Consider the following 71,455-nt stretch of genomic DNA (forward strand, 5'->3'; position numbering starts at 1 on the left):
CCCCACTTCGTCCAGAACTTGGACGCAGCCGAACGACGGTCGGACAACGTTAAGCCACCTTCAACGATAGAGGTGCAGGCCGTCGTCGCCGAAGGAAATCTTGCCCTAGATCGATGGACAGGAGCGCATGTCAACAGAGACATCGCGCTAGCCAATGCTGGACGGATCAACAGCATCAAGCGAAGTATTCGCATTGTCCAAATACTATCGGCAAGAGGTGAACCGACCACCGACGATGTGGCTCAACGGATCATCAACCATGTCGGAACAATCCGACAACTGATCCAGAGTGACCCACCTGGTAACGAACAACAAGTTCCGTCTTACCACATCATGGCACTCCGAGCTAGGGAAGACCCCCGGGCCGCTGAAATCTGGAGAACAATCCTCGATGGAAAGCGGACGCTCATGGGAATCTACGAGGATATCACCGAGACAACGGTGTCCGGAGCCTTACCGAAGATTAACACTCTGGTAACTGACATAAAGTTGGCAGAGGACTTCGTAAGAAACGGCATCCCTGCGACAGAACCAGGCAAAAGCCGGCTCGAGGCCGTTATGGGCCACATGAAACAGTTCATCCTCACGGAGAAACGTCCGACCTCGGAGCTGGAAGAACAGACTTCCAGCACATCGACGACGACCACACAGGCCGTCATGATGAATACGTCGACTAACACTACGGTCGACCCGGAACGACTTCGGAAAATTGAATCCCTTAAACGAAGAAAAAGCGGGATAATTAATCAGTCCAACAAGATACGGGAACGGATGAGAATTCTCCCAACAAGCGGAGCAAACCGTCCCCAGGAGTTCCAAGTTCTGTTGGATCAGTACAAACAACTGTACAACCAGCATAACGAACTTGACACACAAATCCGAACGGAGGAACAAGCACTCCAGACGGCAACCGCCTCATCGCAACCGACGACCACACAGGTCGTAACGGAGCCGACCGAAGAAGGCCTTAGGACGTACATCAATGCCAAAGTCGCATTGCGGGAGGCAGAACGAATCTCGAAGCAGATCAACGAACGATCAGCAAAGGGCCTCGAACCGAACGCCCGAGAGAAACTCAGCGAGATCTTAACTCGCATGAAAATGGTTCAAGACCTGATCCAACATGGACCGCCGATGACGGAAAACCACAGACGCTTGATTCAACCCGGCGTCGACCTGCTGGTTAACTCCAATAGAGAGCAACGAAGCCTCTTGACGGTGGAACCGACGACGAGTTCAACTAGGTACTCGCCGATATCCTCACCGACGCCTGCTGTGTCACCAACGACACAGATGAAAAAGGACCGTCGACACAAGATTGAAACCACGATCTCTGACGGACGAGATCTATTGGGTGACCTCCAGCGAAAATATATCGACATAACTCCAGTCGATATAGTTAGTGTCAAGGAAGCTCGGCAGAAGATGGATCACTTGGCAGCCTACTTAAGGCAAGCCGACGACCTTATCAACATGGATAAGCCGACCGAAGCCGACGAACGGCAACTCAGGTCGACCATCGAGAGGATAACAGAAATCCTCGACGCCGAACCGAACTACAATCGGATTCCGACGCCACCACCACCTCGAAGACCGACACCGACCACAACGGCGGTGATGACCCTGGTACACTCGACGCCGATGACAGACCTGCTCGGCAACATCGAAGTTATTTACCAGGCCGGTCAGGACTTGGCAGAAATCTTCTTCCACCGACTCAAGGGAAACTTACCTCAACAGGAGGCATGTCGACTGTCACGAATCGATCGAGCTCTACGGAACGACCTGGACTGGGCCGACACACTTGGCTCATGGGGAATTCCGAGCGCAGGTCCGAACCAAGACCGACTAGCTGAAGCTCTTCAGTCGATAGTCGACCACATCCGACAATACTTGGCGGTGCCGACAGAAGCACCGACCAAGCCGGTCACCCCAGAAGATGAGGAAATGACCCTAACTAACTCGCCCGGACCGGACGTCGAACTTCCACTAGTCGAAGCCGCGACCGACCAACAAGAAGTCGATCTCGAGGCAGTGGAAGACCAGTACCGAGAAGCGGTAGAGGTCATGGAAACCCTTAACAAACAACTCCGAGAACTGGACCCTAACAAACCTTTCGAGAGACGGCTACGAGAAGCGCTGGAACAACAGCATGTCATTTGCTCTCGACGGGTTCAGGACTTGTGGAAGATTCTCGAGGCAAACCCACAAAGGGCTCAGCCGAAGTCGACTCAACCGAAGCCGACCTCCACGGGACAACCCACCCAACCTACACTCGCGGAAAGACGGAAAATTATGGATCAGAACTTGGCCCGGGCAAAACAGATTGCAGCCGGCCTGGAACGTCAGATAGCCGACATGAGCGATACTGACCCAACAATGATCAACGTAAAGCTGGCATTACACGACCAGCTCCGGATTTCCCAAATGCACGTCCATGACTTGGAAGCGGAAATTGACACCCAAAGACGACAAAGTCTTCGGGATAACCAAGCAGAAAGAGCGCGACGTGCAGCTACTAACAGTCAGCCGACGTCGACAACAGCGCCGGTCCAGCCGACACCAACAGTGGTGCCGACTCAGCCCAAACCGGCTTCGCCGAAACCAGTGGACATCAGTGACCGACCTATGTCTCCGGCTACAGAAGCACGGATAATGGCAGCGATTCCGGACACAGGAAGCTTGCCGATCAGCGCACCGTCGTCGACCATCAAACTGATGAACCAGGTCGAGCAACTCATCACAGAGATGAGAGCTCGCCGAAACTTCTGCGAATCCGGCAGTCAACTGGCTCATGACTTGGATCGCGACATTTTGGCCTGGGGAAGCAACGCCAAACACCTGCGTCAAATGTACCACGCAGATGCCCCCAAGACGGCCAGCATTAGGCGACATATAAATTCAATTACATCCTGGCTGGAAATGCAGGTCAGAAATTACGAGGACGACAAAGAGAGGACGGAGACGACTAATCAGGCACCACAAAGGGCCATAGTTACTAGTCGAACATCACGGATAAGACAGGTCCAGTCGACACGAAACCCGACTGCTGACCTCGTCCGACCTCCACCTCCTCCGGCACTACAGTAGGCCGACCTCGACCCAGCCACGCTGGAGCGGATAAACGGAATCCTGAAGTCGGCTGACGAAGTCATAGCCGAACTCCGACGTATAATGGATATAACCGACCAACAGAGTCCCCAGTACTTGCAGATCGATATCAACTTAGGCCACTTGGAGAACAACACCAAGGAGGTCCGGTTCATTTTGCGACCGACAACAAAACAGTCGGCGAAGAACCGTGAAAGGTTGCAAGTTTTACTGGCAAAGATTGAATCGTTTGTCGAAGACTTCCGAAAACGGAAGGAAGCCGAAGAACAACGGCGTAAGGCGAAACATCCGCCTTCGGCGAAGAAAGCAAAGGTGCAACAGTCACCAAGGAAGTCGACCAACTTGGCGGAAACAAATCCACCAGTCGACCAGGACGACCCTATGGACAATGCACCGGTACCACCGTTCGAACACAAAGTCGACGCGATGGATACGTCGGAACCGGATAATGGCCAACCGAAGCCACTTGTCCGACCGACGACCTTACCCTTGCATAGGGAGCCGAAGACCAGTGAAAACATCGAAGAACGTGGCCCACGACGACGTCTCTTCTCACCTGCACCGGTCAGAACGAAGGAACAACTCCTCGAACTGATGAGGTCGGCCCCCACATTACCCCCAGCCGAAGAAAAGGAAAGCCGACCACAAAGGTCGACCCCTTCGGACATCGAACTATTTACTCCCAGCATCCACAAGAGGCTGATGAGAAAAGCAAAATCACTGGACCTGCAACGGATACTTTACGAAGCCCAACTGAAGGGAGGTATTTGGAAGCAGAACATGTCCGAAGACGAGCAGACAGAACTTGCTCAACGGATTTATGCCACCACCCAGGAAAGGGACACGGCCTTACGACGGCTGATGATACTGAGGTGCGGAAAGCAGGAGTTACGACAGCTCCCGCTTGACGCGGCTATTTTAAAGCCGGTCCAACAGCTCCGCCGACCTCGCATCAACCCGGCCGCCTACACCCTCGAAGTACCACCTCAACCCGGACAGGACGTCACAGACAAAATTCCGATGACAATGTCGGATAACAGTGACGAATCCGACCAGGGATACCGGAAAGGTTCACGGATCGAAGACGATCCGACTTACGACGACGACCTAACATGGCAGGACGCGTTGCTACAAGATGCACGCACGAACTCAGGTCGGTCGTCGGTATCCAGAACGGAAACGCCGACTCCACGGAGGAGTCGATCACCGGTGAAACAAATCTCGCCGAACCGGGCAGCATCCCAACCAGTACGGATGCCGAGTCAACCTGCAACGGAACAACCACGTAGGTTCACGCCCAAAACCACTCCGACCAAAGCGAAGAAAACGCCGGAGGAGATGGACACAACGTCTCCATCGAAGGTTAAAACCGGAACGGAAGCCGAAACGGTACAACAAGAGGCCGAACCGACCTCTGCCCGCTCCGGCCCCGATCTAACCATAGATGAATCTCGGACAAATGAGCCGGCAACAGAGCCGGTCAGGTCCAGTAAAAAGAAGGAGAAACCTCCACAGGATTTCTCACGCGAGTTCCATAATGATCTGGCCTTACGGCACGTCCAAGACCTGACTCGGTCGGAACAGGACGTTAGCGTCGACATCGCATTCCCAGAAGATAGGGACTTATGGAACGCGTTGAGAACTCGCCGAACTAACTTAACCGGAAACACTGACGCCGTCCGTCGAGAATACGACCGACTAACAGAAAGGATGGCTGAAGTAATGAAACGAATGGGAGAACGTTATCGGGAGGAAAAGAGCCAGCCGAAGGCACTACAAGATGCCACACCGGCTAAAACTACCGCTCCGACTCCCACGCCGACCTCTAAGACGACCTCACAATTGGTCGTCAAGATGAAAGTTCCCCAGCCGATCCGGCAACCATCCGTGCAGATCGACGACGATCCACTGCTCAATTCGCAGGTCATCCACTCGGCCAACTCGGCTAAGCTGTCACGGAGGGAAAAGAAGAAGGCCAATAAGGAAGCCAAGAAAGAAGCGGCTAAACAGTCCGCCAAACCAGAAACCGAAAAGAAACCAGCAAAGTCGGACACCAAGGAGTCGACCAAACAGAAGTCGGATCCTTCGGTGAAGACGCCGAAACCTAACCCGGCTAAACGACATAAGTCATCCGACGACCTGGATGTCTCCGACGCCGGCCCACAAAGGACCGAGCGGAAAGACAAACCCAGTGAAAAATATGACAGCGAAGCTGCTGAACGACGATTCCAAGACCTGATGAAACAGGCCGGCACAAAGCCGACCAAAGCTACGGCTGAACGACCACAGACGTCGTCCAAGCCGGAAGAGTTGTCGGAACCTCAGCCTTCGACCTCAAAGCAACAGTCTGATGCAGAATCCGACCAAATCTCGGACATCGAAGCAAAGGATTCAATCTCCGACCACGGAGACGGTGACCCATACGAAGGATTTAAGGGAGATCGGAAGGAAATCTTCCGACACGCACCGGATACTGACGAATCACAGTGGCCGGCCCCTGACGACGTACGTGAACGACTACCCGACCAACAAGAAGAGGCAGATACGGAGATAGTACTCCGTACTGCTCGGGTACACGTTGAAGTGGTACGCAGCATCAAAAACGCCAAAGACAATGGCACGGACATTTACCAGTCCTTGGTGCGCGACCTCCTGACTAACGTCCAAGCTGACGGCGCCACATGGCTAACGCATCAACTTATGATGGCAATTGTGGCGTGGACCCTGGACTTCGGATTAGCGGTAGCCGTCCACCGACAATGGGGACGGATGGCCGAACTGCTCCCACCAGACGTCATCAAAGCACTTAAAAGCACCTCCGGAAAGAATTCTGACGATATACCGACGAGAATTGCCAGGTGCATCGGATACATCAGGAATCCCCGCGGATCGAACTTGGTCCAGATAGCCCGTGTATACAATGTGATGTACATGAACGGCGAGGGGAACATCGACAGCATCATCAACAACATAATCACCGAAGAAATCGCGTCGATGGTTGAAGAATATACTCTTCAGACGACCAATGCGGAACGCGACCTACCCGTTCGGTACACCGTACCAGGATTCATACCGGAACCACAACGACGTGAGTTTAAACTCCGGATGTCCTACGTCAACAAAGACAAGCCACCAGCGGGTACGGAAACGATCGTGGAGGAATATAGCGAGACGGACGAACAACCGTCCGGTGCTGCAGCCGACATGCTGCACATCGCTAGATCAGCCGGACAGTCATCCCAGAAGCGGATCCAGGCTCGCCCCCGACCTCGGGCACCTTTCGAGCCGAAAACGTACATCAGCACGGCGATGGCTCCACAAGGACGAGCAAGTGTGACCAAACCAGGTCGGAGCACGAAAGGACGGTTTAAGCCGAAGGACACACAGTCACTTCCGCCGACCTCGCCGATGGAAACCTCGCCGGCCCCAGAAGAGAAGACTCAACGAAAGAGTCAGCCGAAGACAACAAAGTCCAAGAAGAAGCCGGCTAAGAAGGATGAGTCAACCAAGTCCGAATCCGAAGACGACGATGAGGACGATGAAGACTTCCAAACACCTGGAAGTGGATCGGGAAAAGACGACGACGACGACGACAACGGTAAACCACCACCGCCACCGCCTTCGGCGCCCCAACAGCAGGGCGAACCGGAAATATCCGACAAACAGGATAAGCCACCGGCCGACGGTAACAATGCCGACGAGCCGATGCAAGAAGATAGTGGCGACGTCTACGTCCCCCGTTACTACGGTCAACGGATACCAGTAACCCCCGACTCTGAACCAGATCAACTCCTAACGGAATGGGATGAAGATACCAGGGAGGAATTACCAAACGACATCCCCCCACTGGCTAATGTACGGGTAAAATACACCGGTATGATGCGAGCCCAACAGCCGAAACCTTCCGTCTCGGAATACGACCCCGGATGGATGTACACGTTTGCGGCTTTGAAGGCTCTCGCGACCCGTGGACCGAAGTTCGCTACGCCGAGGATCGCCTTTAAACTCCTCCAACACTGGAAGGTGAACGAAGGCGAGTGGCGACAATTGAGCTACAACAACGTCAAACGGTATTGCGAACTCGGCTACCAACGCGGAAAAATAATCCGGACACATGCCAGCAACAAGCGCATGTATTACGAATTTCCACCGGATAAACTGGACCCGGCCCCCGATACATATGAAGGATGGGTACACGCCATTGAAGCGTGTATGGAAATGACGTGGCATCCAGAAGGAATAACGCGCGGTGAACTCATGCACCAACTATTGGCGCGGTTCGACTTCGCTCGACTGGCGAAGAAACCTCAACTGTCCGACCCGAAATACAAGCCGAAGAAAGATCCCCGGAACAAGGGATATGACCTGGCCGACGAGCTGGAGTGGGTCCTGGAAAAGGGATTCTTCCAGAAACGTTTCGCCTCGAGTACGGACAACATCCAAGGCGGCCAGCGGTTCGTGGCTTGTAACCCGTCGACACACCGACACGGACATCTACCAAAGGAACGACCGGCCACGGAGCAACAGAACGAGTCGACCGACTCTCTCCAAGTGGACCGGCCGGAACCAACCGACCCTCCTACTCGGGAATGAGGAGACGCAGAACGCGTCGGAGGAGTTGCAGAACCGACTACCTCCATCAAACACCACAAAGGTGTTATCGACCAACAGAAGTCGACCTACCTCAGTGGCACCACAAAGGCGCCCTGTACCAGCTCGAGAACCGACCTGGCCCGACCGTAGTAATTATAGGGTGTAGAACCATAGACATATAACATAGGACGCATCCGACAAGAGGATTGCTTAACTTTTATTTTAATAGCCTCGAACGGAAGCCTTCACCAGAGACTGCCAAAGATGCAGCGAGAATGCGACGCCCCAGGGCAACAGACTCCCATGCGCGCAGTGCATCATTTCTTTTACGAATGACCGAACCCCGGACACCGGAAGACAGACATATGCCCTGGCCCAAGCTCTGTACTTGAACGTCGTTGCTGGAAACCTCAGCGCGTACAGATACTTGGCTGGCCGAGAGAACCTCGTCAACCAGCTGCGGGCGTACGAACAGGATAATTTGGCCACCATCCAACGTCAAAGAACCGACGACGAAGGTTGGAGGGGCACTCGACCTCCTGTATTGACACACCGACTCCTTGAATGGCGCCAGCAACAAGACCTGGTACGCCAAGAAGACGAAAAGAAGAAACTTAAGGAGGTCACGAGAAGATCTCTAAAATGGAAGTTTACCCACCACCGACCCGTTACGAACCGGAAATAACGGTTCGGTTACCGGCACCCACACAGGGTCGCTCGGAACCAGAACAGTTGGTTAAAGAAATACGTGAAGTCTTCGTCGGAGATCCGCACCGACCACTTCAGAGTATTGAGATGAAAATGATGATGAACATGCCGGACGGAACCCGACAGCTGGTTACCCTGACTCCGGCTACATCCGAACAGTTGACGGCTATCCCACAAAGGGCTACGCCGGTCATTACCCAAGCTCAACCGATAGTGTCCCAACAGATCCCACAACCTGGACCAGCAGCGCAACCAATGGCGCCGCCGCCGTCGACGACTCAACAGCAGCGCCGACCGGCTAGAAACTTGGCAGGGCACGACCTCCGGCATCGAATCGGCCACGACGCTCGACACAGAATCGAGGAACAACGGGCCATTATTCGAGGAGCTGGAAAAGAACCTACCAGACCTCCACCCGGCAAACGAACCGGAGCTGAAGAAATCAGCATCGGACTGGTCGTCGACTCAACCAGTAAGTCGAAACGGAACTTTATCCCACCAGAGCCGCAGCCGGATGCCGACATGGCGGAACCGGTAGCGCAACCCGAAGCACAACCCGACCAAATGGATGTGGACGTAGCCGATCAAATGGCAAATCTCCCACAAGTGGAGGTGCCGGCTCGAGAAGACCCTCGTTACGACGTCGCCCGCCGACAGGGAATTGAAGTCGTCATGCCACATCCGACCGAACGAACGGACTACATCATGAACACCATGGAATACGAGGAACGACATCGCCCACAAGTATGGCGTATGGTCGAAAACTTACGACAGTTCCTCATCCGATCCGGCTACCAGACCCTGATGGAACGACATCAATGGTTGCCGACCTTCAACATGACCAGTCACACCAACCCAAATATGGAACATCCATATGACCGAGCGAACGCCTTGCCGTCGATGACCGACCCGGCCTTGCTGAACACACCGCTGTACAGTCCGGACGGACCACGGTTAAGTCAGCTCGGCCCACGCGAATACCAGTACGACGAGCTGGAAAGCGTAGCCCAGTTCGTCATCACCGACGCACACCCGGCTTTTGTCATTACGGCGGCTCGAGCGGCTCTGGACTTGCTGCAATATCTCCCACAAGAGGAGATCGCATTGGAACAGAACAGTACGGCAGCGGTACTACGATACCTCTTTGCAGCACGACTTGGCAATTACCATTGCCACTTTACCCTATATGGACTTTATCGGAACCAGAGGATCCCACCAGCGCTAGAAACCATCGTAGCCCAACTCGGCTCGCCGATGAGAAGCATCATCCTAGCCGTCTGGTTACGGGATCTTCTCTTCGCCCACGAACGGCATGCTGGACGATACGCTATCCGAACCCAAGAGCAGATCGACACGTACGACGACGCACCTCGATTTGTGAGCTGGTACCGCCAACAGAAGCACTTACCAGCTGGATTTACTTCACATCCCTACGAAGAAGGAATGTCGGACGACTTGGCACCGGGCGCACGACCCTTAGCACGGAAGTTGCGGAAACAAGGAGCCAAGGCAAAGAAGTCCCAAGCTGAACACCCTGGACAGGAGACGGAGGACGACAATGCGTCCCAACGAAGTAGTTCTGTCAGCTGCAAACCAGGGGAGTCCACATTACGACCTCATCACCGACCAAAACCGGACGATGACGAAGAAGATTACTTCGGCGGCGATGCGCCGGTCGATGTGAACTTGGGATAGGGGCAGGTTTCCACAAAGGAAACCTAGTCCTAGGACTTAGAGCCGAGAACCGGCATGGTCGAGAACCGACCTGGTCGAGAACCGACCTGGCTAAGAATCAGCCTAGCTGAGAAACAGCACCGTCGAGAAACGACACGGAAATGTGAACGGATACCATACTTCAGTTCTTACACCATGGACGTAACAGACGTCGACACACGATAACGCCATTAAAGCCGACCACAAAGGTCGGCCGGATTCTTCGGTCTGACCCGGAAACGTGTGGTTAGACCTGGGTAGTTCGGTCCTTTCACCGTACCGGCACGTCCCCCGAGGAATCCCCTGGAAAGAACTGAGCAACCGACCTCAGTTCCCCAGCATGGCATGCGCAGACCGCGGAACCACGTAGGCTAACACAGCACATCGTGAACCACATCTGCTACAGTTGGAACCAACAGACGTTCCGGCTAAAATCGTGGAAACCACACCCAACCGTCTGTTACATGGTGAGATTGAAGATTACTCCGGCCAACCGACTCTGGAGTGAAGACCGAGAGGATAACGCTAGCATGTTGCTAAATACGGAACTGCGTATTTATCATCATGCTTGCTTGGCACCCATGGCCGACTCGAGAATCGAGCAGCCGACCAGTAACCATCGTCTCCGAAAACAGTCGGATACTGGGATAAGCCGACCACAAAGGTTGACCGTGCCCAGAAAATACGACAACAGATCGCGGTAACCACGACCGGCTACCTTACCCGACTCAACATGGGAAGCAGGAAAGCACCAGCCAGGATCTGCTGCCTTAGCCGACCACAAAGGTCGTACATGCTATAGGTAGATACCGCAGACCGCGGTAATAACCACGATCGCAACCGTCAGAAAGTCGTACCGGATTCTCCGCTGAACCCAGAGTTACAGACTCTGTACCTGGAGTCCAACCGACGTCTCCCCCGGAGGATATTGGACATAACGGCCGATTCACCGGTGAACACGACTACGCGCGCCTTGAACGTGCTGCCATTCCCGGAAGAGGAACAGCGACGGTGATTTGGCTACCGGCGTACCAACGACTCCGCCGCGACCTGCTTCCCCAGGACTCAAATGGAACATCCTAGGCAGATCGTACTAGTAGTTACGACCTGCATCCCTTAACAAGTCCGTTGACGGAAAACAACTGCCCGCAACAGAACCGGCCAGCTGTTCTGCGTCATCGGCGAGAAACGAATCTCCCCTGCGGACAAGAGTCGTCTAACCCCAACAGAAGTGGCTAGGTGTCTCTGGTTCGCGACGAAAAACGATAAAGTGGATCTCATGCGACCTCAGGACCCTTGCATGTGCATGAAGATGGATCCTCGCCGGCAACCAGACCCGGCCAGATTTAAACCAAAGAGCTTGTTCCGTGAGCTGGGACCACAAAGGCCCCTTTTCACCACAAGCATGCATGACTGCCTGATGGAAACGGACTGTTCGGCCAACAGACGCCACAGCCACAGGAGAAACGGAGTTATGCTGCCGAATGTCCTTTTGCCAGTCCGAACTGACCGAGGGATATTCAGACACTGGAAACCCAGTCAACTGTAGCTGGATGGGCGGCACACCCGGAATTGAATTAACCATGACAAGGGACGTACAGCAGACCTCGAATCGGAGGTCGGAACTGACCGAACGGAGGTCGGAAATGTACGACAACACGTCGGATGAAGTAACTACCAGTCGGAAATCGACCTCCTAACGGAAGAATACATCTTTTGGACGGATGAAAACATGCTTCAACCGACCAACGGGAGCCGATAGCCGACCTCCGACCTCCAACATGGATAACCGACCAAGGTCGGACATGGATGACGACCGACAACAGGTCGGCTAAAGTGGTCAAAACTAAAAGAAGAGGTCGGACAGAAGAACGCGAACATCGCCAGTTACCTCGATCGACCATCGAGGAACGAAAATTCCGACCACCCGCCTTCTAGCATTGCAACCGACCAATGCCCGGAAAACATTACGACCGACCACAGGTCGGATCGGCACAACGGAATGCCGACCAAGAAGTTAACGGATGGAAACACTACTCCGTGCCACAAAGGCACAAGGTAGTAGTCAACTGACCATTTCCACCGCGAGAAACATGAAAATTCCGACCGGACCTTCGAGCCAGTTCGACTCGGATGAAACCATAACCCGGCTCGTGGTAGCAGATTGAACGGTTTTAACCGATCACTTTTTAAACGGAACTGCTCTACTCAGCAGCCACAAAGGTTGCACGACATGAGTATCGGTTTTTCCGACCTGACTTCGGAATTCGGAACTTAGCCGGATTTCCATGCCGCCGGTCAACTTACCGGTAGGCCGACCTTGGTAAACCGACCTCGGTCTAACTCCTCCACATAGAGAGGATGCTTCGGCATTCGCAACTGCGACAGTGCCTCTCCATTCGTAACAGACGGATGCGAGTCGGAAGTAAGTGTTTCACCGTGCTTACCCGACTTAGGTGAATTTCACCGGTTATGACGGATAACCCGAGAACCGACGCCTCGGATCCAGTCTACCGGACAACGTTGGACAGGAGACCCCGTGGACTCGACGCCCCGTGGAAGTCATCCTAGTCGGAATAAAGCCCCCGGACAGATTTTTGCATTTTTCTAGATTTTTTCCTAACAAACGGAATTGTATTTTTCTAGTTAGATCTCTTTGACAGATCTGTTTTGTTTAACTCTTGCTCACAGGAATTGTGATTAAACTTTATTGCATATTTTTCTTTCGCGTTGTATAAGACTTCATTACATTTCTCCTTTTTACATTGTTCTCCGATGCCAACCGAAGCAACAAGCCAGCCAACAGACGCCAGCCAACAGACGCATTACCGGTCCAACGAAACGCCCGAGCGACCTCCGGATTTTCGGCCGTGAGCTGCTTGCCTCTCACGGGTCTGGAAGGAAAACATGGGACGGTCAACCGGACACCGGACTCCCACGGCCAGAGGACGCGTACCGGCGACCCCACAATGGGTCTCACCGGAGAGTTGTGCGATACACTGGTGCGGTACCGAGTCGGAGCATCCTTCGCGGGAGCTCGGATTCCCGCCCAGAGGCATATCAGGCGTACGAGCCTGTGCGTGGTGCTACGCCCACAAGTGGCGTACTAGCACTCACTTACATGCCGTATTCGCCTCTCTCATGTACGTACGTGTGCTGCTGCACTGCACTCATCCACTGAAGTGGATATACCGCGTGCGCACACACTGAGCATACTTGCTCTCTCGTCCCTCTCTCGCCGTATGACTCAGCGCTTATACGCTCGCGTTGGATAGAGTCCAGTCTGCGCACAGCACACAGCTGAGATGGCCGCATCACGCACACCGTTGCCGCCAGCGTCACTCACGTTTGGACACGCTCGTGAACGCATCTAGCAACAGTTTTCTAGATTCAGCCATACTGGCTTTGTTCTTTCTTCCTGCTATTACGCAGTATTGTGTTCAGCCTTTATGTCAATAAAGACATCTGTGAGCTCCTCGCGCTTGCCTGTTACATATCTGCAAATCTTAGTGAATTAATTCCTCATCGCCTAAAACTTGATCACTTAACTTTTCTAATAAATAAAAAAAGCAGCAAAAGATTAACACAAGCTGCCGCGGTTTCTATAAAATCCGGAGTACCAAGTCGTGAAAAACTTTTGAGAAGACCTTTATACAAACATTTCGTATACTGGACGACGACAGTATACTCCGTATAAGCGTTTATGCTAGATGGAGAAGGGTTGCGCCAAGAAATGAGTCTTTGTGTCAGTTGTCGCTTGCCTCTGTATTAAGTTTTTCAGATCCCATTATTACACTTTAGAAGCACCATCGTTAAATACGAACTAAAGATGCTGTTGTTGTATACAGCAATGCATGGAAGGCGGAAGCAGGCGGGTGATATATAAAGGTCGATTCTTTTTTTTCCCACTTTTATATGCACTGAATATTTCATTATATTGTTTTATCAGTTCAGATTGAAGTAGTTTTTACAAAATTGTGGATGTGGCCTTTAATATGGAGTTGTCCTTAACTCTAGGACCAGTATAACGTTATTTGTACGGAACTTAGCAAAAAAATACTATAATTTCCAGTGCGCACGATGTGGGAATTTGCTTTAACCGCATTGCTGTGTTTGTCATTGGATTTTTGTGTGCAATGCACACAAAAATGCATGCATGCATTGCGCTCCTGTTAGCCCCGATTCCGTCAACGCACCAGCGGCATGACCAGTTTCACCGGCAACCCGTTCCAACTACCGCCGGCAGAAAAGCAGACAATTCGCCAACAGTAGACTGAACTCCGATCGCAAATATACAAGCAGGCGGTCACTAACGTTTATGGCACGCAACTGACCGGCGCCGATGAACTGCAAGCGTACCTGACGATGGGTGCGCCACTATCCCATCCCTCCCCGGAACATAAGGAGGAAGTTCGCCAGGAGTTCAAACGGGAGGAAGCGCCCATCCGGGACGCCAAGGAGACGGCCCGGTGCAAGACGCAGCTGCGACTGGAAAGCGACATTGAACGGTTTCTCCGTTCCTTCAGCACTTCCGTTGCCGACCCATTGGACGGTAAGACGGATCAGGAGCGCCGGCAGGATCTGCAACCCCAGTTTGTGGAGCGGCGGAAGAAAGTTGGCGGCTGCAGAAGGAGGAAATCTCTCCAGTATCAGCCGCCGGCGGAGCCAAAGACTGTGTTGGTGCTCGGACCGAAGGACCGGATTATTATTAAGGATGTAACTGTGCCGTAATCGCTGTATATGTTGCATTGCCCAGGTTACAATTGACAGTATTTAAAAGGAAATCAAATGCATCAGTTTATGCATTACATTGCTCGTACTGTAATATGTCAAACTCTTAAATATATTACTAAAAAGTCCGATTTTTTTCCCGAAATGTCTTGTTCAGCGCTGTAGCGCCTAGTATGAATCTGTTAAACGCCCAAGGTTATTACGCTGAACACTGGTATGCACATATTATAAGATACTGCAAGGATGATAATAAACTTGGGAAACCGATGCATTGTATGGTGATTAAGCAAAATGCCGCCCTCCCCCCATAAAATAGTAAAATTATAATACTTGTGTTAGTGAACGATTTACCTTGATTCCTGAATTTCTTGTGCAATAATATCCAACGAGACACAGAATTCTCCGGTTTCAAATTATTATGTTCCGAATAGTATAAGTCCTGTATGATAATATTGTTGACTTTGGTCACATGCTGTATATCTTCACTTGCACACGGATGTTAGTGAACTGTACGAGTTTGTGATTTATTTGTTTATGTCAGCCGGTATTTTGCTCTTTCATAAAGTTTTGAAATTGCATCCAGAGTCTTTTTAGCCGTTTAGATTTACAGCCCGACGCGGGTCCGCAAACAAACAGCAAACTGCTAGTAACGAACTCAAACCTTGTTAGCAACAATTAACACTATAAATTAGTTTTATGTACAATAAATTTTAGACTGATAAGTTTCAGATTCGCAAGTATTTCTATTTAACATCACATTCCAGAGAGAGAGAGGAAGCCGGTGCATTGACAAATAAGACAAGACTACTTACAAAAATCAAGCACATATCAAACGTATGTATGCATACTCAAGTATACTACACATAATATCAGTTCTATGCGAGTACATATGTGTCAGTGGCAAAATTACGGTACATCCGCACGATCATCTGTCATCCAGCGCCGACTCCATGATCGACACACTGCGATCCCGCCGGACGAGGAATTCATCAGGCGGCGCCTCCAGCTGGATGTCCACGTAGGGATTATAGAAGAGGACGTAGTAGAGCACCAGGACGAAGCCGATGGCGGAGATGGCCAGCAGGTAGGCGATAACGCTGGCGATGCGCGCCCACGTGGTGTTAACGCGCGCGGCCATGCGGGCGGCCTTCTGCAGGGTGTAGGTCGGCGGTTTGCCACCGGTCGACGGGGAGGGACTGATCTTCTCCTTGGCCACCGGCACGCCCTGGATGTAGGAGCTGGTGCGGATCGATGAGGATTTCGTGCTCTCGTCTGTAAAGGAAAGTAGCGTACAGATATTGTATATGCATACGAGTATGTACCAATGCTTGCACACTACGTCTACATGCACGGGAACGCCACAATTTTTATGTATAGATATTTATATAATATCCGTGATCGGTAGCTGCAGATTCTCTACTTCCGGTGTGCGGTAGAACATGATGCAGTATGATAATTATAGTTAGAAGAAAAGTTAATGCAAATCGGCAAAATGTCTGATCGATTGCAAGCAAATTTCCTCCACATCCAGATTACCAATACGAAAAACTGCTGATATTACTCATATAATTACGTACAAATTAAAGTAAATGTTCATTAAGATACATATAAGAAGGTTTTAATATGCATTTACCAACTAAGACTTACTCATTAATTCACAATTTAGCAATATCAAAAAGACGTTATAGCGCCGAAAAAAATTCCAAAAAATTAATAAACAAGCTAACACGTCAGAACCATAACCACTGTAGTTCAAAATGCAACTGCAAAACATTTTCTTCAAACTTCGCGTCTGACATTTAAGCAGATTGTGACAGGCGGCAACAACCTTATGCAAACGCGTACAGCCAAGTGATTAGCACGCATGTAACTAGACAAGTAGCCTGTTCTGTATCATTATTCCGTTCCACCGGAAATGCCGCAGCCGGCTGTATGCACGCCGGCCTTGGCATTTTTCCTCCCCGATCCACGGCCACCGCCCATGGTTTTTAACGTGTTCATTTTAAACGCTTGTCGCTCATCACTTGGCCTGACACGATACAATCCGATCCGCGCGCATACTGCTGTCTCGTTACATTTTAGAAGGAGCTCAAAGTCAAAATTATCCAGCTTTCCATCATGGCATATAAGCTGCTTCGGCATCGCGCGGCTCATCGCCAGAGTGGTATCATTTTTCAAATGTCACAACAGCGCCCGTGTCACTCGCGGCTTCTAACCAGATCGCGACAGTTTTAGGGCCCAATTATTACATAATTTGCACTTTTTATCATCCGGCCAGCCAATCAACCCCTCATCAATTTGATGAGCTGTGTATTTTACACAGAACTACAAATATGTACTCATCCGGTGCTTCATTAAGGAAACGTAAAAATTACTGGGAAATTCTTCCGCTATATATTACCGTTGTTAGCGGCACGCCTTTTAGACAGATTTAACATATACAGTAATTGTCAACGCAAATAAAACATCCAGTGTACAGATGTATGAAGATGTTATAAGGAAGTATCTATATTTCGTGTGAATTTATACTGGTTACATAGATGGTGCATTTAGAACATTACAGAGTATTTCCATATAAAAGCGCTAACGTAGCTAAGCGCACTTGTATAGTAATGTATACCAACGATAATCGAAAATTCTAGCACACCCATTACCCATATATATATATATACCCTGGATTTATCGAGCATTTAACGGAGTTCGTTAACTGCATACTCTATATATGTAGTTGGGTCGTATTTACTGACGTATAAATACTACTGTTTTTTTAATATTAAGAAATTATTACTTACATGAACTTGTGCGTCCCAGTTGTTCCGGCATGTTTCTTCGGAAAAATATATTCACTGTAAAAATTTGATGACAAAATCCTATAATTATATAGGTAGTTGTAAACTACGTCCGCCGTAGATTTTCGGAAGAAATGATTGTTTGGAAAAATATCAAAAGCCACCAACAGTGGAGTGCATAACCCATCAGGGTAAATGACGAGATATCATCTTGCCAAAAGAATATGGAATATTCATATGAATATAAAAACAGGGGAGTATTTATCCCTGTGGCGAAAATACACAAAGGCTTCCCGTTGACGAAAATGTATACTCCTATCACAAATGTTGTACTTGTACGTCATGGAAGACACTGTTTTCTCTGACGATTTACGTACGATAACCGCCATCTAACGCCGATAAATCCCCATTGAGGAAGACGCAAAGTTTTTCAAGATTATCCAAGCAAACAGCAGCATCTGTGCGTAAACCGCAAAATCTGCACTCTTTCTCCATTATAAGCGGACAAACTGGAAAGTACTTGGAAGGCTTGTATAATATATACACTGTACTATATAGTAGTAGTACGGTGCAGTAAAAGTATATGCATAGAGGAATACAGTCGGCAGTGTATAATGTACGAAGGGCAGAAAAGTCGATGAACCGGCTGTGTTAACGGCCAGGATAAAACTAATGGGATGTACTGTTGGCAACATGCCGGAGCTGTGCCGATTGAATCACATCTAACTGCCTGTTCGCTCCTTTATCACATGATCAATTCCCACATCGCTGACTAGCACTTCCGGCTGGTGTGGTTCGACCAGATGCCGTAATGTCAGTAATGCAGTGTGTATGATTGCGGAACAGGATGGTTTGCTAGCAATGTGCCGAAAATCCACAATCGTACAGAAAACTATAGCAAGTTACTCTGTATACTTCTGTGTATAGACTTGTACAATAACTCACGTTATGCAATACAACCACCGAAACACGTGTAAAAATTTGCGCTGCAACAGCATCCAGATTGGTAATACTGAATTAGCATTTTTTATTGGGTGCGGATGGGATTCCTCCGGCATACAGTGCAGTGTGAACCTCGGCAAAAATTGTTGGATTAGTTTTGAAATAAATTTAATTTTCCAAAATTTTACTTTAGGCTACACTTTTACTGCATATCTGCCCATGCGGTTGTGTACAGATACAAAGTACTTTGTCACTTTAATGACGCAAAGCAACTGTTTTCTCTCAAATATTATTATATCCAGTCATGTGGCCATTTTTCTAAAAAATCAACTTCGTCTGTGAAAAAGTCCTCGAACGAATTTCGCACTTTGTGATTCGTATCAAAAACCGCAAAGTGTGATAAACCGCAAATTATGATAACCGCAAAGTGTGTTCCGGTCGAACATTTTTGCGTTATGTACATCCAAATTCGCAGAGTACCGTCACAAAATCATAAAACTTTTGATGCATCAAACACATTTTCAACAATGGTCGTCGAAGTTCTGTATAGTGAAAACACGAAAAAAAAACTGGTAATCGATAAGACTTATAGTTACACGAGCTAGTTATTTGGCCATGTACTACATATTTATTATCTCTTTACTCATTAGCCATGTCGGACGTGCGCCAGAATTTTTAAATCTGCTCGACAGTTTATCCACATCCAAGAACCGGAAATACAACAACCGGGAACCGGTTATTTTCGATTGCGTGCAGGTGGGGCATTCCTGTTCCCTGTAGTTGTTTTGGAACTCGAGCCGAAGGACACCCGACCGGTTGCAGGCGGCGGTCTTGCAGACTGGTTAGTACTACCGTGACCTCCGTGATGGGGTTTTGTTGTGGACTTCGTTTGCCGGTATCCAGAACTGTTGTTTACATTGGCTTTCCGCGCCGTGGCCGTACTGTGTGTGCTGTGATGTGTATTACTTGGATTCGGGTTGGAGCAGTGTACATGTTGGTGTGGATGCGGACCTCCATGACCTGTGCAAGGATGCCTGTCTTATGTGAGAGTTAAATGGCTGTACAGACTGTACAGCCATTGTACAACTGAATTTTTTTTCCTCAAAACTGTACAGTACAGTATTTAAATGTGGAAACAAAAACTCAGTTAGGGAAAAGAAATGTGCCGGTACATAATTTTTGCAGTTCCCGTTGTGGAAAACTTTTTGAGAATGCCACAATCGTGGTTTGACGCAAGAACACTCTTTGTAATTATGTGGGTTAACGTGCGACATGTGAAGGAGATCGCGGTCCATAATGTGACATTTGATATCTCTGTTTGCGTTCAAAATTTTGGAACCAAATTACATTACTTCCCACATAATGCTGCGCGCACAAGCGATTTTCATGCCAAATTTTACAAATTACGTGGCTTTTGAATTCATAAGAAAATGCGCACAAGTGTCTGAGAGTGCGCGGAGTAAAGGTCGCCATGAAATGTGCAGATTGTGCACGAATTTTATACTACGTATACGTATATACCGGCACGGTGTTACGAGCCTATTTCCGACGGTATTTTCTTTACAGTTTTCTGTATTTTCCATTTCATGTTAATGAGAATCCACATTCTTCTCGTACCAGACGTTTTGTTGCCTGCAGTTTGATGACGAAGAGTTGGTTTTGAGGGAACCGCAGCGGGACGTCGCAGCCGGCACTCCAGAGCGCTGTGATTACCACTGCACAGCATGCACCGATGCTGATACACACACGGATGACTGGGACGGGATGCGCACGGTTGGTTTTGCTGGAAACGATGGCAGGGGCTGTTGGATGGCGGGCGAGCGGTTGGATTGGCTAGACCTTCCGCGAAAACGGCCACACCGGCGTTGATTATGATGGGTGATCCATTTGCAGCGGAATGTTGCGACTGCGGTTTCCGTTGCATTACATACATTTTCGGAATTTTATGTTCGGGAATGAAACGGTATAAGCTGATTTAATAAGACAGCTAAAAACACTAATAAAAACTACTTTGAAATGCAATTAAAAGCTTTGTCCTGTTAATATTGTAAAAACTGAATACCCCGTTTTATATGAGTGCACAGAAATTTAGTTGCCTGTTATAAACTTACAAATACAGTAAATTCAAAAACTATCATCACTTATCAGTGCCGGTTTCACGATATACAATAATTTGTTAAATTGGGTTAATTAGTTCCCATTGGATTAATGTTATCTCGGTAGCAGCGATATGGTTTCTGTCTTTTCTGATAGTTGCCTAAACCGACAGTCCGACAAGTATCCAGATCTCAGCTCATAATATCACGGCGACAATTACTAACGATAAGGTTAAACGTTTCAATTTCCGCTTTAATTCTTTATATCGTAAGCAACCGGATCATATTATGCCCGCAGACCGTTCGCCCAGCAAAAGTATACAAATTATTAATTCTGGCTTCGTCGGAACACGATAAACGGATAAGTTTCATCTGGGACGTTCGAGATCACGGAAAGTACATTACATACTTTATTGCCGGAGGCTCTGGTTATGTATTGTACACAATTTTGTAACAAATACGGAAGTACCGTGTAGTACTATGGCACTAGGGGCACTTATACAGTGCGTAATCTTTCGTATTCGTTTGCATTGATAATTAATAACATTATTTTATTGTCGTGAAATCTTGCGCGTAATCCCGAAAGAGAATAATGTGACCTAGGTAGTGATTGTTATTCGTTAGATACCGGCATGGACAATAGCCAAAGGTCACAGCAAAACGGCTGAATAGAAAAATCTCATTTCGTATTCGTGGAAGCTGTGTCGTTTACAGATAAGCGCGTTCAACCAGAAACTACAAACTAACCCATCGTTCACGATATTTTGGACACAGTCTCTAATTTTAGGTATCTCTCAGTAAGTGCGTAATAAAGCATGTGCGCCGGTTTCTGAATGCCATTTTTTATAAATTGAGAAAAACTTTTGTGTTATCTCATGTTTTAATGGTAGTAATTTATTACAAAAATTTCGGAGTGCCGGTTTGATCAAATTCGCTCCTTTGTTTCCCCTTTAGTTCTCTTATCGATGACTAATTACGGTACTTCCGGCTAGTGTGTTACCACAAAATAACAATAATAATACTTGTAACTTGTAAGTATAAAGAGTTATGTTAAGTATTTAAAGCCGAGCACGGATGGCTGACTCCTCCTTTAACCCGAAACACAGTGTTTTTCACACCGATCATACGGGCCGGTTAGCTAGCCGTTGCCCACTTCTGTAGAAATGCATCCGTACGTACACCTACTACTACTGTCTACTGCGGACCTGCGGTTCACCATGCTGGTGTAACTGTGCTGACCAGCTCACCATGAGCGTAGTATGAGTGTACAACTGTACATACAGTGTGCACATTTTTCGGAACCGCGGAAGTTGAATCATTTTTAAATCGAGTTGTCGCTTGAGTTTTTGCCTTTTGATACCGTTCTTTCGTGCGGATCTCATTAAAGTTTGCTCTGCGATCGCGCCGCACATTGATCTGGTGTTTCTAGATTTCAAGTCATCGAAGTGATATTCTGCACAATTTATATTGTGGACCAAGTGCCACGAGGTATACGAATCCTCTCGACGATGCCAGCCAACCCTCCGCCGTCATTGATCCACGTCTGTGTCAGCGCAAACGTATCAAAATCCAGCGCGGTAATGGCCAGGTCCAACAAGCCTCGGTCAGCCAGATCGATCATGCGAAGCAGTGTGTCGTCGTTGAGTGGACCGAGAACGGGAAGACCAAGGGGAAGAGTATGAAATTCGCCGCCGTGTGCAAGCTCAACCCCGAACTCAGCCTGCAGATACACCCCGATGGCCAGCGACGTCCCAGTGGGGAGCGGAAGGTGGCTACGGGGGATGAACTGTCGCTCGAAGGGACCGCCAAGGACGGCCGCACCTCCGCGGCTGGCGGCAGTGTGCCCGGGTCCAACGAGGGGCAGGAGGAGGCGCCGGATGGGTTTGTCACGCCCGAGCTGCGACCGGAAGACAAAGAAGAATTCTTGGCGCAGGCTCATTTAACCTGGGCGCCCATTGCCCCGTGGCGTCGATAAACTGCTCCCGATATCCCTTAAAAACTCAGGTATTTAATCCGTATTTACTGTACCTGGAATCTGGATTTTCCCATCTTGTTAATTAGTAATTATTACGTTTATAATGAATGATAATTTTTAAGTACTTTGTTATTACTTGGTGTAAACATTCCCTGTTTGGAAAACTAACTTAGATTTTGGTAACTTGATTACTCTCGAACGCAACGCAGGTATTTAGTCAGTATTTTAATGTAATCTTCATTTTATTAATAAGTAAAAAATTAATATATTATTAAAAATAAATTATGCTTCAGCATTGTATTCAATATATTCTTGTTTATATTGAACATTCTCAGTCTGGAGAAATGCAATATCAATTACTTGTTTATTTGGCATTCAATAATTACTGTACGGATTATCGAAAGATGCTCTGGTTCTGTTTTCTTTCAAATTTATGGAATATTCTAGCCGTGTAGATTATAAGCATGCATCTGTATTAAGTAAAATTGACGCTGCACAAACTGTTCTAAATGCGATTACTCTTGCAGAACATACGCTGCGGCTCGTGTCCCGTTGACGGAAAGAAGGGTTGTGGACGTTTCCGGCGTTTCAGTTTTTTTATCTGCTGCTGGTGTTTTTTTTTCGGACAATTTGTGATATTTTTGCTCGTTATACGTGTATTTTATGAAGTTTTTTGACGTTTTTCGATATGTAATATTGTGCTTTTCGAAATTACGAAAACGTTTATTCATGCGCATAATTTTATTGAAAGTGTGATGGCGGAATAGTTGCGGCTGCTCTCGTGATTTTACGGTAATTTACAATCCCATCGAACGCACAAAAAAAACGATACTTTCGCCACGGAAGCGTTTCACCGCTTGCATTCAGTTTTACCAAATGCACTTTATTTTTGGCGCTGCACGGGTTTGTCTTGTAGAACACTATTTTTAAATCGTGGCTGGATTTTTCCGGAAATAATTCCGCTGATTTCTTCCTCGACTGTGTTACTATTTTTCCGTTGCATTATTCAATGCGTATCGCCCAGTGTGTATAAATAATTAAAAGCGACAATCATCCGAACGCCACAATGCCAATGGAATGCAACGCCTTTAATCGTCCCGGCAGAACAAATAACGTGCCACACATTCAAAATAATGTCTCACCAACCACGTGTCTGAAAACATCCTGCACATCCTCGCATCAAAACCGGGGGGCTCCTCCCTTCCTTTTCCAGCTACACACCACCCCGAAGGAGCCCCCGGGGGCACACCAACCAAAAAACGAAAACGAGTGTAAACCGGCCCGCGATCAAGCAGAAGAAAACCAACAAAAAGCATCATCTCCCATTCTCATCTTAATCCACACCAAAAAATCTCCCGCCGGAAAAAGAAAAACATTAACACCACCCATATCAACGGTAGCAGCACAGAATATCCAGAAAAAACCCAGCATTTTTCCAGGCAATCCTCATCCACTGTGTTCCCCCAGGCAAATCCCAAAACACCCGCCCACCACCGCGCCTTCTCTAACAATCCTCACTTGGCCCCACCCGCCTGGACGCCGGCCGCGCCGTTCCCGCCGCCGCCCGTGCCCGGCCTCCCCAGCTTCTTGGTGCGCTTCTTCCGCCGCTTGAAACAGCAGCACTTCACCTCGTGATCACTGACATCCGTCTCCACGCCGCCGCCGCGGGCGATGGGCGTGTTACTCTGGCCCCCGGTGGGATCGTCCCCGCCCACCAGCGCCCCGTCCGTCGAGTTCATCACCTGCACACTGCCGCCGGGGGTGGGCAGCGTCTGCCCGGCCGGGCCGAGGGTCTGTGTGCTCTGTTTGGCCGTGGCGTTCTGGTTCTCCAGCTGCCAGGTAGAGCCTTTTAATCCGGCGGGTTGGCTGTTTTTCTGGGTGCCGCCGGATGTGCGGCTGGCCGCTTCGGCCTGCTGCTGGGCGGCGGCTTGTTGTTTGGCATTCCAGTCGAACTCCAGGTCGTCCTTGTAGCCCATCCGGTGGTAGAGATCCAGGAAGAGCCGGCGCAGGTAGTCGTAGTCGGGGGTTTCGAAGAAGTCCAGACGGCGCGCGTAACGGAGGTAGATGGCGAACTCCTCCGGGTAGCCGTCGCACAGGGATTCCACGGGGGTGGCACGTTTGGTGTCGCCGATCTTCTGGTAGCGCTCCTTCAGGGTGTCGGCCTTGAGGCCCTGCCACGGGAGGGAGCCGCGGAGGAAGTACATGAACATGTGCCCGAGGGCCTCCAAATCATCACGCCGCGATTGCTCTGCAACAACATTAACAACATTCTTGTATTAGAACTAGTAACAGGAACATGAAGTGCGTATACTTCTACCTTTACTTAACTTAAATTAATAAAAATATAATTTGCAAATCTTTTTGATTTGGCAGCTATGATTAGTGATTACGTAGTCCATATTAATTTAAATGAGAAACAAATACTGCGCAGAATGTACAATATGTATTAAAGATAACACAGACTACTAAAATCAAAAGTTTTACCAACCAAGGCATTCAATTTTAAAGTACGCAACATGTAAACTGAATGCTGGAATAAAAAAATTGGTCTGAATAATTATAGTATTTGATCTCAAATTAATTACCACAGTACAACACTGGATCTTACGCACGTAAATGATTCTTAATCCTTATAGTCATTTTGTCTGCACTCGTATAATTTCTTCTTTTAAAAATTACAACCTGACTCAGCATTATCAACCTATTAATTCATAACGAAGTTATTAAAAGCGCTGCAGTCATTCTTGTTGACATGGTTGACTGATTAAATTACCACAAGTTCGTAATAATTAGTGCTCATCTACGAGGTACATTATAAAGATAGTTAATGGTAAATTTTATTTATTGTAACGTTATTTACTGTAACACCGCACTGCACAGCTGGTTGAGTTTGCAAACCGTTGTAAATGACTAACAGTTAACCCATTCTATACAAACCAATTAAAAGTATATTAACGGTATTAACTGACGTGAGAAATCGTAGTACAGCGGATACAGAAGTCGCAACTACTACAGCCAGTCATGTGCCTACGACAAAAAAACTGATAATGCAATCAATGCATTCGATTACTGAATACAAAAGAAATAAATTTTTTGCTATAAAATAAATTAGATGTTCTATCCCCAATCAGAGAAAGGTTTTATATTTTACCGGAAAAGTTGTAAACACAAGAAATTTTTATTAGGCGATACGGTGTCAGCATCACATGCAAACAACGACAGACACGCATGTCATTATTGCCGCAGACGTCAATAGGAAAACGCGTTTTTACCATGCGTTTCATTCACTTCGTATGCTTTTCGAAAAAGCTGCCAGCCAAACACCGCACGCCATGGCTGCGGCACACACACTCTTGTCAAAAGACCACTCTTTTACGAACCACTCACAAATCATAGCGCAAATTGTTCGGCTTGGATGCCCGCCAACAGTGGCTTTTTTATTTCGTCGGATTACGTCGAAATATTGACGCCAACAACAAGAACCCGAATGCGCACACCGCGCCGATCACGCAACGTCATCGTAATCATATGAAAAACTACAGCTGTAAAAATACACTGCAATGTTATCGTTAAAAACCTTCCATGGTTTCTCCCTCTGATTACGCATACCGATGACATTTATTATTAGAATACAATAAAAATATATAAAAAATTAAAAAAGGCACCACCAAAATTTTCGCACACAAAATCAAAAATTCTTCTTATTTTTAAAATCATACAAAAAATAATAAATATATAATTCTCGAATGAAGCAGTTCTGAAAATCGCTAACTAACATATCCACAACTTTTCATCTTCGCAGAACAAAAAACTGGAATATATCCAGCACAAAATTTTCTTTTAATAGCGATGCATGATGATAAATCAGACTAGTCATTACAGTACGTACAGAGTCAACAGTAACCGGAAAAATCTATTAGCAACCCGTATTTATATCTGCGTCTCTGAAACCCATGCTTTTTTCTTCCCGGCCCGTATTTGTGTGCGTCTCCCGTCGCCTCAGCATGGCACTGCAGGCAGCAATTAAGCACATTACGCCAGCCAACTCCACAGTCGTAAATAATGTTTCGGCTGCCGATGGGCACAAATTCAATTTAAACCATCCACTACGGATAATAAGGGTAAGCACGCACAGCAGGCTCTTCCACGAAAACAATCAAACGCTATCGCAGGAGCTGGCTGGTGTTTTATAAGACCAATCAAATGAATCAAATCGTAAGCCGATTATTTTTCACATATCATTTTACACAAATATTTAAATTATTACAGTTCTATATCCGTTTAAAAATAAAATATACATACTTTAGCTCGCTTGCAAAAAAATACAAAAAGGAAAAAAATTACTCAACGAAATTATTTTTTAGATATTGCAAAAATACTCGTAGTTAATGGACAAAAAATCTTGCCAGCAAAAACATTCAGCTGGATTAATGGGAAATAAACTTATTTAACGAAAATGAAATTGTACATTAAACTAAATCAAATTTTAATATTGTAAGATTAATTAATGTGCAAAAAATCTCATTAGAAAAAAATCTCGCCAGCAAGAAAGTTTAACTGGAAAGCGAGAGAATTAACCGATTGTAAATATAGCAAAAATAATGACGACTTCAGACTTTGAGCCACTCTCAGCCAGTAAAACTAATAAAAATCGTTTCCTTCGAACAATAGCATGCAAGTGCAAGAACACGCGCTTTTTGACCTTGAGAAGCCAGCGTAAAAATCAGCTGACGTCAGCCAGACATGTCTTGTACATCGATTGCATTCTTCAGCTTCGCGGAAAGGCAGCAAAACTGGCACAGACAAGTGCCCGGTCGCATCGGAAGCCGCGACACTTGGCCCGGAAATCTACCAACCAGAGTGTAATATTCCATCCGCTGAACATGTACTGGGCCCTGCTCCAACTCAATGGCGATTCAAGAGGACACTGAACAATCCTCTTTGTTATCAATGATTGCTCCCAATGTTCAAAAAATACCACCTTCTCAATGGGTTTCATTCAGTGATTTTCGAGGGCTCATTTAAGTAAATATTTGAACTCGACCGAACTATAATGCAATAAAGAAAATTGCAAAAAACCTCGCGTGAAAGCTTTTTTCCTACCGAAAACGGAGAAATGCATTAAAATCAATGCTCGACTCCTCATCTAGCAAATTTACAAGTATCATTTCAGCAAACAAACGCTCCTTCGTGAAACAAGCTCCAAAAAATTTTCAACAGATCCGAGAAACTGATTAACACAAATTATCAACCTATTCGTTTAAAATCAAAACTAAAATATTCGTTTTATAAAAAAGATAAAACGATGACTGAGCATCTATGAAACTACACATAAAATGCTTCACGATTCTCGTTTTAAGCCACAGATCATCTATCACGAAACTGAATTATTCGAAAAACGAATACAAATAATAATAAAAACGTATGAAAATTGTCACAACAAAAGATTTCTGAAAATGAGAAATTATTACAAAATGTCACGAAAAGGTTAAAAAATTCTCATACTTGAAAATTTAGCACACATTAAACGCAACCGATCAGCCACCGCAGTAGTACAGTATTACTGTAACACAAACGCTCATTTTACAACGATCAACGGAATATATTCGAAATACAATACTCATAAAACGAAGAAAAAAAGGCGGATGAAAAAGCGTTTTCAGATCAAACCGGAAGTCAACTGTCAGCCACTTTCCACCCACCCACCTTTGCCCATGTGGGTATTAATGCTCATGTAGCGTGCCGTGCCGGTGAGGGATTTGTGCTCCCGGTAGGGAATATGGCGCTGCGTATCGGGATCAATGTATTCCTTGGCCAGACCGAAGTCCACCACGTGGATACTGGTGTGCTTCTTGTTGGACTGCCGGCCAATGAGGAAGTTCTCCGGCTTGACGTCGCGGTAGATGAGATGCTTGCCGTGAATGTACTCCATCCGCGACAGCAGCTGGACGGCCAGCATCAGGACCGTCTTCAGGGAGAATTTCCGATCACACAGGTCGAACAGGTCCTCCAACGACGGACCCAACAGCTCCATCACCAGGGCATTGTACTTGCCGCACGGGCCAAAGTAGTAGACTTTCGGTATGCCCTCTGCAAAATACAAATCAGTACGAATATTAAACGAAATTTTCTCAAAGTGCAATTTATTCTGAACAACATCCAACGAAAATTCTATAATTAATTTGTTTTTTTTTAAAAATCTATTCCAGAACTGATTCTTTTTGCCTGCTACGCATTTTCAAAATTTAAAAAAACTGTTTTAGACTTACAGTACAGTAAACAATGGACAATATTTTCCATAAAACTCAATACACTTTAATTTTTTAAACATAATTTATTTTCAACTATATTAAATAAAATTAACTAATCAACTAAATTTCAAAATTCTGTCAGAACTAATCCTTTTTGTCTGCTGCAAATGTTCAGATTCAAACGATATTTTTTATTTACAACGAAGAGCTATATTTTTCATAAACATTTTAAATCCGCTTCAATGGCCGCTAAAATTAGCACTATTTTCACAAGTATGGTGCGATCAATTGCAAAACCTTTCCCTTTCTCGATTGTTTACAGCTTTTCTTCGTTCGACATTTTCTTTCCCAATCGATACGATCCGCCCAGAGCCTAAAATACTCTTTTAACCGAAAAAATCCCTCAATGGACGAGCGTCATAAATCCGTTGCTGGCAAATGCCTTTTCCAAATTTCATTACGCTATACAAATTATTTACTGGCATTTTTAGTCACACGTCGCTACCAATCCATCACACATATTTGCTCTACAAATTCCCCCAAATTAAATAACAGCGCAGTCGACGCACACCATGCGCATGGGTTCCGCCGACTATTGCGTAGATGGAACAAGCTCATTTTCCATGCGATTCCTTCACGCCAGTCTGCACCAGCCATCAGTCACCGATCCACAGCCAGAAATATTTCCCATTAAGGGGGGCTACGGTCAATATCTATTTATGGAGATGGTAGAAATATTTCATAACGACATTTTCATACATCAAAATAACCCAACCACGCAAAATGTCGATTTGTTCACCAATTACAGCCAATCTTACACCGTCAGGAATTTTTACTGCAATCTCGCATTTTTCAAGAATAAAGCAGCAGTGGATATCGAAAGGCAGACAACGTGTTAAGCCGCTAAATACAAAATTCGAAAAATAATTACAAGAATTACTTATTGTTAGCCAAAATTATTTTGCAACAACAGACAAAATAATAAAATTAATTTTACATATGCGGACTTCTCGTTTTTTTTCGAACTGATCCAGCAGGGCCTTCGTCGTATCACTAATTTGAACCTTCAATCCTGCCAAGACAGTTTAATTAGGTTTACAGTTGACTTCTTTTAATTCAGTATTTCCTTTTAGTTTATTATTTTAGACCAAACGTACAAAACTTTTTCGACGCTCCAGAAAATTACCTTCATTATGAGTATCACTTCTCCAGTTTCCCTAAATGAAATTTTTAACCCACCCAAATTCAGCGCGGCACATTCAACCCTGCCCAGAAAAACCAAGCCTAATCTTCCCGCAACCGGCGAAAAGTAAAACCACACAGAGCCGCACCCAGCGGAAATAATCCCCCAAGAGAACCGCATACACATCCCCGTGATTAGGCGGCAACAGTGCCGGCTGACAAAGTACCACCTGCGGCCAACTGCGGCTGATCATTAGCCGGCGACACACAAGCCGTAAATAACGGGATAGCCACTCGGCTGTGTCCCACATGACCGCCGGATTCGTCTTAACATCCTCCCCTTCTTCAAACAACATCCGATTGGAACAACAGAACAAATGTAAAAAACACCATGTATGTCGTTTCCTGCTTGCATTAGCGACTACTTAATCATTACTTTTATGGTGCTTCTACCAGAAAATCTTGTAAAAATTAAGCACTAGTGTAAACGTTTCTGGTAATACCGAACCCAATAATCTGAATCCTCTAAACAAAATAAATTTTAGTTGTAATGAAACTCTTGAAAATTTCTCTAAAACTGGCACGCTTCTTAAATAATAGCTTGGGTGGGTTTTCCAGGCGAAAAAAATTAATTTAAGTTATTTACCTGCAAACAACATTTGCAATGCTACATAAATACGTACAGGTAAAAATACGTAATAAAAATCGAAACCGGATTAATACAACAAAAACATTTAAAAACAGATGTTTTAAAACCACTGGAACAATTATCTCCACCAAAAAATTGCATTCGAAAACACATTCAAAAAAATAAATCCAAAAAATCCGAAACTTTGAAAATAAATCAACGTACAGCAAACCAAATACTTACCTTGAGATCCGAGTAATTTATAGAAGCGATACTCCAGATGCAGCTGCGGCGCCTTGGTCTTCATGGGCTCCAGCTTGATGGCCACGTGCTCGTTATTGTACAGATTCTTCCCCAGCCGCAGCTCCCCAAAATTACCCGATCCAATCTTCTTGCCCACCCGGAAATTGGGCCCGACCATCATGACGGCCGTGGAGGCCGCCCCGCCCGCCTGATTGGCGGCCGCCGCCGTCCCGCCCGGGGCCGCCGTACCCCCGCGGGGGGCACTCATGGCGGCGCTGGTGGAGGATTTGTTTTTGGCCACGTTCCCTGCTTTGGCTGCTGCTTTACTATTCTCACCACCATCCACGCCCTCGCGCTCCGTCTCCGATCCTTTCCGGACCATAACCTGTCGCACCACGCACTAGTCCGTGATGTGTGTGTTGGGAAATGCGCGGATTACGGGGGAAAACGGAGGCGCTGTGTGATAAATACCCCGGCTGATCCCGCAACACACACAACGATATCACAATTTCCCCGGATATATCACAACCGAAACACAAGGAGGATTAATAAATAACGGGTATGAGGCCTATTAGGAACCGGGTAACAGGCAAATAATGCGGAGGTTTACTGGGAAATAAATAAGTCGGGATCAGGCCATCGCACTCCGCACCCTGAAAAAAAAATCAGTCTGTTAATCATATTAACACGCAAAATTTAATACAGCATTCTGCAATATTTTGAGTCTCAACTAGGCGCACCTCAACCGCAATTGGCACGTTCACAAAAATTAGCGAAAACCCAGAAACTTATCACATATTCTTATTTTACTCTCGAGCATTTATTTTTTGCTTATTTATCACATCTTATTTTTTGCTTTTATTTAAAAATACTAAGTAGTCCATTTTACGGTTTGGTTGTAAAAACTGTAAAACATGAATAAACTTAAATCACAGTCAGCTACTGTAAGCCGGTTTCCCGTAATTATGAAAATCTGGTAAATAATTCAGTTGAGCTGCTTGAAAGGAAGTTATTCCTCGAAAAATCCATATTTTAAATCTCCCACTCTTTTTAAGATCGCATACTGTACGTAGCTCTATTTCTTCACGCTTTACATAATCGATAGCCAAGCGCAACGTGTCCGTCAAACATAAATCAATATGTGCACAACTCATAAAAAATTTAAATCCTTCAATTCCCAAGTGCATACAATGTTACTTTGCATAAAATATACGAATGCATTGATCCAGGCGGTGTTTAGTTAATCTCTCCATTAAATCCTAAACAGCACCGCTAGGAAACCGAAGTATAAACTCTTTCACAATTTAAAAAACTTAACAAAATCGACAAGATAAAATTTTAAACAGTTAAAAAATTATACAGCCTTATCCTTTACCGGAAACAAATTCTGCCAGCAGAAATATATAATCCGCAAACTCATTAAAAATATAATATGGCAAGAAAGTGTACATACTGGCAAATACGCTCTGGAATAACTGTTTTGCACCGAAAAGCGAAAAACAGACAAAATCTCGAAAATATCTCGACACATCCATCAACAAACAGCCAGCAGGGTGCCTGTGCTGAAATGTTTACACACGCCCGCAGTCGAGCGAGGAAGCGGCGGACTGCACCGCCGCAAACCCGACACACACACAACACATACGCCGTACGTACACGAAGAAAATCAAAAATCCATTATGCTGATAATTATTATATGGCTTAAACACACCGGCTAGAATCAATACACACATATATTCCTATCAAACAACTGATACGAAGAACCGGCTGGCTCGCTTCACCGATAGAGAAAGAAAAAACCGACTTATCAAATACGTGGAAAATTAATCTTCCGGCTAAATACCAGTGCGGGTACTCTCGCGAATGCCAAGCCAGCAACACTGGTAACCTGATAGGGCTGACAATGCACGCATGCAATTAATTTCCCGGGGTAATCTTAAATGGGACGATTTTGCATTAACATGCGTTAGAAATTCGATACCGTATGCCCATTTCCGTTATAATTTTCCAGTATCACCCAATACAACACTGAATAAAAAGAAGGAAACTTTAGACGCGTGCGCGTTTACCTGTATCTAGAAATGTAAAATTATTATCAGGGACTAATAAACAGCAAGATTGACTTTGAAAAACCTTCCACAAAAACAAAACACTGCAATTAAAATGATCAGCTTATGACCGGCACTCAAGTTGCATAATCCAGCACATAAAAATTGTAATAAATTTTACAGTTTACGTAACACACCTCAGAAATTGTCGCAAAAACGGCAGAAGGAATAATAAAAAAGTCAAAAGCTTGTAGAAATAAATTTAAAATAATTTCTGTATTCGCTGAATTGTTCATGCTTTACTTCCGGTTATAGTTTCATTTTCTTATTAATAATAAAATGGAAATTAAAAAATCTGTTAAAGACCAATCCCATTCCATTTCAAGAAAATCTTGCAGCATAATACTGCCAAATCTGTTTTCAACCCAGCAAATCCATCCCCATCCCGTTCCCAGTAAATCCTTTGTTGAGATCTTTAAAGAAAACAGAAGACCCTCACCCGCGTCTGTGGGCGCTGCGTAGGAAAGACAAAAAATCGATCGATCTTGACAGTGCAATCATCCAGTCAACGTGGTGCCGCTGTTGGCCCACAAGGCCCCGCACACAACGCGCTATCGAGCCTCAACAACAGCAGGTCTCTTACGTCGCTGCTGACTGCCAACGATCAAAGTGTACATTACCCGGCAGTAACACGCTTCCACCTGCTCAACGCGCGCACTCTACCCGGATTAACCCGCAACAAGGAGCCAACCGGAAATGAATTTCAATTGCCCTTCAGCCCAACACCACGACCAAAACAAAGAAAAAAACGCTCTCCCAATCTGACCGGCATCGCACTTTAAGCCGTACAAAGTGAGAATCGGCCTCCGCGGATGACTTCCGCATGCGCCTTTTTAAAACGCAGAAAAAACAGAAAAAAAATTTTCTCAAAAATTGCATCACGTTCGGGCGGAAAAGGAGACCGAGAGTCACTCCCGAATCCGATTAATTATTTAAATACATATGCACTCTGCATGCATACCCTATGTACGATATAATTTCATTGTAACATAAAGTCATAAACTGCTAGAATAAACATTGCGTAACACTATAAAAATGAAATCAGAATCCTTAAAATAATAGTATTATAATACAAAGTTACAAACAGAGTTAATCTTTAGGCTCAAGAAATTAAAATGTAAATCGCTACAAATCATGAGCGCAATACAAGCTCGAATACATAAAAAGAACATTTTTTAAAGGACTTGTTAATTTTAATCAAAAATGCATGCATTTAAAATCAGCCCAGGCAGGAATAATTCCGCGAACTATTCGACCAGCATGTACAGTTTACACGTAAATAAATCCGATAAAAATCGGACAGGACCAACAGACGTCAAAACAGCGAGCAACTGGACGATCGTATCATTCACGATGAGCAGCATATTTGCACCTATTCATATTCACTCTCTTGAAGTCTCTTCCGTCTGCTCAGGTAACCTTCGAAGGGCCTTTAGCTTCAACAAAGAGAAATGATGTCACTGATGAATTCATAGCGATGCTAATGCAGATAATCATTTTATGACTGCACCTCTACGACAACCATGGAGACACAATTTCCAATACAAGATCCTAGAAAATGTAGCTAAATAATTAATTATTCATCGAAAACTAAAATAATTTAAACTGCCACATTTTTCCCTACGTCAATATTGTCGATAATTTCATAATCCTCGAATGTCCAATTTCGAAACAAGATCCGAAACGATTTTCAGATATTTTTCTAATTAAGAATTTAAGATATTGATTAGGTAATAATAATAAAATTTTATTATATACCCGCTTTCTAGCAGACATAGCTGATTTACCACGAGCAACTAAAGTATCACTCATTTCCACAACAAAATCAGTGCCAAATTGTTTAGAAAATTGCTGTAAAAAATACCATTACTGGTTACCATAAATATAATCTGCAATTTAACAGCGACAGCTGACTAAGCTTAAACTTTAGATATCAATTAATAATCATGCCCTCTTGGCTCTGCGTTCGTTTATTAACTGCGTTTCTACACGATAACATTAATAAATAACTACGGTGTACGAGACCATTAAATCGTGTCGTAAGACTCGTAACCCAACGCAGCATTAATCGATGCACCACTGAGAAGTTGAGAACTCATCACAGACTGTTTAAAATAATTGCCCCACTTCAACAATCCACCCAAAACGCCTCAACCTGCATTCAAAACATTTACAAAATATTCTTTATAAATCCAAATTTATTATAAAATTTTTTCTACAAAAAAATAGGAAGTAATTACAAAAATTATAAAAATAATCGATAAATTCAACTGGAAAATAACCGAAAATTACTCAACTGGGTTCCTCACAAGTTCTTTTCGTCTTCTACTCAACAACCCAATTTCTCGTAGATAGTTTACAAAAACAACAACACAAAATAATACTTTAATCCATAGCTAGTGAAGCCAGTGCAGTTAAGTACCCTATGAAAGGGACTTTCGATAAAGGCCACAGAAAATCCGTTTCAAGGACGCCTTTTTCCTGATCAGACGCTGGCCCACATCAAACTCAACGGGCTCCACGATTACACAATAAAATATAAAATTCTGCATTACCTGGCATCAGGCAGTTAATCCACAATGGCAGCGTGATGCTATCTCCAGACACAGCGGGCAAAATCCAGCGCAAAAACGGGCATTTTTTATGGAATTTTTTGCAGTTTATCACAAAGCAGCCTGAGTGAAGCCTGAGCTGTACACCGTCACAATGAAATCAAAATCTGTTAGGAAAGACAAATGTAAAAAGAGTGTTTTGAGTTGTAAAACGAATCAGGGTTAAAGACGTTTCTGGCAAGCTCCCTTTTTTAGAAACAGAAAAACACGCGTTCCATCCCGCTGGATTAAAATTTTGTGAAAAAAATAATTTAATTTCAGCAAACAGAAATTGCAGTCCGTCTCCTTTGGCTCAGCGCCGAATCACGCTGAATCAGGCAGGAAAAAGCGGAGGCGGGGCCAGACCGTCCGACTCGAACGCAGCCGACGCCGTACCGCGGACCAACCACGCGACAGTTTTACAGGATTTTTTTCACTTGCGCCATCGCAAGCATTCACCATCCTTACGGCTTCACGGTGTTTGGAATGGTCTAGTTCGCTGTTGCGTAGCGATCGACAGAAAGACCGACCGTCATATGGTGACTACAACCAAAATGTGGGCGTACCGGTGGCTTGCAGGATTAAACACGTTTGCATTGGAATCTATGACGCCCATATCACGCCGTAGAATACTGACCAATCACAACGCACAAAGCACTGCTGGCTACTGCCGGAAGTTGCTTACGTATTGTAAATGTTAATTAGATAGGCTGAGTTAAACTCTGATTTTTCATTTTATGTACATGTATTTACAGTATTTTCGTACAATGTATACTCTTTTACAATTTAAATAGAAATAAGCTGTCTTTTTATTTCGTACATTAAATATTTGTTGGTTATTAGAACTTTGCGGTATTAAACTTCCCGCAAATGCAGGCCGCTCAAAACTCAAAAGTACAGCACGTATACACAGTTGTAGCGAAAACCAGTACTCTATAAAATTTACTAGAACTATCACAAGAACGGTTTAATTTCGTTCATTTGATTGTGCCCAATTTTTTTATACCTTAAGGACTTACACCTTAATTGGGTAACCTAAAGGAAAGCAGGCGAAATGCCCGTTCACGATCCCAATATATTTTAATACAGTAGTTAGAGACGCCATAGGCTCAGTACTCTGTACAGAAATTTCTGTTAAATTTATCGGTTTCTCCGGCTCTTATATAAATCAGGAGAAAGCCACGATAAGTGGGTAAATGTCTAAAATATAGTTTTATAATAAATGATAAAGCGTAGCTTGTTTAATTTGTACAGGCAGGAACACGGCCGAATCTCCGGTCGCAGCCTGAGACTTTCAAAATTATATATAGTGCAAGCAAGACACACCGATTAGACCAAAATGCCATGGGAGCAGCCAGCATGCGCCACAATTCCAATATTATTCCCCTTTTATTAACTTTCGACCTGTATTATTTTGGATTAATTGGATGAACCTTTACTTTAATGATACCTTCTGATTACCCGGGTTGCTATAAATCGCGATTCGTGATTCCTGTCGATTACCGCGCGTAAGGTCACATTGATTGTTTCGCGGAAGGGCTGCATGTGCGGATATTGTGCGCGTGGTGGACATACAATATATGGCATTTAATATTATCAGACAAATTAAGAACGATAATTATGTTAATCCACATGATCAATAGGCTCACAGCATGCCAGATAAACGGTTCATTAAACGGTATCGGTGCCAATGGAATATTATCTTGTTTGTGAAAAATTTAAGTGCTTATATACCATTAGTTCATTACCTTCGAAAACTGCCGCATATTGTAGCAATCGTGTGTGGAATCGATAATTATAATTATGTTCTACGCTACTCTAAAGTGTGATAAAAAACTGATTGTGCAAGTCGTCAATTAACACGAGTGACCGAGTCCATCGAAATAAGAAGCTTCTTAACTGGCGACTGACACTGCACTTTTAAGTGAAACATTTACGCAAAATAATCAGTATTTCTGCATGATAAAGAAATTCAGCAGATGCCAGTAAGTAATAACTGTGTTACTTGTGCACTCTGTACATTTTGATAACTGACGACTTGTCAGGAAATTTGGCGGCACGGTATGCAGAAGTACGTAGGTTTAATTTCATTCCAGTTTTAGCTGATTTGTAATATTAATAATTAGGCCACGGTGTAAAGGATTTCATCTCTTTTATACCGTGGTTAGGTCTATAATAGTAAAAATGTTGCATGTACTAATGTACATTAAAGAAAAAGTTCTTGATTTTCAAATGCATAGTCATTTATGATTTCCTAAATCAATAATTTAAATAATTTGTTATTCTTCGTATCCAGATAAGAAGTAACTTAGAGGTTGATAATGTTACGAAATATACATGTTTGATGTCTGCAGTGCAGTTTTTTGCCGATCGAAACAGTTCACATCCCTCTCGTTCTTCAACTTAATCTTTGCAGACAATAGGCAACGTAAATGTGCGTGTGCCGGTATCTGTATGCGCAACCGATATCATTCAGGACAAGCGCCACAAAGGACAGTAAAGAGAGCCTGTTGTTTCTACCTAGCCTACGTGCTGCGCAGGATCTGGATCACCCGGATGTTTCCGGCAGCGAAATCTACAAACCGCAGCACATGCTCCGTCGTCAGTAATGATCCAAATGTATCCAGGATGTCGGTGGATAACAGGAAGTAGGTTGCACGATCACCACAGAATCCCTGTACAGCGTAGCCATGGAATAATTTACTGGCCGAGAACGGTCCGAACCGGTAGAAGCTTTCCACCAGCGCATCCTCCACGTCCATGTTACAATATTCTGTTCAAAGGAAACCCAAATTAAATCTTCATAAACTTAAAAATCTTGCATAGTTTAGCGAAAGAATAATTGTTTTGTGAAATCTGGACGTTTTCGGCATGCATGAGCGATTAAGTGCTTGACCTTTGCCGGTCAGCGCATTGACGCGACATCGGCACTGTCCATTGGCCGGCTGTCGTTCACCACTTTGGTTCGTAATATTCTGATGCAGCGGAATGACGTAACAAATGTCGTCCGTCATATCCATCACGACGGTCCAGTTCCCCGTAAAATCGTTAAAAATCCTGGCGGGACGGTCCACTTGTAGGATCGGCACGACGGGCATATCCAATAGCAGCCACTGATCATTTAAATCCATCAAATACCTATACTCGAAAAACGGCGGGCGTATGGCCGCATCCAACGACATCACGAAAGCGTCAGACGGTTGCGGATCCGCCAATTCCCCTGTTTTTAAAAGCTTTAGCTTACAAAGCTGTCCGATATCTATTTATTTAATCATGAGCAAAACCACAGTTATTTATTAAAACCCGTAAACCATTTTACTAAAAAATCTTATAAAAAGTGCGACTAACTCGTTGATCAAACACTCTCAGTTGTAGGGAGGTCATTACCATTTACCTGCTTTAAAGTTTAAACAAAAAACCACTTTAACAAAAAGTGTGCATTTTGGAAAAGTGTCACTAACTCTGTCGTCAAACAGTCTAAATCGTAAAAAGCCATCACCATTTAGTCTTTTACCTACTTTAAACAAATAAAAAACTACTATAATAAGAAATACAAAACGCGCAACCAACTCGATCGTCAAACAACCTAAATAATAGAAAGGTCATCACCATTTTCCTTGACGATCTTAAAGTTTTCGCTGGACTTATCAGCAGTCTTGGGCAAATTGAGGTAGATGGTGCGATTGCCTGCTTTGCCTTCCAATTGAAGACTCGGTGTTGCATCCAGTTCCCGCTCCTTCATTACGTACACCACCGCTCCCACAAAGAAGCCCACGGCACACAGCGCCATAATAGTACTGAAAATTAAGAATCCCAGTCCGCGTTTGCCACTACCATCGTCCGTCTCCAGTTCGACGGCTTTGAAGGCCTGCAGGGGTGGGGCATTGGGTCGATAGATGGTGGGATGCGGAGAGAGTACATTTCCCGTTTTAGCATCCACGGGGATCGTAAAGACGCTTTTGGATTTGGTCAAGGGATTAAGTAATGTCGCGATGGTCATTGTGTTGGGACAATATAATATTATAGCACGTCAGAGACTACCAGTACGTAACTAGAGTTTCCAGGTTTTCTCGCTGTGCAATTGATATATTATTTGAACGGTCACTAATGCAGTACGGTCTAATATTATGTACTGCCAGTCTGCCGATCACAAATTGGCGTAATAGTGCTACCAAACCATACTAAAGGTCACGTAAGGACGTCAGAACAAACGTTGCATGACAACACTAACGTTTTATGGTTGTTGTTGTTTACTGTCAGCATGTTTTTCCGAAATCGTATATACAGCCAGTATTCACGGCAGTCGAATATTACTAATAAACAGTGCTATAAAGGGCATTCCGAAAGTAAGTTTAGTTTACCTATTTTCCCTCCATGCCATTTGAAATAAAAAACCGACGATATTGTTTTGTGGGATAAGGCGATAAGCCATTATATACTATCCAGGGAAACCAAAATCAGAAGGTTTGATGGAGAACCGACGCGATAAAAATAAAAATAGAATGACTTGCGCTGCTTTTGCGTTTTTTCATGGTTATTTGTAAAAATCATTCCTTTCAGTGCTCTTTACAATGTTTTCAACAAAAACATAAAAAAATCTGAAGTGTTAACTGCAGCTGTTGTGCTTAATATTTTTGTTTCGATAGAACCTTTTAAAACGTCCAGAGGTCTAATTATTTGTTTCATGTGACCACCAGAATTCTTATTTTTCATCCTTCTCGCTTTTATGAAATCAAGATTCTTTGCATGCGGGATCGCATAAAAAAACGAGCAATTTGTAGCCAGTCAAGCGCGCCTAGGATACGCATTCCGCTATAAATTATCCCGACAGCAGGAATTGTTTTCCGCAAAATTGCAGTTAGTTCCTGTCGTCCGGATGTTGGGTAGCTTTGTGTTATGTGCACGGCGGTGCACCTAATGTAGTCGTCGACAGTTTCGATTTTGCTACAAAGCTGCTTGGTAGAGTTATTTCGTTGTGTACACAGTTGAGACGTAAGTGTTGTAAGACAAAGAAATCCCTACGCTAACGACATTCAGCGCTTCTCAAAAAGTGAGTGGGAAGATTGAGAAAAATAGCAAAAACAGTCCTGGAAAAACATCAAGCAAAGTGCGGAAGACCTTTAGCGGTTTTTCCAGAGCAGTTCATCCCGGTTCGGCTGAAATTATTTTTTACATTGCTTCTTTAACAATATGGGCGCTTCTAACAATATGGACAATATGAGCTACAAGCCTAAAAGCGTTTATTCCGGGAGATGCAAAATAGGAAAATTTACTTCGGAATGCCCTTTGACCTTCGTAATAGAGTATGTATTTTATTCTGCTTTTGAGTTTTTAAAATATTCTTAGTTCTTCTAAAATTATTGTTAGTTTTCTAAATTTTTGTTTCGGCAGATACGTATACAGTAGCGCATACACGGCATAGTACGAATGCACCGTATAATTATGGATACTGCTGCTGCGATGCACCTGATCTTGTGGTTCGTTTGTATATTGCCATCAACAAGCTTACCATTAAGTGAGCGTCCTGCCCGGAATGCGCACCCATCATTGGGAACTGGTATGTGACAATATATGTGGGAGCAAACTTAGCAGACTAAAGCCTTTTAATGGAATCTCCAAAGGAGAAATTCAAGCTTCCGATTACATACAAATATACCGTAGATACCATATTTACGCCGGCGTGCTGCCATTTTGACGCTGTTGCGTTTTACGCTTCGCACGTGTTCCTTTTAGCGTTTTTACTTTTGTCAAAGAACAAATACAAAGGTTTTGCTTGGATAGGTAATCCAGGTTTACCTACTTTGATAAGCCCATATGAACCGGAGCTATTTGCCGTGGAAGGAGACACAAAGACCGAAATTGACTGTAACATTCACGGAAGTAAAGATTCCACGTCTGTTACATGGTTTCGCAATAGTGCACCGATAATTCCTGGCGGGAATCCTGGCGGCAAACGCTTCACCCTAAGACAGGGAGGATTCGTACTGGTTGTACACAATTTGACGTCATCCGATGACAAAAGCGTATTCGGCTGCCGATTAACAAACTCACATGGCACTGTATGGCACAACATGACCTTAACAGTGATTTCGGAGGCGGAATTAGTAGCACACAACAGCAATCCGCTACGCCAATATGACAGCTTACTACCCAGTACGTGGGATCTAGCAGCTGTTTTCACTGTTTTCGCTGCTCAGTTTGTTGTCGAATCTCTTGACGTGTCGTATCAGCTACGCTTGACGCTAGTCATGCTTAAAAGAAATGCAGTGCATACTACACCAGAAAATCACCACAACCGTTTGTAGAACCAAAAGCGCCATACATTCTAGTGCACCCGACAGACAGCCCGATATCGCTCAAAGAATACAGAATTAGGAAATCCGTGGGTGCGAGTCTCCTTTTGCTTTGTCCGGTAACAGGCATCCCCAAGCCGTCAACGATCTGGACAAAGGACGGGGTTGTCGTTAATATGGTAAGTTGTCATCAATATGGAATTCTGTAAATTCTACCTGGTGATAAATTTTATCAATATATCTGGGTTATTTCGAGTGCACGTGCACTTTAGTGAATCTGTAACTGTGTCAGAACTGGTTAAGTATGTGAGCGGCAAGAGGTGGGTCTAGCGTAGCCCGTAGTGTCTAGCGGCTACAAAAACTGGCCATCTCGGCCGAGCTGGATGATTGAAGTTACTTTTTTTTGATTTTTCTTTTCGGCCGAAGGAGAAGCTTCTAGTCCCTCCTCTACGTTCAAGAAAAGGGAACTTTTTGTCAGTCATGTCAGACATGCACGACGGTTCTTTACAGTAAAATCTGTATGCTTTGAACAACTACGGTTTCTTCGAAAAGATATAATGTGTGCAAGTATGCGACATTCGCAGTAACTGCCGGCGACACACCTTAGGCCGTCCCAGTTATCCTGTGGTGTGTCTTATAAAGGTCACGTTTGCACTATCAAGTAAAATTTTGGTAATTTTTTTCATTTCCGCGTGAAATCATAGGTCACAGAAAACGTCCGGCCGGGCAGCGGTACAGGCCCGTCGTTAGACCCCTATTCAGTTTTCAAAACACTACTCCTCCTACAGTTTCCATCCGATAATTTTCTGAATACATCATTGAACTCAGCGTAAAATTCTGAACAAGATGATTGAGGCCGATTTTTGAAATTTGAATTTCCCCTGGATCGACTACCACGGGCGGTTGCTCGGTGCGACAGACATGTTTTTGGGGCTTTTCCCCCTGACCCCCCAAACGTATTTTGACACTAAAAAACACGGTTTTGGCTTGTTTTTACTCGTTTTTCACGAACTTTAACTAATATTTAGTTATTTAAATTCTTTTATGATTCAACACCATAAATATCATCATCATCGGCTGGAAGGAATATTTTCTGTTTTTCTAGCAAGCGTCAGCTCAGTATACAGTATACTACAGACAAATCCTGTTTTATCAACTTTATTCGTGATGATCTTTCGCGAATTTTTAACGACATGTCGATCTGCTCTGAAAAGGAAGGTGGTATTTTACCAAAAATAGATGTTTACGATCACATTAAAACGGACTGGAAATCGCATGGCTTTACGGATTTATCAATTCTTTTAACGCTTGATCATTGCGCTGTAAGTGATACCATGGATCCTCCTAGCGACATGCCGCTTATGCGCAAGCAATGTGGGAAGATTTAAGAGACTATCCCTTCCAGCCGATGATGATGATATTTATGATGTTGAATCATGAAAAAATTTAAATAACTAAATATTAGTCAAAGTTCGTGAAAAACGAGTAAAAAGAAGCCAAAACTGTGTTTTTAGTGTCAAAATACGTTTAGGGGTTCAGGGGGGAAAGCCCCAAAAACATGTCTGTCGCATAGGGCAACCGCCCGTGGTAGTCGATCCAGGGGAACTTCAAATTTCAAAAATCGGCCTCAATCATCTTGTTCAGAACTTTACGCTGATTTCAATGGTCTAGTCAAAAAAATTATCGGATGGAAACTGTAGGAGGAGTAGTGTTTTGAAAACTGGATAGGGGTCTAACGACGGGTCTGCAGCGGTATAGAAAGCAAATATAAAGAACGCTGTAACCAATAAATTACGTGCACGTGGAACGATAGTTTAAAACCTTTTAGCATGGTCACCATGGCATGGTATCCTCTCTCTCCCGCATACCAGAACCGGATTTAGTGTTTACATCGAACAAAAACATTTTATTAGTGCGGTTCCACGTTGGGCACTGAGGGCATAAAAAACCTATGATGAGCAAGTGCAATCCGTTTCGAAAAATTTCCAACGGTTCCATGCTATGCTTTCATGCTATGCTATGTAATTGGCCGATTAACTACATGACTGAATAAATAATTCGCAGAATTGTGTCAGTTATTAATAGCCCCGGTTATCTGTCGTGGGACACGGGCAGAATCCCTCTCCTGACAGTACGTGGCGGTAGTTTACTTGTTAAAGTTGTTTTTGTTGTTCAGGTTAGATGTTTAATTGAGAAACCATTTAAGCATCATTTGGCATTTTTTACTGTGCGTAGACGGAAAGGATTTTCCGGCATCAACCAAATTTCTTTTTCCATTTGCGCATCGACGCGATACAAGTAAACGACAGTGGACATTACCAATGCACAGCCACAAATGCTTATGGATCCGCCGTTGTTAAGTACCATGTTGACGTCTCCCCTAAATCAAAGCAGTAAAGTAAAAGTAAGTAAATTCGAAAAATTTAAAATTACTCAATAAAATTTGGATGGCACTGGTTAGGGGTCATAACGTGACTTTTTGCATGCTTGAACTTCCGGTCGGCTTCGCCCAGTTTTCCGTGATCCTATTTCTTCCATTAATTTTGAGCGATTTAACTTGTAACTAGTTTTGCGTAAATTTTCAGCCTATGTTTTGCAGGTACATCAATGGTTTATATCAGCTGAGTGTACATGGTTGACCAGTGTAATCAGCATCAACCGGTTGGACGAGCAACCATCCAATGCCGCCCGATCACCTCCGTCGGCAGTCCGCTATCGCTGACCTTCTCCATGTGGCGCTGACCTTCACGTGGCACCCGGCGCAGGCTGCTTTCTACCTGGACACGCCAATTTCAGCTATGTGATGCTGTCGACGTTGACAAATCGTTCGCCGCCCGCAATTTTCATAATAACCCCAGCGACAGTAACCTTGAAATGCCCACTGACCGGCTTCATTTGGTATACTCTGGAGCTGGGCTTTATAAATATTTATCAGTACATGTATTCCACTTTAACTGTTTCCTTGTTTTCTTTTCATTGTTGTTGACTTTTCCTTGTTGATCTACAGAAATACCTGGCAGGCCGGAAATGTGCTATAGCTGGAGACACCGGCAGATTTAAACGGCACGGCAGTGCTGGCCGACGGTGCGTTTGACCACCGCCAGCTGGGCTCCTGTCAGAACATTGTCGGCGCACTGCTCGTCGATCCCGATTACGACGGTAACGACACGTCGCAGTTCCTCACCAACATTCTTTGCAATCTTACCGCTTTCATACCACCGATTATCGCTACTTGAGCCGCACACACCAAAAGGCCGATCCGATCATTGCACAAATTATTATAGTAAAATACATACAACATATGTATAGTATATATATGGAGAGTGTTCCGGGCACCACCTTTTATCACCACAGGCTTCCGACACCACTGTTTTCACCACTTTTTGTCTCGGGCCACCATTTTTAAGACACCACCTATTATTATAATGAAATACCGCGGTTGTCTCAGGGAACTATTAGTAGCGAAACGTACTGAAACGTACATACTTCTTACAATGCATGCGGCTGCAGTTAGCAATTTGTGTTTAGCATACAGGTGCTAGTGAAATACTACAGTAATACTACAGTACAACTGCGTACAGTAATAATACGTACAGTACAACACCGCTCGGGACAACGACCGGCCCATGTAAACGGCGGTAAAATTCCTTGTCAGACGGCGTAATTTTCATAAATTTGTATCACTGCCGTTATCGATTTGAAACCCACGAATTCACCTGCAGTGCAAACTGCACTAAATCGCAACTGCCGCGCATTTATTGATCGCGCGCTGGTCCTGCTTAGCGTGAGCGAACATTCATTCAGTACGTATGAATACCTGAAACGACGATACGTGGAGCCGATTTTATAATAATTATTATGCACGACACCGATTAGTATACCAATTGTTCAATTTTTTTGGTATACTGTTTTATAAAGCGCCGATACAGCAGCAGCATTACCAAAATCGCCCGATTCTTCGAAAGTTTGGCGGCCATGAACTGACTGCATACTGCATATACAGAGTACATACAACTTTTACAAACAGCTATTGAGCCACGGAATTGATTGCCAAGAGCCTTTCATGGCTTCCTCCACTATTGGAACAGGTGTTTGGATTCTGATCGGAGTTTGGGTGGGATCGTTGATTCTGTTTGCCATTGGTGTTCGAGCCGTTCGGGCACGTAGTGTGTAAGTAATCTGCAGCTCGAATCAGATTGCAAACAGTGCGTTAAGTTCGTTCAGTATACAAACCCATTTGGGACGGTTGATAACAGGTCGTTGCGTATGAGGACGTTTGATACCAGTTTGTTGTAGTTCAGCGGCTGTTTTAGCCCCGGTGCTGCTGGTGCCGGCAATCATAACCCTGATCCTGGTATTCTATCCGCGATACGCCAACAAGGAAGCCCAGGCGGAAAGCTACCAACGTGCCATAGATGATCGTTATTTTTGGGTAAAGTAGCCTAGCTTGCTGATTTCTTTTTGCTTTTGCGCAGTGTGGAATTGTTGTATTTTTTCTACAGAATGCGTCGACGAATTATCAGCCGCTTCGTATCGCGTTCCTAGTGATTGGTGGTGTTCTGGCGTCAGTCGCCGGAGCAGTTTTGATATGGCAGACGTGTATGGAAACGGTGCGCCCACAAAAAGTCCAGTTCCGGCGCTCGTTCGCAACGGCAGTTAAAAACACACAAGGGCCGAAGACAAAAAATGCGGCGCGCCACCGCTCCCGATAGATTGAATATAACCGTCCGGTGCGCTTATTTGCTAAACGTTGTCTTAAGAAAAAGTCGTCTGTGTACTCAAAGGACAAAGCGAATCTCAACTCTGACATAGCAGTACGTGTATAATAAATAGAAACTGATATTACCAATGGTACTTTCGTAGTTCCACAAGCCGATTGGGATTCTGCACACAGAACCGAGAAGTGCATCTCCGACGACAATTTAATCCAAAAGTTCGAAACTCCCAAAATCAGACTGCTCAGAAGCTAATGCCACAGTGAATACTTATAATATTATGGTATGTACAAACTATACGCTATGCTAATGCCATGATTCACTTACTGCTGCTTCGCGGCTTATATGTATAAGCGAATAGCGCATCCGTGTTGATAAACCAGAACAGATCATTACGAAACCAAAAGAAAAGAGAAAGTTCTAGAAAAGCATGAGTACTAGTACAAACAGAGAAGTATGCGAAAGTATGTACTCGACTGTTAGCCGTTAGCGTCAGCCATATTCCGTCGCCAGCCAACAGGTATCACGGAGGGAATTTGGGCAGCTTTTTATTTATTTAATTAGTAATTTGTTGGCTGTGTCGGGTAGCTCAATATTACCAAGTCTTGAAGTCCACACTGTCTGCCATTGCTTCCTGTGTCACTATGTCGCAAAACTCTCATGGGGAACGACGAGGTACGGTCCGGGGTGTCGTTAACTGCATGAAAGGAACGTTAGCCAACGGGGATCTGTGTGATGTGCAGTTCACAGTGGGGCTCGATTATGGTCAAGCCCAATCTTTCCGCTCACACAGGTAAGTTTGTGGTTCGCCACTTTACTTCATCATCAAGCTTGTTGCTTGATTATCAGTTTCTGATAATCTACTTGCAAATTGCAGGTATGTCTTGAGTATGCGGAGCGATGTATTCCATGCCATGTTCAACGGTAGTTTGGCTGAACGTTGTAAGAAGGCCATCAATATCCCCGACGTTCATCCCGAAGCTTTTGCTAATATGCTCAGGTAAGTGATGGAAATGCTTCCAGCTGCTAAGGAATACGGATCGCCCTCAGAACACTTTGCTCTTAATTTCGTGAAGGGTACTTTCGTGTATTGCTATCAACTTTAGTCTTTGATGCATTTGCAGCTACGTGTACACGGATGAAGTGCAGGATCTCAACGAGGGAAACGCATTTCGAACCCTGGCCTGTGCCGATAAATACGACTTGCCGCTGCTGGTGGACATGTGCTCCAGCTTCATTCACAGTCATCTCAACACCGACAACTGTCTGGTCCATTTGGATGATGTACGTATGCGTTTGAAATTTTGGATCACAAAGATTTCAAACAGATTTAATTCTTTCGTACTTCATGTTTTATAAAATATTTTACAGGCTATTCACTATGGAGTTTCCAGTATTGTGGCCAAATGTCTTGAGTTGGTCGACGCTTCGAGTCAAGCCATTCTGCAGTCGAAACAGTTCGCATCGTTACAGCGAGAGGCGTTGATGTTGATTCTGCAGCGGGATACGCTGTCGGCTGACGAGAATACGGTTTACCAGGCTGTGGAAAGGTACAGTGTAAAGGTTGACTTTTGTATAGCAAAAATGCACAGAAGATTTTGTGGTTACCAGTGTTTCGGTGCGATGCTGAAAAGTTTTAAAAAACGTAAGTTTTTTGCGCTGCAAGCGAAGGCTAAAAATACGGTTTTATCTTTTGACCAAAGTGGATACCGCATGCCTTTTGAACTTTTCTATTAAACCGTGAGTCTGCCGGTACGACGGGAATATCTTAAAAAATTGTATAGATATATTATGTAAATGTCTGCTGTCTTAGATGGGCGGCGGCTAATTGTGCGCGCAATCACGTGGATCCTACGATGGTCAACCGGCGCGAAATCCTGGGCGACGCATTGTTCCTTGTCCGTTTTCCCTTGTTGAGCGACGCCGAACTAGCTGACGGTCCAGCTGAAGTAAGCGGTCTTTGCTTGTGCAGTACATCAGACTTTGCATTTTTATGATAGACTCGTGATCTTCGCGTTCTTGTAGAGCGGTTTGCTCCTGCGAAAAGAATTACTGGACATCTTTTTGTACAAGCATGCGGTCAAGAAGCCTGAACTGCCGTATTCAACTTCGCCACGCAACAGCGCCTTGATCCGCATCGATACATCCGAATTTGTGGTCATCAAAGATATGGAAAAGGTGTTTGTGAAACATGGCGGTGATAATTGCTGGTTACCTGGTGAGGTTAGAGGTGTTGCGGGATCGCGCTGTGTTGTTTCGCTGTGTGGTAAAGAGAACCTCTCGCAACATAAACCGGAGAACGTCATCCGTGCTGCGGACATTCTGAAAACCGGTCAGAAGGTGTATTATGTCACCGAAAAGACTCGAGAGCTGGCAGTTTACTGTCTGGAAAAGGATGAGTCTGCCTTATACCTGATTCAGATCGGTGATCGGGATTACAATGTCAAATTCGCAGAGTTAGCCATCCCGGACTCAGATGTAATCCGGAAAACGAAGCCTAAGATCGCCTATATTCCTCGCGGCTAGTATACTTTTAGTGTGTGTAATTTTATTGTGTCGTAACTGTCGTTTAGGATGTTTTATGCGATGTGGTTTTTAAAGATGAAAATATTGTGTAACTTTTGATATCTGTGCGGGTAGAAACGCGTTACGCGGAGTTTGGGTGGGATCAATGGTACTATTAGATTGTGTCATTTGGTGTTCGTGCACCCGCCACGCAGTGCGTAAGCAACCTGCAGCTTCCTCCTGAAGCGGATCCGATTATTCTTTACATTTGTCAGTTGGTACCGCATACAAACTCATGTATGCAGGTCGCTTCCACGTCGTACCTTTTCTACTGCATTTTCTAAACAATCTTCGCACAGTTCTGGTAATAGAGAAAGAAACACACAACTAGAATATTAGTTCGAGGGCTGTTTTACCAACCGTGCTGCTGGTGCCGGCGATCACAACCTGGAACCGGGTATTGTATCCTCCATACACCATCAAAAAAGCCCAAGCGGAAAGCTGTCAACGCGCCACACATGATCGTTATTTTTTGGTTATAAACTAGCGTGGCTTGCTGAATTCTTTATATTTAACAGTGTAGAATCCTGTTGTTGTTCTACAGAATGCGTCGACGATTTATCAGCCGCGTCGTATCGCGTTCCTAGTGATCGATGGTTTTCTGGCGTTACTCGCCGGAGCAGTTTTGATGTGGCAGACGTGGAAAGTAGAAACTGTGCGTCCACAAAAGTCCGGTTTCGGTGCTCGTCCACAATTTGCAAAGTAGTTATCAGTTATCGATCGAAGTACGTTGTAGTTATCGTTGTATATTCTATGTTCAGGTTGGCCCGCAAGCGTTATAGAGCGCTATTATTTTACAGCCGTAAATGCTCAAGTGATTGTTGCAGCGTTTTCAAATATGACTCGACTACTGTAGTGTGTACAATCAGTACTACATGTACGTACTCTAGAGCCACTGCAAAGGTACGTCCACTCAGACCGGAAGCAGCCCGCGTCGTTATGGAAGCGGGAAAGAAGATGATGCAGCATAACAACAAGAAACGGGGGAAGAGCGGCAACACCAATGCAATGCATCGGTATCAAAATCAAAAGCGTTAAGTTGCGGCATCTCTCCAGTCATCTGAAATAAAATTAAACCAAAATTAATGTTCATGTCTCTATGATGGGATTGATTGCGCCCGTCAAGTGCTGATACGTCAAACAACTGCACCGGGGCGACACGGATCCGCTCCAGTTAGAAAAGTTAATTTATCTTATTTTTCTACATTTACTTTGATTACGCAACAAAATTTTATTAAACAGTAACAAATAGCTGTCTAGTCCTCTTTTATTATACTCTCCTCTCACTAAAATAATGAATGTCACCGTGTTTGGTTTTTGTATGTCTTATTTACATGTGGATGTTGGGGAAAAACTAACGGATTTCATTTGGGTCCATTAATTTAACAGAATATAACGTATGGTCTCCTGGACTGTTAACAGGACATTTATATCCATTTTGTCATTGATGGCGCCTGTGATATTTCGATGTTCTATAGACCGGCTTTCTTCCCTGATCGATACGCACCCGGTTACGTTCTTGTGACAGCTATAGCTTTGCTAAAGCCTTTTCATTGCTAAATCTTTAATGTGTAGACGGATGATTTTATTTCACAAAATGCGGTAACATCACACTTTCAAAACAACATCATTTGGGTTAGCATTGGTAATTTGCTACCTGAAACGCGCGATATTATGCCGGCTTTCTTCCCTGATCAATACCCGGTTACGTTCTTGTGCATCTGCAGATACAGCGTGATTAAAGATAGCCTGCAACCGGCAGTATTATGCAGGCTCCATTTTTCGGTCGATATGCGCTAGCTTTCTGGCTTCTGCAGGCAGCTCTGCCATACATTTTCGTGTACAGGATAATTATTCCACGATGTTGGACAATAAATCTGTGCATAGAAGTATGTGAGGTATGCATAGTGTTAAAACATTTTGGTCTTTGTGTGGCTCTATACAAATCACGACCCAGTAGTGCATTACTACTGATTACTAGTTACAATAATTTTTATCTTTCGTCGTTTTTTGATCGCGCTTTCCTTGATTGATTCTGGTTAATTATTTGTGAACCTTGCATGTTTCACTAGCGTCGCTTACGTTTTACAGGCTGCCAGCCTGCAAGGCTGCAACGGAAGGAATTTTAATTGGCAATAGCCACCAAGATAACAATAATGGCAAGCGTCGATACACTACTTAATAGTTAAAATTTAAACATTGACTTTTAAATTTTACGAAATGGTTTACTGATGTCATGACATGTGACTATGTAACTGCAAGTATAGTAGCAGTCAGGGAATATGTACTGTACCCTGCGCAACTACGTTTCTGCATGACTTCCAATAACTGACGTATCCTCTTTATTGATGTTCTTATCGCGACATAACAGTCGTAATTCATATCACTACGGTCAACTACTGCACAATTCAGAATTAAAAAACAACCGAAATCAGTATTATCAAAACAACCGAAATCAATAATTAACTATAATTGGATGTACATAGTACGAGTAACAAGCAGCTTTACACATGGGCAAGATTTTTTTAGATAGTCGGTTGGGGAAATCCTGCAGTAACCGTTGTGTATTCCCCATTTCGCTATTCTTGAAACTCTGCTATGCGCTGACCACACACTGAAACTGTGGCAGCGTGAGAGATCTGCTATCAGAGATCTGAAACCAGTGATTGCATTTCCCGTACAAACATTTTCTTTTCCCCCGTCTATAAGCGAACCGGTGTATAAAAACCCTTTGCATCACTTAGTAATTTTAACTCAGTTGTAAGATACAATAACTTCATCCCGAGCTTCGTTACTATCTAAATTATAAATTAAAGCCTTTTGCTGCTAGAATGCATAAGCTGACCTTCTACCTATTTATCGCGGTGTTGGTGGCAGTTTGCCATGCCAGTCCACGGGATCGCCGGCAGGTTGTTAATGCGGTATGTGTTCACACTTCACGGGGCCGTGGTGCAGATGGTTATGATACTTCCCGTAATTATACGCAATGCTCTTTGCTCAACGAATTTGTTTTTAGGCGGTTGATGCGGCAAAAGCCGTGGGACACGGAGTGGCGGCGGCAGGCGATGCGTTAACCCTGCAAGGAGCCAAAGCCGAGCACCAGGGCGGGCGCGCCGTTGACCGGGCTGGCGATGCCGTCGGTGACTTGGGCCACGCCATTTACAACCCGAATAAGCCGTAAAACGAAGGTCAACACCGAATGCCTTTGACCACGGATTGAGTCGGATACCGCTGTATAAATTGTATATACGCGTCATGAGATCGAAAATACGAATGGATGGTCCGTGGACCGTGATGCAGAAAAATTCCTTTGCAGTGCTTTTTTTTAAGAATCTGAATTACATGCATTTTTTCCTCATGTTGCTGTCACCTGTGGTGGAAAATTTCTAATAAAACTGTTTCACTCCGAAACTGATACGAAGTTTTAAACTGATAACCGTCCGGGTATACTAATACTTTATAATAGGTTTTACATGTACATGCAGCATGTGACCATAATATTACTAAATGCTGTATTTTATAATAAAAAGGGAAATCCCAGAAGTAGATTTCTATATTTTGCCTCCCTGCCAATTTCGAAGTAGTACATGCTACTCTAGGCTCTGCCTTCGATTCGATGCAATTAAAAAGCACAATATCCGGTGCACAAAAAATAAAAAAATAATATTGGTACAGGTCATTTAATTACTCTGCTGTAGCAGCATGCTGATGCAAATGAAGACACATTATCATTTTGTATTATGGACTAGGGTGCGTGCTGACGCTACAACGAAATAAATCAAATAATTATTTCGATGTTCAACCTGGCAGAGTGGAATCATAATAAAAACTTATACTAAATGTACTAAGTACAGTAATTGGGTACTCGTACAGTCGTACTGTACCTCTGTGCGGTGCAGTTGTTGGCCCTCTTAAAACCTAAAGCCGTTCAAAAACGATGCTTTTATACGTTACTTACTAGTGTTGTTTTGGTGTGAGTTACATTCCAAGCAACGGTATCACAGTGTACAACTGCAGCGTCATGATGTTGCGCCTCGGGTACAATGCCGTGCAGTGCTTGAAATCATTTTTCTAAAATGTTCATGAGCAGAAATTTCCAAAACGTGTTTGTTGTTATGAAATAAATCATATTTTTTATACGAACTTTTGCACGGTAGCTTATTCAACGAACAATTTCTTGTACTTATTTATGGCCCGTTTATTGTACTGCTATAACCGGACATAGACACCGGCCTTGCCTCCACGACTTGGGTGCGTAATGCGCCAGTACAAGTCGGACAATAATACACAATTAAACTATACTTAAGTACCGGTAATAATAACTGCAGATTTCGCGTATTTCAAATTCCGGGTAGGCATACGTGGTGCTGCTGTATAGAGCTTCAAAAAAATGCGGGAAAGTTCCAAAAAAGCCGTATTTAATCATGTGCGTTCCAGCCGTTTCGATCACTTTATTTATTGCATCAGTAGCAAGCAGAATATAAGCTGCAAGAATTCGTTATCGATCTCCGTTATCGTTATCATGCAGAAATTACTCTTATGTGTATTCCTTATGCTGTGCAGCATTGTCTTTTGCCAGGGCAACCCGCGAGAACGCCGGCAACTAGTAAATTCCGTAAGTACAAAAATTAATACTAATCAAAAGCTTTGTGCGTTCGTGAACAGTTATTATTTATTAATATTACTGTATTACAGAGTACACTGTACCATAATCCTTTTTAGATCACACCCAATTAAATTTTCTTTTTATTTTATCGTAACGTATGCGCATACATTTGGCTCAATTGTGGGCACATTGCAGGCAATCGATGCCGCAAAATCGGTCGGGCACGGACTAGCGGCAGTGGGTGATGCGCTGACGTTGCAAGGCCACAAGGCGGCTAACCAGGGGGGAAAGGCTGTCGACCGTGCGGGTGATTCTGTTAAGGATTTGGGAAAAATTGTTTATAACCCAAAATCATAGTCCCAGAAATTATGTTTCGTTGTTATACTGTATGTATCGGTATGCGAGCATCGCTGTCTGTATTATGTATGTACTATGTAGTGTACAATTGCACGTATAAACGTAAGCTTATCTGTTTGGACTAAATGGATTTGTACAAAGCTGTAAATAAATTTTTGTTCATGTAATTTTTATCACGGTGACGTTGTGAATTGCTAACTGTAAGTTGAACGGCAAATCTGGGCGTAATAAAACACCCGGTACATTCGCGAATTCCGCAATTGGCAAGTGCAGTACTGTAGGTTCTGTCCGATAGACTGGCTAAAACATTTTCATAAACAGTTTTATAAAGTACGAGTAAATGCACAGTCTTCCCGTTCTGTCTGCACCAAATCGAAGCCGGAAACCAACGGGTTGGTTGTTTGTATCAAAGCTTTTTAGCGTCAATAATACTAATTTGGGAAAAACAACGTTACGTGGGCAAAAATCTGCAGCTGGGTCCCTACTTTCCATCGTATCTTTTTTGGCAGGATTCGGAGAGGGGTTTTCTTGTATCTGTACGTGTCTACTGTATTGTTTCAGTGCTCCGAACAAAGAATTACCGTATCCCGAACTGCTGAGAGCGAACAGGCTCCCGGACAAAACAAGGTCAACTAGTTTTGAATAAAGTTCAAAAATGAACTGTAAAATGCTGATTACCCTGATGTACTGCCTGGATGACCAGATCTAGAATTGCCAGAACCAACCCCATCATATCTTAATAACCAACCAGCGCCGCTCTTTAATAGTGCATATTAAGTACTGCCGTCAGTAGACTGCACTATTGTCATAATTTATTTTTGTTTTAGAAAGCCAGTAGAGCGGAGACGGCAGATGTCGAGATTTCCGGATCCCCGTTGATCGGTTTGCCTTTGGAACTGCAGTGAGAAGTCTTCCTGAGCCTGGAATTGCACAATCAACAGTGATGCCGGCGTGTGTGTCAAATCTGGGATGCCGTGATTTCAGCGTCTCCATTGCCAGCGACGATCTGTCTAAGCCAGTTCCCACATGATCACTTTTTGCCGTACAAACTGAACGTAAGACAGTCAAGGCCTCCACGCCCATGGTCACCATTACTGGTTCTTTCTCGGACGATGTACGCCATGTCAATACCATAATCGACATGCTAAGCGCAATAGGGGTCCAGACGTCAAAGGTCAACATTGTCCTGAAAGTCCTCTGGATGCGCGATTTCTTTGACATGAAATCAGAGGCGCACAAAGACCCTGTACAAGCCCATCCCGACTGGACACGACTTCACAGTTGGTTGACAAGAAATGTTCCCGGTCTGGGACTCAAAGCACAGTATCATTTCGCTGATTTCTCGCAATTGTGCTGCTGCAGTGCGCTGGATGAACAGCCATCAACAGCTGTGAGGTCTGCTTGTTACAGCATCTGTAACTTGCTCGAGCTGGAGAACGTAGGCGTATCTGTACAGCTGACGCTAGGTGATGAAGTAGGGTACAAAAAAGGTACCAATAAGAATGCCGCAATCCACCCATCAAACGTAAACGATACAGAAAGGTCACAATTACAATCATCGGCTGCTGGAACGCGACAGGTATTGTCAATTTCGTTTGCCAATGCAGATTATGTGCACACGATACTTGTGCATGCAGTTACTTTTATAGATAGAAGTATGACTATGAACTTACTATGAAGTACGTATGACTACATATGAAGAAATTCTTATAGATAGAAGTTTGACTATGAACGTTGCTGTGGTATAAGTCGATTCGTTTATGTAGGTTTTAAGATTACGGCAGCCTCGTAAAGGAAGAGGACAACCAGATGAGGTTCACGGTTCACTCTGGATAGGGATAAGCGACGAAGAACGAAAGCTGCTGTATTCGTGGATTCTTTTAATACATAGATCGGGAATAGGCGCGCTAAACATGCGCTATAGTGTAGACTGTGTGTCCATAGTCCATACTGTAATTGTTTTCCTCATACTCTATTGCTTAACATAGCCAGTGGAAGTAATGACTTTATACTCGTCACGTCCTAGGTTGCTCTAGAGAGTTTCAGACACTGTTCTCTTTTTTAGTTTGGTGATGACATGAGTCCCTAATTACATTATTTCGATCGTTTTGCGCACTGACGAATATTGAAACTTTAGTCTGTGTTTGCCATCCGATACCCTTTTGAGACTTCGATGTGATCGAACCCGGTAACCGAAGGGTAAATTAACCATTAAATTACAGTAGTAAGATCTATGATGTTGTCTTACTGTCAGTTACGTAAAAATTTGTTCTGGTCATTTTTGTGAAACTGTGAACTATCGACGATCTTGGTCTGTACCAACCAGTGTGACAATAAAGGCTGAATATTCAGTTTGTACATGTACAATATGTAAAGGTCACAATCGGGCGGATTCATTAACGAAAGTTTTGCCCTGGACGACAGAACTTCCGTAGGCAAAACCGGTCGGCTGCATTTCTACCGTACATTATTAACATAATAGCAGTCGTTCCAAACTGCATAAAAATATAACACATTGTTTTAGAACGCCTTTTAAACTTGCAATCCATAATTTATCTTTTTAGGCCTGCCTAAATTCTATGAAGTCGGCAGCACAACATTTCAAATAATCACACAAAGCCGATAGGAAAGCTGAGTTCCAAGTTTGCGGTGTGATAACATGGTCTGTTTACGAACGGTGCACACGAGTTTTAGTTGAAAATTTGCATTGAAAATTTTGGAATGCAAAGTCTATCTAAGCCGCCCTGGCTTACATGCTGGATGCTCAATGCAGCGATTTTGTTGATGTAGTTGTTAGCACTGACAATCGCAGATAAGTATTTGGCTAACTATGCATCGCTATCAGCTTAAACAATATAATGACGACGAATTTCTTACTGCACCTGTAAAATTAAGCGCAATCGTGTCTTAGCGCGGATATATATGATGAATGAACCGTTAGTCAACGTTCATCAACACATATTTCAGCTTTCTCTGGTACATTATATAAAACGGATTAATTCATTTCACCGACTTCTTTATCGGCACTAAATTTAGTAATCTGTTTCGAAATATTTATTACGCTGTTTATTCGCTGAAGTCGGGATTTGCATTCTACATATATACAGCACTGCACATGATCTTTGGTTGACCATGGAAACAGATCCTTTTATCCTTCGAGCACGAAGCTTAACCTGCATTTTCGAGAATGCTAAAACTACAGAGCAATATGGTTACGCTGAAGACATTGGTGATGGACGCGGGGTGACCTTTGGTTTTATCGGTTTCACAACGTATAACGGAGACGGAGAAAAAGTTATCATGGAGTACATGCGCAGAAAGCCGGACAACAATCCCTTTGAGCCGTTTAGAAAAGCCCTGGCTAACAAGGGAAAAGGGCTGACCCAGCACTGAAAGTGAACAGAAGTGGATGATTGCGTTTTTGCAACAGCGTTACTGCGCACTGACAACGGCCACCGGAGAAACGGGAGAAGAGTGGAAGAAGTCAGTGCCCCGGATTGCCATTTACAAAGATCTGATGGATGCCGGTGCCTGGAAAATGGAAAAGCCAATCTCCATTGGCCGACAAGTGCCAGGGACTTATCATTCGTCTAATACACATTATAGCAGTCGTGGCTTCTACATTGCGTAAAATTCTAAGCTGCGAACCTGATAATTAATATTGCAGTAAAATCTTTGATTTGTGGATTACGTTTTATTAATGGTTTGATCGGTTTATGTTCTTGTATAACACCATCGAGGTAGATATACGAGGTAGATATACGTATCATATAGATAGACGTATAGATATACAGACTGTACGTATATATATAGATACGTATCATATATTATATAGAGATACGTATATAGGATACATAGTATATACGTATATAGCATATAGTATATAGATACGTATATAGTATATATAGAGATACGTATATAGTTAGATGAATACAAGCCCAGCACGGATGAATAATGTCTTAGGATTTCGAGCATGTAAAAGGGTTAAGTGCATATGTATTAACGTAAATAATGGCACGATGTTTATTACATTAAGGAGGCACGAACAAAATAAACAGGCGTGAGCAGAACCTGTTATTTTTGCTAATGCGCAGTTCGCTAATTTCAATGACAATTCGATATAATAACACATAGTAACAATCTGGGGATTTACAAACAGCCCATGTTAAGCTAATGGCCACCATGGTAACAAGCTTTTGAGTGACCACTGGATACTAACTACGTGACAAGGGTCCCCGACACTTTGCCGTTGTCTCGAATGTTCTCCCGTTCCACACATCCAATCTGCACGCTCTAAAGTGCTACAGAATCCTCTCAGTGTCGAGAGTGTTCCTGCATCATTAATTTTCTGGAATGCCCACTACCCACAATCCAGTGGTCACTCAAAAGCTTGTTACCATGGTGGCCATTAGCTTAACATGGGCTGTTTGTTAACTACATCCGTAACAACCGTGACAGAGTAAGGTTAAAAAACCTATGTTTGGGAGAACGGGTAGGCCGATTTCAACGCGGTCAAGTGCGCCAGAACCGCTGCAACGACGCGGTGGATGTTACGCTATTACCGAGACGATGCGCCCCTAGAGGAAAAAAGGGGGCCGGAAAGGAAAGTTGTTACCATGGGCCTCCATAGACATACATGGACAAGTTGTTCCCATGTGCGTAAATGACACTACACGCCTCGGCCAGCGGCCTCGATGCGAACAAAAACAAAATTAATTAATCACCAAAAGCCGACGCCGAAAATTGGTTACGGATGTAGTCCTCCGTAAACTGGTTAACTACATCCGTAACAACCGTGACGGCATAAGGTAAAAAAACCTATGTTTGGGAGATTGGGTAGGCCGATTTCAACGCGGTCAAATGCGCCAGAACCGTTGCAACGACGCGATGGATGTTACGCTATTACCGAGACGATGCCCCTCGAGGGGAAAAAAGGGGACCGGAAAGGAAAGTTGTTTCCATGGGCCTCCATAGACATACATGGACAAGTTGTTCTCATGTCCGTAAATGACACGACACACCTCGGCCACCGGCCTCGATGCGAACAACACCTTAAATTAATCAACAAAATCCGACGCCGACAAACTGGTTACGGATGTAGTCCTCCGTAAACTGGTTATCTACATCCGTAACCACGTATACACGATTGATAATGTCGCTAATGTTTGGGCGAACGGCTGAACCGATTTCGACGCGGCCAAGTGCGTTAAATTCGTCTCAACGGCGCGAATGTTCTTACGCTATTGCGCCATCGATACGCCCCAAAAGGAAGGAGTAGCCCCAAAAACAAATTGTTGCCATGGGCCCCATAGATATACATGGTAAATACATTGTCTGTTTGCGGGCCGTTCGGAAAAAACTGAGACAGACCGCGGCCTTCGGCATCGGCACGTTACAAAATACTGAAAATTTAAGAAACATGTGCAAAAATTAATCGCAGTCAATCCCACCAGCGTGATTGGTATACCTCGGATTCTTCATATACGATATTTCTTAGATATCTTAGGTTTCTTAAGTTTTCTTAGGTTTCCTAGGTTTCTTAGGTTTTCTTAGGTATTCTCAGGTTTCTTAGGTATTCTTAGGTTTCTCACGTTTCTTAAGTTTCCTAGATTTCTTGGGTTTCTTTGCTTTCTTAGGTTTCTTAGGCTTTCTTAGGGTTTCTCAAGTTTTCTTAGATTTTCTCTTTCTTAATTTTCTTAGTTTTCTTAGCGGCTGGGACCAATGCAATTAACCGTTGCGAAGTGTGCATTGCGTAACAAACTTGCGCCGCAAAATTTGTGTACGGATGTAGATCCCGTAAACTGGTTATATGAATACTAAACATCTCTAGCAGGTGTTCGGCCTCTCTTCATTGTCCCGGGTGATCTCAGCTCCTGATAAACCGATTTTCATGCTTTAAAATATTCCAGAATCCTTTCAGGGCGGTGGGTGTTGTGAGACTAACGACCTTTTGCTGCTTTAAGAATTCTCAGGCGGTGGTCACTCAAAAGTTTGTTACCATGGATGCCATAGGGCTAACATGAGCTGGCCTGTTACCACGGGCACGTTATACCGCACTTGCACAAAAAAAAGTTTGGCTTCGCCCCTGTGTTGCTTGTGGTTAACCGACGGAAACCGTGCTTATTTCAATCAGTTCATAATTTGATATTGGATCTTTTAAGATTTTGGTAAGATCTGCAATTAAGTCGAAAAGCACATTACCGTTTTCTAATATTTCACTTGATCACTGTCGCACCTTGCGGTCCAATACACTGACCTGCATCAGTAGTTCGGTCAATCTCTCACATATACAGTAGCAGCCCAGTTCACTAAACAGTACATATTACTACGACGTAATTTTACGACTTCGAGTAACAAAAAATCCTAACTCTTATTTTACATTACCTAGTCGTAAGCCAATATTCATCCGCGCTCAGCTTGTAAATCCCCAGATTGTTACTATGTGTTATTATATCGAATTGTCATTGAAATTAGCTAACTGCGCATTAGCAAAAATAACAGGTTCTGCTCACGCCTGTTTATTTTGTTCATGCCTCCTTAATGTAATAAACATCGTGTCATTATTTACGTTAATACATATGCACTTAACCCTTTTACATGCTCGAAATCCTAAGACATTATTCATCCGTGCTGGGCTTGTATATATAGATACGTATCATATATTATATTGACGTGTACTGGCGTCCCTTAGTACACATCGGTACTACTTTACTACTTCTACCCTTACAACTAAGGCTTAGGCTTTACTACATCTTCTACGCGAGTCCTGACCCCGAGTCTCTACCTCGACTTCTCAGAAATCCCCAGCAGAGAACTTTGACCGCGACTTGCCATTTCGACGTGACCGCGCTTCGATGACGTAGCTCAACCTATTGTTCTAGTGTATTAGTTGACCTGATGTTCTCATTAGTCCACGTGTAGTTGTGCAGCGGTGTGATTAGTCCACGTGTCCTTAGATGTCTCTTATTGGCTAGTTTCTAAATCCCTATTGTTCTCAGACCCGTACCTGCGCGTACGAAGAGCCAGCACTTGCGGTGCCCACGGCTATATAAGGCGCTCGTCGCCCACACAAATGTCAAGAGTTGTAATCCCAACAAAAGTAGAGTCTTGTTACTCGATCTGATTAACTTCAGGCTTTTGCTCTGGTCTTCTCTTCCAAGTGAGGCTGTTCAAACTGACCTCTGGGTGACCTTTCACCTATTGTCAGGGGTCATTCCTCTACTTCGTCGACGTGCATTATCATCTTCGGATAGTCTCGTGACGTAACAGGCTACCCACTTGATCCCACTTGTTTGCCGTGACCTTTCGGTCCCATCGATCTTCATGCCCTGTAGCGCCAGGTTGATGGATTTGTCATACTCATACGCTTCGGCTACCATCTAGCGTCGGACAGGTAACGTATAACTTCACGCATCCCTTGTGTTTCCTTTCGTGTCTTCTCTTTCAGCAGGCTTTCGGGTTCCGGATCCTCCTCATCATCCTTGCATATCATCTCATACTTGTACATCAACATCCTTAACCTTTCGCTCCATGAAATACATAAGAAGTTGAGATTAAGAGTCGCTCTATTCCCCGACTGGTCGTGGTCTGGGAAGTGCATATTTCCATCGCACGCAACCCCCTTATTTATTTATTTTCTGTTTCTCTATTGCACGACATGGCGCCCACCGTGGTTCAAACTTTCCCGATGGAGCAGAAAGTTTAATTTAATTTGATAGTACAATTAAATTGATGGTGCAGGATGGTTGGTGGTCAACTCGAGAGAGCCCACATTTAAGAAAGTCCGTTAGGAGCCACTAGTGTGGTGCAGGAGGTCTGCGTTCCAGTTCTGACCTAGGGTAACCGAGTCCCCCGGTTTGATTGATGTATAGATTGATTCGCACTTAGCGATATATATTTTGGGTGACAATACGGACTGAGAACAGTATAGGCTCTTGAAAACTGTTCGTGTATGCGGCACTTTACGTGTCTATGATTGAAAAAGCACCGTAAGACCATTCGAGGTCAAAATTTCCTTTCATTTTATTTTTTCTTTTCTGAACCGGGCAAGCCAGAAAGACTACGTGAATTTGAACGGCAGAACCAGCAGAATCAGCTGATCGGAAATTGTAAGTCAAACGTGCGAAAATTCGCAGTATATTTTAGCCGTTCCTTGATTCTGAATCTTCGTAAAAATGTCGAATTTTGTAAATATGGCGTATCCGAGTTAGCGGAGTAGCCATCGTACTACGATTTTGGAAAATTTTCGGTAATCAACAGAGCAGATATAGCTGTCTCTTGTTGTGAAACGCAGTGTCACTGTTAACTGGAAATCAGTCACAGTGTTGTAACTAGCGGTTAAAAACGATTCGCAGTTGAAACCTTAAAGGTCAGCTGTAAATACGAGTTGTTTACACATGCTTGAGTGCGTGTTGTAGCAACGAGATTCATACGAGTTGTTTACGCATGCTTGAGTGCATGCTGTAACAACGAGACTTTCGGACGTGTTGTTTCGGTACCGCGGAGGTTGGTATTGAGTCAGCGTCGTCCTAACGAAACGGTGTTGTCAGGAGTCACAGCTTTGAGTAGCGTACGTGTATTTCTGTCAAGAGCCGTGGGTCATACGAGTTGGTTGATTCGTCAATCAACGGGAACAGTGTAACTTTCACTTTCTGAATCCAGTTGTAATTGGTAAGGTTAGTCGCGGTTGCATTGCACACAAAATGTCAGAATCAGCAGATTTAACTGTGAAACGAGATGGCTTTTGGCCATTGAGAAAAGTTGAATCAGATAGATTGCAGTCGAAAGCAGTTGAAAGCGGGTTTGACACTCGTTTTCAGTTTCCGAAGAAAGTTCCCCTTGGCTTAATGTATAGGGCAGTAGGGTTAGAACCTCCGGAGAAAAAGAGCGCGTATTGCAGTCAACAATGGGTTGACTGGGAAGACAAAAATTCAACGTTGGTAAGAGCTCCGAGTTACTATAGCACTTGGTTCTCGCACGAACGGTCTATCCCGTCAGCTTATTTGAATATGTCAGAAGCAGAGTTTAAGGCAGCGAAAGAATGGGCGACCTTGAATGTCACTGCGTACGAGGCAGAAGTGCAGCAAAGAAAGGAGTCAGGTACTGGTAAGAAATCTCGGGATACCATAGTTATGTCAGATGGGCAGTTAAACGCCTCGGTAATTATTGAGAATTCTGGGAATGCGGTAAGTGAGTCGTTGTTGGACTTGGAAGATAGTTCGGCTTCGAGTGCACAGAAAAATGGCATGACTCTGTCCAGTATGCAGTTGATTTCAAGTCAGTCAGTTGGTACGGTTAATCCTGGGAAACAGGTAACTCCGTCAGTGGTAAATCCAGATCAAGTGGTGGATCCGAGGAGATCGGTGATGTCGCAACTGGTAAATCCACATTCAGTAGGGCAGTCAGTAAATGTGCAGAATGCAGAAGTAGTTGGAAATGCAGTTGAAAATTTGAATTCAGTAGCGGTAGGGAATTTTGTAACTCCGTCCAATATGGCGAGAGAACGTAGTGCAGCGGCTCAAGTGAGCGATGAACGCGTGTTTGCTATGAGCAATAATCAGAATAATAATACGGTTGGCAGTAATTTCCTTGGTAATATTACGATGAGAGAAGGAACTCCTTTTTCTGAAAATTCAGATGATGAAAATAATACGGCGTTTAATTGTGAAAAGTCGTTGTTGGATGAAGATATTCCTTTGATGAAAATGTGAATAACCTTTTGCATCCTCTTCAGTCAGATTTGCGGCATTTTATTTTTGAAAATGATTTTGATCCTTTAAATCAGGAATTTGCGCAATAAGTAAGTGAGGTTGACGCTAAGTTGAAAGCTTCTAAATCGGAGCAAGAGGCATTAGCAGTCACTCGTGATTCATTGGGTACTATGATTCGGTGTACGAAAAATTATGTTGCATTATGTCTCAGGCAATTGCAAAATAGCAGTGAAATTAATCGGTTGAATGAAATTTTGTCTAAAGACGATAAACTGAAAAATAAACTGCACAGTGATATTTCGGCTCTAAGGCAGCAGTTAACGGCAGTTCAGGCAAGTAATGCAGAACATGAGAGAAATGTTCGTGCACTTTCGAGTAAGTGTCAGGTGAATGAAAAACGTATTCGCGATCTTGAGGAGGAAGATTCTCAGTCGTCGAAATTAATTTTGGAAAATCAGGAGCTTAGTGCTCAGTTGCGGTCAGTAAATGAACAGTTGCAGAAAATCAAGGCAGAAGCGTCGAAATCACTTGGTTCGAGCAATTTGCAGGCTTTAGCTGTTTTCAAAGAAAATGAGAAGAAATTGCTTTTGGAAATTGAGCAGTTGAAAGTTAATTGTAAATTGGAATGTAATGCGAAAATTGTTGCGGAAAAAGATTTGAAATCGGCTCTGAGCAGGGAACGCAAGCTTAATGCAACGCTTGAAGAGAAAGAGAAATTAATTCATTCAGTTGGTGTCAGGATTGACGGTAAAGATTCCGAAATTCTGGATTTAATGCAGCGTATGGAAAAATTGCGAGTTGAAGCAGAAGAATTGAAAGGTAATCAGATTTCGCATGAAAGAGAGTGGAATTTTGAACCTGAAGTTCGTGTAGGTACGGGTAATTTGGCTTTTAATCAGCCACCGGCTTACACTAATATTTCGCATATGTCAGGTCAGTCTCAGGGTTTTGTACCAATGAGCAGTAACGCGAATGTGAGTAATCACGGTAGCGGAAGCAGTCAGTTTTACGCGGGTAATTCAGTCGGTAGCAGCAGCAATCAAGTTTGCGGGGGTGAAAACTCTCCCCGAGTTCCCTTAGCTTCGCGTAATGGCAGTGGTCAGTTAAACGAACCGAGATCAGATCAGCCTCGTTCGGCAGCATCTCGTGTTAGGTATCAGTCGCAAGATAGGCGGCATACGCAGGTGGTTAACGTAGGGCATGTTCCCTTGATTAATGTGGAAATACCGGTAAATAGCGGTATCGATGAGGACGGTAATGTCGACATGGAAGACGTGAATGCAGCGCCGGCAGGTGGTTTGGCTGCACAGCAGAATGCGAATCCAGATTGGCTTGGTGTGATTAAAATTATGGCGGAGGCGATGAAGAATGCAAACTCCAGCAAGCCGAGTAATGTGATGAAATTACAACCGTATGAAGGTAAGCGGAAGTCAGGTTCGATTGAACATTGGCTCACGCAAGTTAATCAGTGTCGATTGTCGAACGGATGGAGTGACAACGATACGTGCAGGCAAGTTGTCGGTGCATTGAAAGGTAACGCAGTATTATGGTTCCAAGGTTTACTTCGCGATAAACCAAATCGCGAATGGGAAAATTTCTATAAGAAAGAAATTCTTGAACATTTTAATATTGCGACGTCTCCAGCAGATATACGTAGGGAAATGACGGCAAGAATTTTTCGTGACGAAGATACAGTTGATAACTATGCGGATAGTTTTATTAAGTGGTTTAATGACTTGGAATTAGGTGACATTGAGAAAACTAGCATTTTGCTTGAAGGATTTGAAAAGTAATAAGCCAGATTGGTACAGGCATTTATTTATCATGAATATTACTGATCCGTATGAATTGATTAAGCATATGAGAGTTGGAAAAACTACAGAATATTCTCGGTGGTGAGAAAAAGTCTCCTGAAACTCAGCGTGTAAGTGCAGGCGGTATCAATGGTTTCAGCGGATTTAGCGGCACTTTCAGAGGTGGCCGTGGTAACTATGGAAGTCGCGGTAATTATGCAGCGCGAGGTAATTCCTTCCGTGGTCAGTATTCAGGGCGTGGAAATTATGCACGTCAGTATGGTAATTTCGGTAATAATGGCGGTAACTGGAGTGGTCAGCCTGTTCAGATGGTTCCACCAGTCTATCAGAATCCGGTAGTTTTGCAGCAGCCTGTGTTGTCTTCAGTACAGCAACCAGTGTATGCTCCAGTACAGATGTCGAATCCAGTTCAGATGTCGAATCCAATGCAGATCTCAGATCAGCAGTCTTTTGTTCAGATAGCGCAACAGCCAGGTAGTATGGCGATGGCCCCGGTAAATAGCGGTCAGCCAGTTCAAAATTTTCAGCCCTTGCAGAATAATCAGAATATGATGAATTCACAGAATTTTCAGAATCAGGGTAATTTTAGGCAAATGGCGCCTATGAATAATTTTCGCGGACAGAATAATTTTAGATCGAGATTTCAGAACGGTAATAATTTTAACCGCGGTGGTTTTAATGGGAATAACGGTAATGGAAATTTTCGTCCTCGGTTTAACGGTAATAATAATTTCGGTAACGGTGGTAATAATTTTGGAAATAATGGCGGAAATTTTTCGAATGATATTCGAAATGATCAGCAGCAAAATAGTGGTCAGTTTAATGAGAGTCAAATTCAGAGAGATAAGTGGCGATTGTCGAATGGTAGGGAAATTTGCTATAAGTGTCATGATTTGCATGCAGCGTCAGCATGTCAGCGACCTTTAGCGTATCCTCGATTGATCGAACCGACTACAGAAATGTTGCGACGTTATGGTGCGCAGGTAAATGTGATTGAATTCGAGTATATATGGCAGAAGAAACCAGCGCAGTGTAATACGACGGAAGTTATCGATATGTCGAAGTATCCAGCGTCAGAATTGGTAATTCATAAGCCGACGTTAGACGCGCAGGCGTGGTATTGTACGATTGACGTGAATTATAAGCAGGTTAAGGTCATGATCGATACAGGTTCGAGTATTTCGATAATTCCTTTTCGATTAGCGAAGAAGTTAGATTTGCATATTTTTCAATGTCCGAGTCATGTTAAGGGTATGTTGGTTAATACGGCGTATAATGGTCAGCATGCAGTTGAACCTTGTCGACTGTAATTACTATTCATGAATTTGGTACGGCATTTGAGCACACGTGTTTGGTAAGCACAAATTGCGATCGCGATCATATTATTTTGGGAATGGACTTTTCGTCACGAAGCCTTTTATTTTGGACTTCAGTTCTATGACTTGGCGTATGATTCGTCAGAATTCGTTAGCAAAACTTCATGAGAATGCGTTAAGGAAGACTTGCGATATGGATGAGATTGTCAGAGAGCATAATTTCGTTGAGTTAGCTCCAGTGCATACGTATTATGGTAAGTCGATTCCGGCTTTAATGCAGGCGAACATGTTGGGTTTGCTCCGTATGCAGAATTTCTTCCGTATAAGACAGCGCATAATGTGTACATCGGTGCACCAGTCGATATTTGTCAGATGGAAATGGATTATGCGGTGAGAAAATGGCCGAGAGTTTCAGATTCGATTTGTTATGCAGACGTAGATAATTCGGAATCTCAGTTGAGTAATAATCAGCCAGCAGGTGGCGGTAAGCAAGTTTGCGGGGGTGTGTCTCAGCCCACCACCCAGCAGAGAGAAGTTACGAATATTACGGCAATTAATCGTAGTGTAATGGATGCGGAATTAGCGGATGTGCATAAACGGTATGATAAATTACTTGGTCATGTTGACAAACCGATAATCGTGAACGATCAGAATTTTCGTTCAGTTAATAACGGCAGAATTTTTGAGGAAGAGGTTTTCAGTATTACGAATTCAGGTGAACAGCAAGTTTGCGGGGGTGTGTCTCAGCAAGTTTGCGGGGGTAATTCTTTCCCAGCCGATAGCAGTATTAAGCAAGTTTGCGGGGGTGAGAACATGCCAGAGAATGTGCGTAGTTATGCGGTCCCACCCGCCCAAACCCTTCAGAATAATTCGCAAAATAGGAGTATTGTGCAGCGACGTACTTTTCCCGATTCGAATATGGTTAAGCGTAATCAGCATTTTACGGAAAAAGGTATTAATCAGCCGATGGTTAATAACGGTAAATCCTTGACGATTGCGGGTAAAAAACTAAACGTTGTTCCAGTCGAACAAAATAACGGTAAGAGAGTGCCTGTTAAAAGCGCACAGTATAAAGTTGGTTCGGATTGGAAACGATGGATGATACCGAGACTTGATCCGGAAACGCGTGAGATGAAACCGAGACTTGCGGATTTAATAAGGTCACGTTTTGGCGAGCACAGCAGAGACCGCAGGGTGACGCTAAGTGTTGGTATCATTTGTACTTAAATCCTCATAAGGCAGATACTAATTTCATTAAGGAAGAAATAAATTGGTTTACGATTTACGATGGAGTTTTGTGTCATAAGAATGAAGCGCGAGGCGCCAAACCACGTATTTTTGTACCGTATCATTGGCGTGTTAAATTAATTTTAGCAGTACATGCGGCAGTTAAGCATGAGAAAATTTTGAAAGATACTACGACTTATCGTCTTTAAGTTGAAAAATTTTATTGGCCGAATATGCTAGTTGAAATCGATCATGTGGAAACTAATTGTAAGTTCTGCTATCCTGAACATCGGGATACGCGTCCTCCGAGACATCCTGATCCGACAAGTAACGAGTACTTGCAGTCAGATTTATCGAAAGATGAAGTAGCGACTTGGGTTGATCCGAAATACATGAATAAGTTCGCGGTGTTGCAAGGAGAAACTGGAGATTTTGTCGATGGAAAATTTGTACCGGCTGAAGGCAGTTTCGATGTTGACCTTGGTAAGGCACCAGTCTCAGCGGAAGACCAGCGTGCTATGGCGAGAGCTATTTCTCGAGTGGACTTTGACGGTCCGATTCAGGTAAATAAACCGGGAGTAATTCGAGATGTATTACCAGATAGTCTGTTGGATCCGATTAAGCGGAATAGAGTAGACGCGGCATTTAAGAAGAGTGATAAGCCGACGAAGGCTAAGAAAAACGGTTAAAAATGACACTTTCAGGAATAGCACCGGCAGATGATGATGAGTGGTCAGTTCCACCTGTTCAGTCGAATGTTACGCAAATCGTTAGACAGTCGAATGTTGAGAAGAGGAATCTTCGGAATGGGTCTGTTTCTCGGAATGAGTCTGTGTTTCGGAATGAGCCTATATTTGAGTTAAACAAAAAAGTACCTGTGGTGAGCAATGAAACGGCACGATTTGTGAAGGATGCGGCAAAAGAAACGGCAGTGAACAAACCGGCAGTTGATTTTTGCATTATGGAAGTTTTTCCTCAATTTGCGGTTGATATTAAACCTCGGTCTAAAGGTGTGATTCGTGCACGCATAAATAAGTCCGAATCTGAAATTGCGGAAATGGTGAGAAATGGTTTGGTTGAGCAAAATTTTGAGTATGAAGGTAAACGGTTTGGCAACTTGCTTTTATTTGACGGTGTGATTGATGTTAATGAAAATGGGTGTTTGCGTATTCCTGTAATGAATTTGTCGGATAAAACTGTGCAAATTGGCGGTAATCTATTTCTGGGTGAATTAGATCCTATTGACGAGATTTATGCGGTCGGTTCGGATAAATTTAACGAGAATTTTTATGATGCAGTTTGTACCGTTGCAAAAGCTTGCGAGTGTTGGGCGAAAACACTCATTAATAGGAAAGCAGGTGTCGATAATATCGACCGAGATACGGAGGAAATGGTTAGCAAACTTGAGTCTAAACACTTGGTGTCCGATTCAACTTTTGGAACTCTAGCGGTGATCGTACAGAGGAGTAACGGGTCAGTAAGTCTAACTGACGATTGGCGGAAATTATCGCATAGGATAAAAGATTTACCGAGACAGGAGTGTCAAGTAGCTTGTATCGAAGCAAAGAAGGTTAGTAGTGTACCACAAATTCAGAACAGTAGGCAGGAAGTCGATATTAGTATTGAAGGCATGTTTGAGAGTGTGCCTGAATCGGAGCTAAACATAGTAGTTCTGGGAACTCAAAAGGTCGTAGAAGTCGGGCCGACTCCGACAGTACAGGCAGTTAAGGAAGTTGTTTCAGTACCGGCGGTACATAATCAGAAATCAGTAGAAGTTAATTCAGCAACAATGAAACGGTTAGCAGATTTTAGTAAACTAGGGTTAGTTCCTCAGTATCCGATTGAAATTCAGCCGAGAAATAGGGGAGTTATACGTGCTCGTATTAATAAATTTGGAAGTGAATTATCAGAATTAATTAAGGAGGATTATTGGAGCAATTTTGAATATGAAGGCAAAATTGCGGCTTATTATTGTTTTGTGACGGTATTGTTAAGTTTGATGAAAACGGTTTTTGCGGTATAATTGTTGTGAATAATTCGGACGAGTCAGTCGATTTATCTGAAAATTTTTATTTGGGAAACGTTGTTCCTGTTGAAGAAATTTACTCAGAAGGCGAAAATTACTATGAAGATAATTTCCACGATGTCATTTGTAAAAAACTACAGGCATGTGAGTGTAATGCAGTTAATATTTTTAACAAAAGAAATGGCGCTAACAGTATTTGTATTAAAACTTCGAATGCTTTTTGTAATAATGGAAAGTCAGTCTGTATTGTTAAAGATAGTAAGGGAATACATAAAGTAGCGGACGATATTAGGAAATTAACTAATGAGGACTTTTATTGTTATTTGCCGAAGCAGACAGTTGCAGCTAATGCGAGTCCAGAAATTATTTTTGACGGTGTAGTTAGTAGCGGCAGTCAGGTACAATATGTTGATGTGTGTACAGCTGAGAAACCTACGATAGTTCATAAGCAGGTTGAACCGGAAGTTAGTTCCGTGGCAGTACAACAGAACGTTGTTAAAGAGTCTGAAGTACCAGTAAATGTAACGGGTTATGCGGAAGTACCAGTAGAGTTGCGTGGTAAATACATACCACCGAAAGAAGTACCTAAGAAAGCAGAAGCACAGTGTATAGAAGTTGTTAAGAATGACGAACCTAAAGTGAAAAGTAAGCGGTTAGGAAAATCGAATAGTTTGCCTAAGTGGACTAGACCTAAGACGAATGACGGCGATGAATTTTACTTTCCATCAAATGCAGAATGGGACAGTAAAGCCTTTTGGTTGGAACAACAACAGAGGTGTGTAGATATTCAGTCATGGCGTAATTTTTATAAAAATCCAAAGAATGTGGATTCTGAGGCAGTACGTGCGGAAATTAACTCGTTGTTAGTCGAAAATAATGAACTCGTAAGACATAAAACGCCAGGTAGTGAGCGGTACAATTCGCATATTTTTATTCCTTTTCAGTGGCGTGAGAAACTTATGTTAGCTACGAATAAACGGGTTAATTATGAGAAAGAATTTGGTCCAGATATGACGATATTTAAATGTTTATATGAAGTTAAGAGATATTATTGGCCTAATATGAGAGAAGAAATTGAAAAGTTTGAAAGCAAACTTCCTGGGCATATTTTTAGGCAGAAATGGGGTACGAGTTGAGGAAACTGCACTTCGCAGTATAAGCGTTG

General features: G+C 43.9%; 5 protein-coding genes and 2 long non-coding RNA genes across 13 annotated transcripts in view; 4 read left to right on the plus strand and 3 right to left on the minus strand.

Moving 5' to 3' along the window:
* LOC129594469 (uncharacterized) overlaps positions 1 to 7,704 on the plus strand; it is a 9,463-nt gene extending 1,759 nt beyond the window's left edge. The window contains exons 2-3 of the mRNA XM_055491167.1: positions 16 to 2,928; positions 3,196 to 7,704. Of these exons, the coding sequence (XP_055347142.1) occupies positions 16 to 2,928; positions 3,196 to 7,704 (7,422 nt within the window). The remainder of the gene's footprint in view (positions 1 to 15; positions 2,929 to 3,195) is intronic.
* A 7,735-nt stretch (positions 7,705 to 15,439) lies between these two features.
* On the minus strand, positions 15,440 to 18,206 carry LOC129594486 (uncharacterized). 2 transcript variants are annotated; one of them, XM_055491185.1, is made up of 2 exons: positions 17,649 to 18,206; positions 15,440 to 16,128 (listed from the first exon to the last, which is right to left on the minus strand). In XM_055491185.1, the coding sequence occupies exons 1-2, from the start codon at positions 17,677 to 17,679 to the stop codon at positions 15,782 to 15,784; spliced, it is 378 nt and encodes a 125-aa protein (XP_055347160.1). In that variant the 5' UTR covers positions 17,680 to 18,206; the 3' UTR covers positions 15,440 to 15,781. The 2 variants fall into 2 exon arrangements, with proteins under 2 accessions (XP_055347160.1, XP_055347159.1); XM_055491184.1 differs by lacking the exon at positions 17,649 to 18,206 and adding an exon at positions 16,504 to 16,734.
* Positions 18,207 to 23,727: 5,521 nt separating this feature from the next.
* On the minus strand, positions 23,728 to 35,957 carry LOC129594413 (casein kinase I-like). 3 transcript variants are annotated; one of them, XM_055491093.1, is made up of 4 exons: positions 35,626 to 35,957; positions 30,963 to 31,615; positions 28,365 to 28,748; positions 23,728 to 24,906 (listed from the first exon to the last, which is right to left on the minus strand). In XM_055491093.1, exons 2-4 carry the CDS (start codon positions 31,342 to 31,344, stop codon positions 24,173 to 24,175), a joined length of 1,500 nt encoding a protein of 499 aa, XP_055347068.1. In that variant the 5' UTR covers positions 31,345 to 31,615; positions 35,626 to 35,957; the 3' UTR covers positions 23,728 to 24,172. The 3 variants fall into 3 exon arrangements, with proteins under 3 accessions (XP_055347068.1, XP_055347070.1, XP_055347069.1); XM_055491095.1 differs by lacking the exon at positions 35,626 to 35,957 and adding an exon at positions 32,416 to 32,601; XM_055491094.1 differs by lacking the exon at positions 35,626 to 35,957 and adding an exon at positions 32,338 to 32,494.
* Positions 35,958 to 38,040: 2,083 nt separating this feature from the next.
* Positions 38,041 to 39,808, minus strand: LOC129594433 (uncharacterized). The gene is made up of 3 exons (XM_055491124.1): positions 39,271 to 39,808; positions 38,558 to 38,881; positions 38,041 to 38,434 (listed from the first exon to the last, which is right to left on the minus strand). Exons 1-3 carry the CDS (start codon positions 39,659 to 39,661, stop codon positions 38,187 to 38,189), a joined length of 963 nt encoding a protein of 320 aa, XP_055347099.1. The 5' UTR covers positions 39,662 to 39,808; the 3' UTR covers positions 38,041 to 38,186.
* Positions 39,809 to 39,941: 133 nt separating this feature from the next.
* Positions 39,942 to 45,656, plus strand: LOC129594480 (uncharacterized). 4 transcript variants are annotated; one of them, XR_008691198.1, is made up of 7 exons: positions 39,944 to 40,964; positions 41,053 to 41,218; positions 41,443 to 41,814; positions 41,967 to 42,133; positions 44,190 to 44,358; positions 44,554 to 44,852; positions 44,962 to 45,656. It is a non-coding gene; the product is annotated as an uncharacterized LOC129594480 (long non-coding RNA). The 4 variants fall into 4 exon arrangements; XR_008691200.1 differs by having other exon boundaries at positions 39,942 to 40,007; positions 44,554 to 45,656; XR_008691197.1 differs by having other exon boundaries at positions 44,554 to 45,656.
* A 1,203-nt stretch (positions 45,657 to 46,859) lies between these two features.
* Positions 46,860 to 49,417, plus strand: LOC129594483 (BTB/POZ domain-containing protein 3-like). Its single transcript, XM_055491181.1, has 7 exons — positions 46,860 to 46,952; positions 47,258 to 47,462; positions 47,547 to 47,669; positions 47,794 to 47,953; positions 48,041 to 48,219; positions 48,483 to 48,618; positions 48,695 to 49,417. Exons 2-7 carry the CDS (start codon positions 47,314 to 47,316, stop codon positions 49,193 to 49,195), a joined length of 1,248 nt encoding a protein of 415 aa, XP_055347156.1. The 5' UTR covers positions 46,860 to 46,952; positions 47,258 to 47,313; the 3' UTR covers positions 49,196 to 49,417.
* Positions 49,418 to 53,657: 4,240 nt separating this feature from the next.
* Positions 53,658 to 54,443, plus strand: LOC129594500 (uncharacterized). The gene is made up of 2 exons (XR_008691204.1): positions 53,658 to 53,849; positions 54,036 to 54,443. It is a non-coding gene; the product is annotated as an uncharacterized LOC129594500 (long non-coding RNA).
* The last annotated feature ends 17,012 nt before the right edge of the window (positions 54,444 to 71,455 follow it).

Source organism: Paramacrobiotus metropolitanus, unplaced genomic scaffold (genome assembly GCF_019649055.1).
Source record: "Paramacrobiotus metropolitanus isolate TYO unplaced genomic scaffold, Prichtersi_v1.0 Parri_scaffold0000068, whole genome shotgun sequence".
Classification (NCBI taxonomy): Eukaryota; Metazoa; Tardigrada; class Eutardigrada; order Parachela; family Macrobiotidae; genus Paramacrobiotus; species Paramacrobiotus metropolitanus.

Coding starts and splice junctions, on each gene's coding strand:
- LOC129594486 (XM_055491184.1), bottom strand. CDS start 16,630: ATGTTTTGCAGTTGCATTTTGAACTACAGTGGTTATGGTTCTGACGTG. Junction 16,129..16,503: donor GCTAAATTGTGAATTAATGA/GTAAGTCTTAGT, acceptor TTTCCTTTACAG/ACGAGAGCACGAAATCCTCA.
- LOC129594413 (XM_055491093.1), bottom strand. CDS start 31,344: ATGGTCCGGAAAGGATCGGAGACGGAGCGCGAGGGCGTGGATGGTGGT. Junction 28,749..30,962: donor TAAATTACTCGGATCTCAAG/GTAAGTATTTGG, acceptor TGTATTTTGCAG/AGGGCATACCGAAAGTCTAC. Junction 24,907..28,364: donor TAATACCCACATGGGCAAAG/GTGGGTGGGTGG, acceptor ATGTTGTTGCAG/AGCAATCGCGGCGTGATGAT.
- LOC129594433 (XM_055491124.1), bottom strand. CDS start 39,661: ATGACCATCGCGACATTACTTAATCCCTTGACCAAATCCAAAAGCGTC. Junction 38,882..39,270: donor TAAGATCGTCAAGGAAAATG/GTGATGACCTTT, acceptor TTTTAAAAACAG/GGGAATTGGCGGATCCGCAA. Junction 38,435..38,557: donor CAATGCGCTGACCGGCAAAG/GTCAAGCACTTA, acceptor TCCTTTGAACAG/AATATTGTAACATGGACGTG.
- LOC129594483 (XM_055491181.1), top strand. CDS start 47,314: ATGTCGCAAAACTCTCATGGGGAACGACGAGGTACGGTCCGGGGTGTC. Junction 47,670..47,793: donor GCTTTTGCTAATATGCTCAG/GTAAGTGATGGA, acceptor ATGCATTTGCAG/CTACGTGTACACGGATGAAG. Junction 48,220..48,482: donor GTTTACCAGGCTGTGGAAAG/GTACAGTGTAAA, acceptor CTGCTGTCTTAG/ATGGGCGGCGGCTAATTGTG.